Source organism: Phyllostomus hastatus, unplaced genomic scaffold (genome assembly GCF_019186645.2).
Source record: "Phyllostomus hastatus isolate PE091 unplaced genomic scaffold, TTU_PhHast_1.1 phas_scaffold_55, whole genome shotgun sequence".
Classification (NCBI taxonomy): Eukaryota; Metazoa; Chordata; class Mammalia; order Chiroptera; family Phyllostomidae; genus Phyllostomus; species Phyllostomus hastatus.
The window spans coordinates 14,255,884-14,327,972 of NW_025334035.1; the positions used below are offsets into that span (position 1 = coordinate 14,255,884).

A 72,089-nucleotide genomic window follows, 5' to 3' on the forward strand; every position below is an offset into this window, starting at 1 on the left:
CAGGAACTTCAAGTAAAACTACAGTATGGGAACAAATTGTAGACCTTTTAGATTGATACCAAAGCAACATATTCCACAGTCAACAGACCTCTAGCTGAATGTAACTGGAATTTCTAGAAGCCCTAAAAGCCAGTTTTTCTTAAAGCCATTTGAATGTGCTATGGGAGATATGCATTTTCTCTTCTGGGAAGGGATTTGTTGCCAAAACTCCATGCTCAAATCACTTTCTTTCCAGAAGAACAAGAGCTTGATCTACAGGTCCCTCCAGAGCATGCCCAGCAGTTCCTTATGTAACCACAGGAAGGAGGAGGAAAGCAACTCTGGCTAGAAGAAATTGAGAATCAGGTAAACCCCATTGTGTGGACTGCTGGAAGGCCGGGGAGCTCCTGTAAAAGCTGACCTCAAACCAGGGGCAGGGACCCCTAGAAGGAAGGTGCCCAATAATTCAGAAATGTCAGGAATACAGACTCTTTTGGCCCTGCCGCTCCCTGTACAGTACAAGATTTAAGGGCCATAAGTGGCATCATACAGAGTGGTATACCTGGGCATAGCCTCTGGTATTCAGTATTGGACTGGACAGGTGCTTTTTTTTGCATTCCGGTTGACCAAGACTCTCAACTGTTGCTTGCTTTTAAATGGCAGGACCCAGAGTCTCGGGTCAAGACTCAGTACTGCGGGACAGTCTTGCCACAAGGTTTCAAGAACTCCCCAGTGATTTTGGGGAGACCCTGAGCCAGGGCTTAGAAGACTTAAAACTAGAAGGAGGAACTCTGTTACAATATGAACATGCACCATTTAACTAATACAACTACCTTGAACCATTTGGCATCTTGTGGCTATAAAGTATCCACACAGAAGGCCCAGATTTGCCAACGAGCAGTAAGGTTTCTTGAGTTCCTACTTGAACCTGGTAGAATGACTCTTTGTCAACGAAACTAGACCACACTGTCCAGGGGACCTAACCTGTGTTGCTCAGCACTGTACCCTTGACACCTGAGGTGGTGCCTCAATACAGTACTTGTTGTGTGGTTGCTGGGTGAACAACTGAACCACAGGATTCTGGCATGAGGCACTTCCCCAGCCTTCTCCCTGCAGCTCTGCTGCTCACAGCTGCCTTCATCTGTGTGCCCAGGCCTGGGAGTGAGAGGGAAAAGGGTGAGGAACTGTCAGGGGACCCCTGATGTATTGATATGGAAGTCTGGGGACCCAGAAGTCCCAACACTTTGTCCTATCTGTTTGCACTCAATTAGAAGGGGTGCCGAAACCTTCACCCCACCCCTGTAGGGGACCCTGCAGGGTCAAACCCTGTAGGTCAGCCCTGCCAGAAGGAAGATATCCCCTGGGTCTCAAGGGTGGTAGTGGAGGGAGGCTTGGAAAGGGGCTGAATGGCTCCAACAAGACAGCATGGCAAGGGACCAGGCAAGGCAGAGAGATGATTGCAAAAGTTCAGTGATGTTGCTGTGCTATGTTCCCACTTGGTAAGAGGCCCACAGCATTGCAAAACCACCACTTCAACTACAACCCCAAGAGTGTTCATAAACAGTTCAAGTCTGCCTGTTCAAGACATAAAACAGAGTCACCACATGACCCAGAAATTCACTCCCAGCTGAGTACCTTAAAGACTTCAAAACAGTTGTTCAAACAAAAGCTGGTGCACAGGTGTTCATAGAAGCACTAATCCAATGGCCCAAAGTGGAAGCAATCCATATGTCCATCGACAGATGAATGGATAAACAAATATAAACAGAATACAATGGAGTGTATGCAGCCACAGGAAGGAAGGACGTATATACACCTGCTGCAACATGGATGGGGCTTGAAGATACTATGCTGAGTGAAAGAAGCCAGATACAAAAGGCTACATAGTATGAGCTTTCATTTATATGGAAATATCCAGACTGGACAAATCCACAGAGATCTGCCATGCTGAGTGGGTTCAAATCCTGACTTTACCACTTACTTGCTGTGTGACTTTGGGCAAATCAGTGAATCTCTCTGTGCCTATGATGATAAATGAGCTGCTTTATGGCATTAATGGAAGAACTCAATGACTATTATTGCAAAGCACTAAGAGTAAGTACCATGGTTTCTGGTACTCTAGGAGTGTTTGAACTTTTTTCACTCTTATCTAGATTTTTGGAAAATCTCCACTGAGAAGCCACTGGACCTTGAAAGAAAAATAGGGTTCACTAGATGGGGAAGGGGAGGGGCTAATGTTAGCCATCACCCATGAGGGCCAGGTCCTAGGCCGGGGATTTTACAGCCCTTCTCTTGGGGAACATAGGTTCCCCAACATGCCAATGGTGGCTGTTAACCAACACTCCCAGGTTGCAGAGGAGGAACTAAGGCTCAGAATGGTTAAAACCTTGCCACAAGTTACACAACTTACAAGTGGCAGAGCTAGGATTTGAGCCAGGTCTGTCTAAACACCAAGCCATTCTCCACGGCCTCCAGAGGATTGTCCTGGGGGCAGCTTCTTTGCCAGGGGGATGGTGATTGTGCAAAGTTTCTGCAATAGGATGACTGGTTATGCTTTTCCTTTGGATTTCTTTCTTTGTTCAAAAATCTGATCATATAAAAGAAGGGAGACCAGCCATTCTACTCTGGAGACAGTAGGGTCTCCTCCACCCCTGGGCCTCGAATAACACCAGCTGCAAGCTGGAAGCAAACAGCTGGTTTCAGAAAGGCCTGCCTTTCGCACCGCTCCCTGTGCCCCTCCTGCCCCCATCCTCAGGACAGAGGTAGAGACTATGAGGCTGCCCCGCCAAGGTCTCTTCTTCCTACCAAACTCCCTGTGCTGCAGATGCGGGAACTGGGGCCCAGGACACCCTGTTTGAACTTTAGTTTTCTTTTCTGATCAGTGGATAACAGAAGTGTCTGTGGAAGGAAAAACAAATTCTTTTGGCTGGTCTAATAATCAAGTGACATGAGACAGATTAGCAAGAGAAAATACCAAATTAAATCATACATATGTATGGGACCCCACACATGTGACGGAGGCAGAAAGCCTACAGGCAGAGAGGCTCAGAGACAGAACGGAGCATGGCTATGTGGCATTCTGAGCCAGGATGAGGGAAAGTGCCTTGGGGGCCTCACAGGGTCAGTGCAAGATGGCAAGAAGAGCAGGTGGTTAGTGAATGGAAGTCTGCTCACCCTACAGATACATCAGAGGGAGGTTTTCTCTGATCATCATTATATGGGTAAGGCCCGTAATTCAAGTTCACCTAGGTAGTCAAGGGGTTGGGGGCAGAAGTTTGTCTTGAACCTGTGGTGAAAGTTGCCTTTAGTTCAAAACAATCTGCCTACCACAGAGGCACATCTTGGGGTGAGTCATTCAAAGCCCCACAGAATGATGGGAGCCAATAGGCAAACCCTCATCTTCCCAACCCTCTGGGTTTGGGCAACCTGAAGTAGGTTGAACACAGCCACCCAAGAGGTCCCCAAGTCCCCAACAGGACTGAACCTCAGCTGCCCACAGAAGTAACCTGCTGCCCTGACCAGGTGCCTCAGTTAGTTGGAGCAGCATTCTGTACACCAAAAGGTTGTGAGCCCGACTCCTGGTCAGGGCACATGCCTAGGTTGTGGGTTCAATCCCTGATAGGGGCATGTATAAGAGGCAACCAACCTCTCTCTCTCTCTCTCTCTCTCTCTCTCTCTCTCTCTGCCCTCCTTCCTTTTCCTCTAGAGTCAATAAATTTGTATTCAGGTGAAGATTAAAAAAAAAGAAGGGACCTACTCACCCCTATACCTTGTGATTAGACCACTACTCCTAAGACACAGGACCTGGCGTTACATTAAGAGCTAGCATTCAGTTGTATGCCCACAATGACCCAGGCTCTCAATAATAAAACAAGAAGTCTTTAGTTTTCATGATTTGTTTTCATCATCGAATCAGTCAATATAGTTTTGTTTTGGGTTTGTTTTTTTTTTTTTTGCTGTAGTAATGACAACAAAAACAAACAAAAAAACGACTCAAATCACAATGGGTCTTTCTTGGCAGATTTTCAGGGACACAGACTAAGTGATACTCTACTATCCTATGATACCACCATCTCAAAATGAGACCTTTGGCTTTGCCCAGGCAGAAATGAGGACATGGAGAACCACACACTGGCTCTCCAGGAGGCAGCATCAATCATGTCTGCTCTTATTTCATTGCCTAAGAAGTCTCGTGGCCACACCTGGCTTTGGGGAAAATGGAGGGTGGAGTGTGCTTCCTGTGTGCCCAGGAAGTGAGAACTGGAGCTAGTGAGCACCAGTCAAGCTGGTTACAACATTGTCCTTCTCTCACTGCGTTGAAAGAAGAGGCACTAAGGCCCACAGAGGCAGCTTAGGAAAGGGTCCGTGGCTCTGCCATCACTCCAGCTCTAGGCCGTGGTCCTTCTGAAGATTTGTGAAGGTGGCTCTGCTTTCCACCCTGCACTCCCCATCTCTGAGCCAATTCCTATTGTTGCATAATGGTGCGACCCAAAACTTAAGGGCTAAGACAACACTGTATTGTTTCTCACAGTATCTGTGGGTCAGGAATTCTGGGAGGGCTCAACTGGGCGGTCTTTCATGCAGTTCATCCTGAGCCACTGGGTGCAGATTCACCTCTCCTTCTCTTGGTGTGACCTCCAAGCTTATCTATGTAGACTAATTGGGCTTCACCACAGCATGGTGACTTCAGTCAACCGTACCACTTCCATGACATTCTGGCAAAGAAGCAGAAACCACAGTGCCTTTTCTGTCCTGGCCTCAGGTTGCTTTGCACATATTTGATTGCTCCAAAGTGAGTTATTCATCCACCCAGATTTGAAGTGAGAGGTAAGGTCATGATTCGAAGAACACTCCACGAAGGTATTAGTATGGCCACCACAACCTGCATCAGAAGAGGTAATGGGGTGAAGCTTTGCCATGTCCTGGGAGACCCCCCGACACTGAGAACAGAAGGTACCAAAGCACCCAAGCAGGACTTACTCAGAGATGCCTCACCCAGGTAGCCGGCCCCACCCCATGAGTCAGCACTGTGTTTTCGGGTTCCTGGAGTACTCAGTTAATACCTGGACTGAGGACATGAAACATGGTGGCACTGAGAGACCCTGAAGGGACTCCAAGTGCTATCAAGACTGTGTGAGGCCAGCAGGGTGGCCATCATTCCCCGATGGATATGTGTGGCCGATGTCACACTGCACACACATGGGTTGCAGAAGAGTCCAGACTAGAACTCAGAACTGCTGACTCCTGTCCCCACAGCCTCAAAATCCATGGCACAGGGCCACCGGGACCCTTCCTCAGGAGCAAATGGTAGAGCTTCTTCAGAGAAATTGGTCAAAGCGACAGGAGGAGGGGGTGGTAAAAGGAGGAAGCTGCCTCCCTACTATCTCCTGCAAAGAAAAAGTTCTTAATCACTCACAGTGAAATGAGAATCAACTTGTCCACACTTCTCTATGTCACATCATGGAAACTAAGGCATAATTGGGGGAGGGGCTTGGCCAAGGTCACCCAGGTGGTTAGCAATGAAGCTGAGCCTGAACCATGTTCCCGAGCCCCTGGTCAAGGTGAGGGGTCAGGAATAGGACTCAGCTCAGTGAAGCGGAAGGCAGATGTAATCCTGCTTTTCAAACACCACAGTGGGTACCCAGTTGTTCATTTTTTAAATTTTTGTCTTTTTGTGTTAACTTTTTATTAGTTGATTTTAGAGAGAGGAAGAGAGGGGTGGGGGGGCAGACAGATAGACATTGGATTGATGTTCTACTCATTGATGCATTCATTGGTTGATTCCTGTGTGTGTCGACCAGAAATAAAACCCGCAACCTTGGTGTATTGGGACAGTGCTCTGAGCAACTGAGCCACAGGGCTGGGGCTGTCGTGTCCTTTCAGATGTTTTCACCGGCCATCCGTCCCAGGGCTGTGAAAACAGATTTTCACAAAGACCCGCTAGGCTACAGAGGGGCTGGCCTGAGTATGCAGCAGGAGGAGGCAGAGCTTGGGAGTGTGGCAAAGCCTGATGAGTGTCCCTGAGCAGAGCTGGCCACCTTGCCCTGTTTCCTGTGCCTTGCTCCTGGGCTTAAGAACCAGGGTGGAGGACCCCTGCTGGAAGAGGCATAGGCTGGGTCTCTGGGTTCCAGGAGGAGTGGATCAGAAGACTCCAGTGGGGCAGGACACATCAGCTACCTTGGGTTTGACTCTTCCAGGAAGCCCCTCAACCTTTCCAGGGGGTACTTTACCTCCCAGGAGGGTGACAGACAACTACTTTGTCTCTCTTCCTGTCTGGTCCCTTTAAATACACTTGGCCTTCTGGAAGCCCCACCCAGGAGGCTGCCCTACTGCCCAGAGAGCTCAGGGCTAAAGGAGGGACACAGGGCCCTGGATATCACTTCACCTGTTTCTGTCACTGTGATTTGCACATGATTTATTTATTGCAGATGCTCACCGGTCCCTGTGCCAGGTGCAGATGGAGCTCAGAAAGGCAGGCTGTGACCTTGGAGACACTCAGTCACCTGGGGAACAGCATGCGCATGGGTCATGGTGAGAGCAGGCTGACAGCAGAAGGCGTCATACCAAGAGGAGGCCGTTTTGCCTGTCTCCTCCCCCATGCCCTGACAAGACCAGAGCTTCAGGCACTCCTACTCTCCTCTGCCCCACAAGCCCCTTGACTCCTTGGTAGATTATATCTGAGATTTTGATTCCAGATGGTTACTGAGTTTTAAGCAATCAACATTTATTTAGATTTGATGTTTCACTAGTTCTTTGCTCACCACTGTTTCTTGTATTCCATTTATTGGATTGAATTTTCTTGCTAGGGTACATCAATTAATATTTTCACAATGAAATTTTCTTTTCAATGCTGAACATTTGAGACATCACATGTCTTCAAGGTGTGTTTTATTCTTACATTTGGCTGGGTATAGGATTCTGAGTTTGAAATTATTTTCCCTGAGAATTTGAAGATAATTGCTTCATTTTCTTTCTGCTTCTGGTATTACATTCTTTTGCAGGAAGTAGGATTTGTGTCTAGAAATACTTTGAACTTTCCATCCCAGTGCTCTAGAATTTCAACACTCTGTTCAGCAGGGACCCCTCTCTGACCATCCTGCCTGGCACCATGGGTCTTTGATTAATCAGAGTCCTGGGACGATTTCAGTCTTAGCTCTGGGAAATCCCTGCTCTGAGTTCCTATCTCCTTTTGCACTAGGAAACAAAATTTTGTCTTCCACGTCTCTTTTTATTTTTTACTTTCCATCTTTTTATTCTTTTGTGTTGTATTTGATGAGTCATCAGCTTGATCCATCAATTCATTTATTGAATGTTTCTGCTCTTTGGCCCATTTAGTGTTTATTCCCCAATGACCAGACTTTAATTTGCTAAATTCTCTACTCATTCTTTTTGAGTATCCAATATTCTAGCACATCTTTCTGAGGATATTGACCACATTTTTTCTGAATTCTCATCCTGATCACATTGACTCCCTTTCCTTGGGTGTCAATCCTCTCGTTTGGGAGTTTGATGCCCACTGTTTATGGGGCTCATCGTGTTATCTGAGGTCATTGAGCTGCAAGCATCCCAATGGTTGCCCCCAGCCTCCTCTGCTCATTGTCGAGTAGCCTGCACTACCCAACGAGCCCTAATGTTCTGTGCTAGGGGCTTCCATCCTCCCTGGGTGTCACCAGCCTGCCAGGACACTCTCTCCTCCATCCTAGCACTCACACTCACCCCTCCCCATTCCCCTAAAACACAGATGCTGGTGTTCTCTGCGTGGCCCAAGCGTGTGCGCATGTGCATGCATATGTGCACACATGTGAGGGTCTGTATGCATTCTTTACGCACATGTGCTATGGAAAAGGGTTCACTCACCTGGTGGCTCCTACTGAGGCACCACAATCATTCTTCCAGGGACTCAGGGCGCTCTCAAGTGCCCAGGGCCTCTGTCCCCTCGTGCCCTTTGCAGGAGCTACCCCTCCCACTGCTCTCTCCCTCCATTGGGCCCAGCTGCCTTCCACGCTGAAGGTACCCATCACTGTTCCTGCCCATATGGTTGGGACTAGGGAATATGGGGAAGGCTGCAGTGAGAGCCAGCCCCCCACCTGACTCCCACTTCTGCAGCCTTAGGCAGCTCTGAATGGCAAAAAGACCTGTGGAGTCAAACAGAACCTGGGCTTCACTTTCTCAGCACTATTTCCACAATATTAAAATGAGCTGTTATTTTTACTACACTTTATAGTAATGTAGGAAGATTGGTGGTGTGATCAAGTGTCTGGCACATGCTCAGTAAATGCGAGTCCCTCCCCCATTCTCCCACTGTCTCTCCATTCACTGACACAGGAAACACCTGTCCTGAGTCTGAGTCTGGAGTCAGTGGTTCAGGCAGGCAGTGCTGAGGGGTGGGGAGAGGCAGGCATCCCCATGTTGGGGACTGGATGTCTGTGAGGACTCTCTGGGGGAAGACAGAGGCAAGCAGGAGTGAGAGCTGTGTGGAGAGGGAAGGGGAACTGTCGGCTGGGAGTGAGGTAGGTGGGAGAACAGGGCAAGGTTGAGTGTGAGGAATAGTGGAGCCAATGATATTGATAGTAAGATAGTATGCCTTGTTCAGGGTCAGAGGTCAGGGACTAAAATGCCACGAGGGGTCAGGAGATAACATGAGTGCTGGGGTGAGGACAAGTCTTCCAGCATGCTTGCAGTAGGGATAGGACATTTATTTAAACTCTCTGCTTAGCACTGCTCAACCGCAACAGCCACCAGGTGTCCCCAGGCCAGACTGACTCCTGGGCTGCTGCAGGCAGGGGGCATAAAAGTTCCCTGAAAAAACGCTGTCGCCCCAGTTTGCCCCTCTGGTTGGTATGGAGTGCCTTGTGCAGGAGAGGAGGTGGGAAGTGTGCCTGGGGCCCCACAGTCCTGCCTTCTCCTCGACGGCCAGTGCAGGACCACCTCTGCTTCTGTTCCTGCGGCCTCAAGTGTCCCCACACATTGTCCTTTTAGGTGGGAGTCAGGAATGATGGGGTTCATCCATTAACACAGCCATCATTAGCTGAGATGCCCTCTGCACACAACCTGAGCCCCGCCCCCAAAAGTTTCCAGAATGTACAGGAGGTCCAAAAGAGCGGTTGGGAATACCAGGATGAGACCTGAACACCAGGCAGGTGGGGCCCAGGGGGGCTATCATCCAGAACTGGTCGTCTGTCGCCACTCTGTGGCCGTATCTGGGAACTGCAGCTACCGCAGAGGGCCTGCATCACCTGCTGTCTTTTCATGTAAGAACGAGGCTGAGAGGGAGCCGCAGAATGTGGGTAGAAACACTCTGCATCCCAGGCTGCATCCCTGAAGCCCCACTTCTGTCACAGCTTCTAAATTTTAAATGCCCTGCTCATTTCTGGCCTCCTCCAGGCTCCAGCCTGTGGGTCCCAGCCAGTTTTTGCTGAATCCTATCAAAGATTTAAAAAATAAATAATTTATCCCAATTGCCAACCGACCTAAGTGTTCGCTGGGCAGGTGATTTGGTTTCTGTTATATACATTTGTGTCCTTCAGAGTCACTTCATAACAGCCCCAGTTGAGCCTTTTGAGGACTGCAGCCTTGTGACAAAGGCCGGCCTCTTCCTCTGTGAGGCCCAGTGCGCGGACTGGGCAGCTGTGGACAAAAACCTACAAATGCAGCTGCTGACACACACTGGGACAGGGCTTGGGGGGATGGCAGCCTGAGTCCCCACCAGAAGGCCAGAGGCTGGGTTTTTTACAGAAAGCCTTCCAGAACTGGAAGCAAACGACATGTGCCAAGGCACAGGCAAGGTACCTCCAAAGGACTGCAAGGACTTTAGGGTGCCTGAGGGAGGAGCACAGCGGCAGTGCAGGGGGTCCTCCTTGAGTGCTAAGGAGCCTCCGCTCCAGCAGGGAGAGCTGGTGGTTTAGGTATAGGCCTAGGCCAGCTGGCACCTGCACAAACTCCCAGCTCAGAGGCAGGATGACTTTTGTCCTTGGGCCGTCTGAAAGTCTGAGGGCGGTGGGTGTTTGAGGTTTATGGCTGGAGTCAAGGTTTTCTGCTGGCAAGGTGGGCTGGGTACTGGCCCTCAGCCTGGCTGACACCCACAGCCAGGGCCGAACTGTCCTATTAGCCTGGGGGGCCTGAGGGGAGCTCAGGTCTTTTAGCTTTCATTCCTTTCCTGCCATGGCCTGTGCCCTCCTGGACCCCCACCACCACCCTCCACCCCACCCCTGGCTGCCGTGCAGTATTTCAGGTGAGGCTGGCTGCTCACTGGCAGCCAGATCTGAACAGACACCCCTGGTTCTCCTTTGGTGACTGCTGAGCTTCCACCTTGTTTCATGGAGTAGGTCGGTTGCCCCTCACCCCTAGGAGCAAGGTTCTGGAATAAATAACTAAATGACTGTCCCTATTTCCTGCAGCCCTTTCTCGAGGAAGCTGACCAACTCTGGAAATGGGGGAAGTGGCCTTGCTAAGGTCATGACCCGAGGGGTTGACACAACCCACCCCTCTCCAGCTACTCGTCAGGGCTCCTCCCACTGTCCAGCTGCCTTCTGGGTCTACAGGCTCTGCTCACTGGATGGCCTGGGGCTTGTCAGTGAACCTCTCTGAGCCCTGGCTTTCTGGGCAGGTTATAGGAAGGGCCAAACTCACATGCTGAAACTCCAATGTGCATGTGTGAGTTTGTCATTAACTATGACTGGTCACTAATAATGTATCACTGCAGTGTTCTTCTTCACTGCCAACTAACACTTAGTCTTTTTCCACCTAAAATGGTCTTCTTTGGTCTCTAAGTCAGAGTCTTTACAGGAGCACTTAGTTCTGCTAAGGGGACACCTGGATCCAAGAGTGGCCTTCTGCTGGATGTGCTGGTCACACTGCCCTTCCTGCTTTCAGGACCGAGCCCCACCTGCCAAGGTCACACACAGGCCATGAGTGAGGTCTGCTCTCACAGCCCAGGCAGCGCCAGGGTCACCTTGCCCGTCTTTGGTGGCCACCCTCTGAGCTGCTGACCAGCATCCTCATCCATCTCCGCAGGCTGAGGGCACTTTGAATCCTTTCCTTGCAGTGCCAAGGGGGAGGTGGGGTTCTGGGGCATGCTTCAGACCATCTGCTCACGGTGCCGCAGCTGCGTGGGGTGGCTGCCTCACCCAGCCAGGATTTCTGCTCAAATTTCAATCCCTTCTCATGCCCAGGCACAGGGGCTTCAGTGCAGGTTGGGTGGGGGGAGGGTCTCCCAGGGACCTCGCTCCAGCTGAGGCATCCCAAACTGGAAAGCCACTTTCTCTCCAGAGCGGCTTACCCAGGCCATTCCCTCCTCCTCCCTCAGCCCACAGGCTTTCTGTTCCAGACCATACCTGCCCTACCTGTCCAGAGCCAGTGGGCCTCACAGCTTTGTTTGAATGGCAGGAATGCAGGGGAGGACACGGGCAAATCTGGACAATAGGGGTTGTTTACAAAGTGTCCTTGTCTCTATGACATACACTCTTCCCTCCGCCTGCCCTGTGGAAGCAGTGAGCTTCCCTCCTTCCTCTCTCCTGCCCTCGGCTTGTCACCAAGGGCCAGGTCAGCCAGACCTCTGGTCCTAGGAACCACCTGCTCTGGCCTGACTGGCTCCCACCTACCTGCCAGTTTCTGCTGCAGGCTGGGCCCTGGACGCCCACCTTTAGATGGAGGCCCAGCTCAAGAGAGGCTGGGCTTTACCCATGGACCCTAGATCCTTCTGGGAATGTAGGTCGGCCATCAGGACTGGAAGTCACAGCACAAGCCACAGAGTGCGGTGCCTGGCTGGATGTCTGGCACCAGAGGCCTGGCCCGCCCTCCGTCAGGAGCCCTGACCCTGCCAGGCCCACAGTCCCATTGGTTACTGGGAGTGGCCACAATAGGGTGTTCACGAGGTCACATAAAGAGCTTGGCTGTGTCCAGAGCACAGTAAGTGCTAGAAAATGGCTCTCATTGCTGCTGCAATGCCAGAAAGGGTCCCACATGGGATTCAGGAGAGTGAAGAAGTTACACTGAGCCTTTCTGCCCAAAACCCCTGGCTGACCCAGAGTTCCCTCACTCCTTCCAAGGCTTCCAGCCCTGCAGCTTGGGGTCTTCCCAACCTTTCCACCTGGGGTGGGGGCCGAGGTGTTTCAAGGCCAGCAGTGGAGAAGGCAAGAGACCATACTGGCACAGCACTGAGTCTTGGGGTTGGCAAACATGGGCTTCCTTTTCTGCAGTGCATTTCATGGTTCTGAAGCAAAACAGGCTTCTCAAGCTGTGAAGAAAGTCACTTTTATTTCTACCGGGTGTATCCTGTGTGACAAAAAGAAAATCAAAGAGTTTTGTGGACCTGGCCCCTGCCACCGGCTGTTTCCCGGGCTCTGCCTTCCCAGCACCATCACTGCTGGTGCCCTTGCAGGCCAGGCCCCAACCCTTCCCTCTTTGCTCTGGGCTCCAGTCCTGCTGCCTCCTTCTTGCAGGCTCTGCTGCAAACCCTGCAGCAAACAATGCCCCGGGGTCTCTGCATGCTCCTCCACCAGCTGGACGTGCTCTTTGCTCTCCCACCCAGGTCTCACCAATGCGATCTGCTGGGAGCACCCTCCGACCTCGGGCTGGCCAGGGTCCTACTCCACCTGCTTCCCCAGCACCTGAACTTGTGGTCCTCATCATAATCGCAGTGAGTTGTTTATTACTGCTTGTCTGGAATGATTTGCCCCTGAAATTATCTTTCTCCTTTAACCTGAAGGCTGCTAAAGTGGCTGCTACCTCTAGCTTAGCAGAGAACAAAGGTGGCGACCCACAGCTTCAGAGTTTCTAGCCCTGCTGTTAACGCTCATGGCAGAGATCCATTTAAAAGAAAAGATTTTGGAAGGGTCAGCCTCTGGAGGATCTGAAGCAGAGCACCCTAGTTACAGCTCGGTCAGGAGCAGGCCCAGAGTCGGGGCTGGGCATGAGCAGCAGAGTCGGCAGAGGCCAGGGCTGGGAGGAAATGGCTGTGGGTGGTGAGCAGGCAGGGGTGTCTCACTGCCTCAGCAGGAGCAACTGTCTCTCATGGGTGAGGGGCATCCAGCAGAAGTGGGGTCTCACAACTGAGCTCAAGAGAACTGGCCATCCCATCAGTGCCAGGACCCACTAGCCTGGTGACGCCAGCATGAGGGGACCATGGAGTCCAGATACCCTCACCACTGCCATCCCTGCACGGAGCAAGTCTGGCCCCCAGTGTGAGCCACTCCCTGGGCAGGAGGAGGAAGAGGCTAAGACAGGACCTGGTGGGATTAAATTTGTCATCAGCAGAGTGAGGACCCAGGACAGAAATGAGTGAAGTAGCTTCTCTGCTCCCCAGTATTAAAGTCTGAAGGTCAATGATGTTAGACGGAGGGCAGGGCCGGGTGCACCTGGTTTGCTGCTGTGCCTTGGTGCCGGCACACACCCTGCCCAGAGGGGCACTGGCAGATCTCCTTCCCCTTTGGAAGGCCAAGTGCAAGGGAAGATGCTGCTCCTGTTGGGCCAGGGTCTGCAATTCTCCAGACATTCAGCACTGGGGGTCTCAGAGGGTCCCAGTAAGTCTAGACCTGACAACGCTAAGCAAGAAGGAAAGAGGACATGGAAGGCCGGAGGGGCATGAACTGCTATTGACGGGGAGGAGGGCGGAGTGAGCCAGCTGGGAAAGGGTGGCACTGTGCTGCTCATCGGACACTGTCTCCCAGCCCTCAGATGGGGCGACGTCCTCCTGTGCACAGGGTGAGAATCTCGGAGCAGCCGAGGAGCCAGTACCGCCAGGTCCTGCTTCCTTCCAGGGCCTCATGCCAGGGCTCTGGACACAGCCCTGTTTGGGCCAGGTGGCCTCGGGGCCACCTGGTGCCATAGCACATACTCTTCATCTGGACTCACCTGCAAAGCCCCCTACTGTCCCCCAAGAGATGAAGCTAGACAAGGAGGGGCCCTGCTTTTGGCCTAGCCAAGAGTCCTCCCTCTCTAATTTGGGGTGACAAGCTCAGGCTCCCGATGGCCTGAGAGCAGAAAGGCAAGCCCTGAGCCACAGGCCCCCTCATCTCTCATCTCACCTGCCCTGCCCCTGGGGAACTCAAGAGTGCCTGTCACTGAGGGCTGAAGGCCTGCCAGGATCCCAGAGATGAGATGGACAACTAGGGGTTCCCTGCAGAGGGAGTGAAGGAGGGGGCAGTGGCGGGGCAGGAAGTGGACGAGTGAAGGCCCCCGAGACCACACGAGAAAGTGTGGAGAGCTGGTTGATCAGCCTTCCGCTTTCCAGTAGGTCAAAGGAACAAGAACTGAGACTCTAATGTCAGCCTGCTCCCCCCTCACACAGCCTGTGGGAGCCCACAGGAACATGGCTGTGGGGGCACAGCAGAGGTGCAGGGTGCTGCTCTGGACCGGGGTAGAGGGTGCGGTGGGCATGGGAAGGGGTGGCACTTGCTAAATTTGACCATTAGTGTGGGGTGTGGAGTTGGGGTGGCCAAGCCCCACTATTACCAAGGTCCTACCCCCTCAGCCCCTATACAGAACCCAATGCTCAGAGCAGGGAAAGCTACACCCTCTTCAGCTTCGCATCAGTGTGGTGGGACGGCCTAGGTACTCACAGGGTATGTGGCTGGTGCCCGGGGCCTGGTGCTGAAGGATCTTGGGGTGGCGGCTAAAGGAGGCCACAACCTCAGGTGACACACGAAAAGCATTTATTTTTCAACAAATGTTCAAGCCTGATGACTCTGCTGGGTCCTGAGCAGGACCAGGGATGAGGAATGAGGACCCTCTGGATGGTCAAAGGCAGAGCCACATGCATGGTCCTGGAGCTCAGTGAGGGCGCTGGAGGCCCCAGACTGGGCAGGCAAGGGATCAGGGGCCATGGCTGAGGGTGTGAGGGGTCATACCACCTGACCCTGCTTATCACCCTCATCGATGAAAAGGCGGCTGGCATCCTCACTGCCGGACCGGGCCACCAGTCTGAGGAAGCAGGACACCCTGAGAGAGGGAAGGAGGACTGCTGGTCCTCTGAGCGATGCCCTTGCCCCCTTATCTGGAGCAGCCTGGCCACGGCCTGAGGGTCATCTGCATTGCTGGGCCACATGAGTCTTATCCAGTGCCCATAGGCCAGTCCTGCCCCGAGATCAATTTAAGGCCTGGTGGGGCTAGGACGAGGGAGAAGATATGCAGTGGGCCTGGGGTGTCTGAGAAGGAGCCCCTGGACCAGAGCACTAGCCCCTAGACCCTGAGCACCATGGGGGAGCCCAGAGCACAGTCCCCTCAGCAGGGCCGCTTGCTGTCCAGAAGGGCCTTCCAGTCGTCCGCCCAGGAGAGCAGCCTGCGGCTGGGGGGCTGCAGCGGCAGGTGCCGGTTGTGGCAGGCTGTGAAGAGTATGTGCTCCCAGCTGGGGTTGGGCTCGGCCCCTGTGAGTGGGAAAGCAGCACTCAGTCTAACACAGGAGCCTGGAGAGGCCGCCTGAGGACCGTCACGCAGTTCATCTCTGACCCCCTGGGGTCATCCCCCCCACCGTCAGGTCCATGGTGACTGCACTGGCACCCATCTCATGGGGCTGGAGGGGTTAAATGAGGTGTCCCCAACAAGCAGCGGCGCAGTGCACAGTGGGGCTGGGCAGTGACTGTGCTGCTCACTGTCACCACAGTCACTGTCCAAGGCCGAACCTTGCTGACGCCTGGCCTTCCTCTCTCCACGCCCAGTCACCTTGATACTGGCCAGCGCTAGCTGTTGGCCATAGGCCCCGTGGGGCCCCTCCCCCAAGCTTTAGTCTGCATGTGCACACTGGCACTGCCCCTTGGGTTACGGCCTGGCCCCCGGCTCCTTCTGCACAGGCCTCTTCCCTGCTTCCCATGGCTGGTGATGGAAGTCACAGGGGTCTCTGGGACCCTCACAGTCACAGTCCCAGCTGGCACTGCACCCTGACTCTCCCTGAGAAACTGTGTGGTTTGGGAGGTCAGGTTTAGGTGCACTGTGATTCTGTCCTCTGGAAACAGGGACTAGTATAGAGGTGGGCATGCTTCCCAAACCAGCTCAAAAAGCCATTAGGGGAGAAATATGCTATTATTTCCCCACTGAGGGGTCCTTATTCTCTTATAAGATTTAACTCCGTACTGTGAATGACTACCAGCAGGAAAGAGCCTGCCTGCGTGTGCGGCACACCAGAGCAGAGACAGGAGATAAAGATGCTGAATGTGACTGAGGTTGTCTGGATGCCTAGATTCAGCCATGCCTGAAGGCCTCCTGCCCCACCTTCTCAGGAAAATAAATTTCCCTCTCCTTTTAAAGACAGTTTAAGGTTGGTTTGTTGTTTTTTTGGGAGGGGACATCCATAAACAAAAGGGACAAATAAAGCTCCCAAACCACCTTCACTTTTCTGTATTATATATTAGGTTCCATTCAAATTGCTTTTAGGAAAAAATGGAGGTTCTTCTGATGAAAATAAACATTTGGAAGCCAGAGTTGCATCTTCATTTAACATGGGAAGGCAAAACTCCCTGGTGTAAGAGGCTCAAGGCAACCCAGTGAGTTCTGCCCAGAGCTGGGACCTGGCTCCCAGACCACACGCTGAGAAGAACCTTGTCTTCCCAACAAGAGGCTCAGTGCCAGGCTCAACGCTGGGCGCCTGACACAGCTGGCGACTAAGTGGGGGCCGCTTGGGACAGGCCCAGCCCCATGCACTGTTTGTCTGATGGCTCCCAGCCATCTACACTTGCTCCTTACCTGCCCAAGCCACTTGCCTGTGATGTCCGGCCGGTCGTCTATGAGAAAGTCAGCAGAGACCACGGTCTTGTCTCTGGTCAGCACCACCTGCTCCAGAAAGTCAGGGCCAAGGTGCTTCTCAACCCAGGCATACTGCAAAGTGAACAGGCAGAGGGGAGAAGAGTGCCGTCAGGACTGCGCACAGGTTGAGAGCTGCGGCAATGGCCAGGCTTTCTCCAGGACCAAGGGCCAAGCAAGGGAGACACGCTTATCCCATGGCAGCAGAGGAAATGGACAGTCAGTATGTAGGAGTGTGCAGCCAGAGGGTCCCCAAAAGAAGGATTTGTAATGGGGTCCAGAACTCAAGGTGTCCAGGAAATATTAGAAAGATATATAGGATGTCCTCACCCCCTACCACAGGTGTGAGTTGGGGGAAGGGACACATGGAGCAGGACCATTGAGAGCTGTTTTGCATAGCAACTAACCTTTGCAGCTAACCTCTGGCATGGTCATTTAACATATCTATATCCTTTAACTGGTTGCATAGATATGTTAAATAGCTGTGGCCATGCTCTGAGACAGGGGGATGGAAGGAACTTCCCCCTAAGATGTAACTGGGAGGCAACTCCCCCTAGTTACAGCGCCTGCATGAGAGCTTGGAGATGATTGGCTCCACGACATGGGGCCACCCCTGTGCAGACTCATGATGGAGCCCAGTAAAGCAGGAAGGATATTTAAACCCCGACTCGGCAGCCATTGAAGAGACGAAGCATGCGCTGCAGCCATGTAGGGAGGATCATGCACTTTTGGCACAGGGGGACCCCCCCCCCACCCCCGCAGCCATGAGAAGAATTACCATGCGGCTTTAGCAGAGAACCACCATGCAGCTTCAGCAAAGAACCACCACGTGGCTTTAGCTGGGGATCCCGGCAACACAGCTGATGGTGCCGGGAACTGAGGAAGGCCTCCCAGCTGAGCACGGATTACTGGGAAGAACTGGGGACTGCCTGAGCCACGGACTTCTATTTCTTTCCCTGAGATACGGTACCCCAGAATGGGCAAAGGAAGAAGGAAGGACTGTGTGTGTTTGTGGGTGTTTTAAGGAACTTTGGGATTTTGACGAAGACATTAAGTCATTACTTTTAGTCTGTATAACTTGAACAAATAACTCCTTTCTTTTTCACCAATCTCTAGCATGGAGAGCTGTAATTCTCTGGCTTAGGGAAAGGTAAACCTAGTACAGGGGGACCCCAGGAGAAACGGGGGTCAATTCGGTAGCGTTGTGGGACCCTCTTCCCTGGTGGCCAATCAGGGAAAATCATGGGAGACCACATGCACAATAGCTTTAAAGTAATACAATTACTTGTACATGCTCAGTAAAAGTCCACCAAAACTAGCCAGGAAGGATCCGCCTTATAAGAATAAAGTCCCTCCAGCCCATGAGGTCAATCTCTGCTTGGAGTTGGCCTGCTCCCATGTTCTCTGCTATAAACTCTGGGTGTTGGGTTCAATTCTTTGTCCCAATCATTAAGAACCTGGTTACCTGTGCCCACCTGTGACAAGTACAAAGGTGTGATTTGTCCATATCACAGTCCCAGATCCAACCCAGACTGCCCCCCCGCCCCAGCTCTAATGCTACTCATGCCTGGTGGCTGCCTCCCTCCCACCGGCTCAACCTGAAAATGCCTCACACCTGTGCACACACAGGCTCCAGGAACACAGGAAACGGGGATGGAGATCAAAGATGCATTGAAACAAGTCGTTACTTGACACTTGGGAAAGTGCTACTGAAAGGGGACTCAAGACTTGGAAAATTTTAGCTTAAGGTAAAAAGCTGTAAGTCTAGCAAGTAATGTGTATGTTAAGCTTTTGTTTCAGAAACTACAGATAAGGCCCATCCTGGCTCCTGGGAAAAGCAGCTGACCTCCTGGGGCACTGGCTAGAGATTACCCCCTGGGGACATGTTGGAGGCATCCTGCCCCTTGGGAACAGCTAACTGCAGAGAACAGGAATGCTGCAGCTTCACTCACCTAATCCTCCTTGAATTTCAAAGCCCTCACTGCACCTTGTTTGTCCTCCCCCACCCCCTTATAAAAGATCTGGCCAGGAAAAAGAAGGCAAGATGGTTTGTTAGGGTATGAACCCCCCATCTTCTCAGATCACTGGCCATCTGAATACAGTGCCCATAAAAGATTCAATCGCTGTCATTGCTGATTGGATTTGGTAGGGACAGGCAGCCCAAACGCCGGTGTCTTTTCTGGTTACATTGCAAGATGCTGTTCTGCTACGCCTGGATTTTACCTGGGCACTCGGGACTTGTGCCTTTTATGGAGGCAGATGACCACATACCCCAGATACTGAAGAAGAGCTGCTGTGTGAGGATGGTGACCAGTACCTTCCAGAGGGACTGGAAAACTCTGCACAGCAGGATTAAGACCAGATAAGAATATGGGACTTTTGGAGCTTTTGGTTTAGAGCCTGGTGGGGAGCAGGGAAGTGCTGGGTCTCGTGGGAAAGGAGAGCTTTGAGCTGAGGTGCTCTAAGCTCTCCCAAGGTTGGAATATTGTAAATAAAGACCTGCTTCTTCCAGCTTTAATTGTTGGGTTTTACAACAAGGTACCACGTGGATGGGTCTGGTCTGCTTGGTAACAAGAAAGTTTGGGCTGCTGCCCTCTGGCTGTCCTGCATCCTCCCCCTTTCCCTGTAGGGTGTGGTCTTGGTGAGGGGTGCACTCCCACCACAGGCTAAAATGGGTCCTGCCTGCTCCCTCCAGAGCCTCCTACCTACCACCACCTCACTGCAGGGTGCCTGGGCCACCTACTGGACTCTATGGGGCAGCCAGCATCATGAGGGAGCCTCAAGAGCAAAGACAGGAGCCCCTCCCTGCCAGAGTGCCACAGTCCCAGCATTCCCCTGTCCTTCCAAGGTCTTTCTTAATTTCTGCCTTCATCCATTTGCCAATAAGCACCTTCAGCAACAGACCCTGTTAGGTGTATGAATTTTAACCAGCGTCAGGTTTGAAGTAGTTGAGGGACCAGATATACTTTTTTTGAAAGCACACCCTTGTTCTGGCGCAGAGAACTCCAGAAGCCACAGCATAGGTGGGCGTGGCCCAGGCCTCAGGGAGCTAAGGGGCCCCACACAAGGCCTCCCGGGGAGCCCATCTCCCCGTGTGTGAAAGGGGTACAAGGCCACAGCTGCTAGGGATTGCCTCTTTCAGGTTGAAAGGGCACCACGCAAAGCGCCACAACAGCTGTAGAAAGTCTCCTTAATCTGAAGAGTGGGAGGGTTGAGCTGGTGAAGGCGAAGTGCAGACACCAGGCGGCAGGCAGAGCCCCTGCCATGACCTGCCAGTGCAGTGGAGCTCAGGGTGGCCCCGCCTGCTGGCCCAGCTCCAACCCGTCCTGTCATCCCCTCCCTTTCAGTGTCCCCTTCTTTTGATTTCTTGTCTGTGTTATGCTCTTCCCCACTTCATTAGCTTCACACAGAACATTCCCTCTGCCTGGAACACTTCCTGCCACTGTTTTTTCCCCATGCGCACACACACCCACATGCACCCCCTCTCTCCCAGCACAGCAAGCTCCTGATCCTTCTAAAGCTGCACGTCCTCAGCCTTCCCTAATTCACCACACTCTGTCCTTCCTAGCAGTGGCTACAGGTGCAGCCATGTGCCCGGGTACTTATTTGTTTCACATCTTTCTGCCCCACTTGACTGTAAATTCCCTGAGGTCAGGGACCATGTCTCAATGAATACTTGTTGAGTGACCACACAAACCAAAAACAAACATATGATAGGAAGAAATGTGTCAGTGTGGGCCAGCCCTGCCCAAGGGAGAAGACGCTGATTCTGAAGCCTCATGGCCCGGATCACAGGGTGGTCCCACAACAATCTGGAGGCCATTGGGCGCTCTCCTGCCTCTCGACGGCCCAGTTCTGGCTTCCCCTAATATCACTGTAAGTCCACAAGTCTGGCAGAGCCAGGTTTCACAAACTACTTGTGGAGAAGGACCAGTCGTTTTCTGTTTTCAATTTCCAATTGACCCTGGACCGATAATTCTGCAAGATCTGAAACCCAGTCACATGTTTGGATGCTGCATCCATGTCAAATAGCCAGCACAGTTCTGAGCTGCACACACCAGTTCCTGCCTTTCTTTCCTCTGGGCCAGCGTGGTCTGTAGACCACGAGTGGGGTAGCTCTAAACAATGGGTTTTACTTAGGAAAGTGATACTAGGTTCACACCTTCCAAGGCTCATGGTGGTGAACAGATTCTCTATGGATAAAGAAGCTCAGAGGCTCAGCCTCCAGGCCCTCGCCCCACACCCTGCCTCACAGCTCCTGAACCTCAGAGCTCCCAACCCATGCCCAGGCCTCATGTCCCGCCCCCTGCCACCACCACTACCCAGGTGCAGGCGGAAACCTAGTGTGGACACTTGGCCTAAACAGGCAGCGCGGGCTTTTCATCACTGAGTCTCCCCAGCAAGTGGCCCAGACCTCGATACAATAAAATGGTTTATACCAGTGCCCCTTCAAGGAACTGCTTTGGGGGTTAAATGTGAAGATGTACATGCAAGTCTTGGCATGGCACCTGGCGCCTAGGAAGTACTCAGTCAAGGTGGCAGGACAAAGAAATCTGGCTTTGGTCTCCCCGTTGCCTGTGGTTCGGGTGCATCTGCCCTGCAGAGCCTTGGGCAAATCTTCAAGACTCCAAGACTCAGGATCCTCACAATGTTGTTGGGGGGTTAAGTTACATAAAATCTATGTAGGATGCGCAGAGTAACACCTGGCATATAGTAAGTACTTAGTACGTGTTTTTGTTACAACTAAATTTTAATAACCCCAAATAGTACATAAAAGCTACTCATACTGGTCAACTTGGCAAAGTCACAGGATATAAGGTCAAAATATAAAAATCACTTGCATTTCTACACAGTTGGATATTGAAATGACACAATACCATTTACAATAGTGCCAAAAATACAAAACAGGCTGGCCGTACACTTAGAAATGGTTAAGATGGTAAATATTATGTTATATGTATTTTGCCACAACCTTTAAATGTTAAAAAAATAAAAAATTAAAAAAATGCCCTGGCTGGTGTAGCTCAGTGGATTGAATGTGGGCCTGTGAACCAGAGGGTCACCAGTTCAAGTCCTGGTTGGGGCACATGTCTGGGTTGCTGGCCAGGTCCCCAGTGTGGGGCACGTGAGACACACCCACACACTGATGTTTCTCTCCCTCTCTTCCTCCTTCTCTCCCCCCTCTCTAAAAATAAACTAATAAAATCTTAAAAAAATAAACTCTGTGCAAAAAAATATGAAATGAGGATTAAATTGAACAAAATATGTGAAAGACCTGTATACTAAAAACTACATATCACTGCTGAGAGAAATTTTATAAGACCTAAATAAGTGAAAATGTATAAGTGTTCATGGGTCAGAAGATTCAGCATTGTCAGCTCCACAGTTATGATGCAATCCTAATTAAATTCCAGCCAGGCTTTTTGCAGAGACTGACAAGTTGATTCTACAATTTATAGAGAAATACCAAAGACCTAGAATAGCCAAAACAATTTTTAAGTGAAGAATAAAGCTGGGAGAACTCAAAAGAATTACTGTAAAAACAGCCCTGGCTGTTGCAGGCCTGGTCCCCAGTAGGGGGAGCGCGAGAGGCAATCACACATTGACGTTTCTCTCTTTTTTAAAAAAATAGAAAAAAAGAAAAAAGGGGGAAAAATACCAGCCATGGCTGGTGTGGCTCAGTGGATTGAGTGCTGACCTACAGACCAAAGCATCGCCGGTTTGATTCCCAGTCAGGGCACATGTCTGGGTTGGGGGCCAGGCCCCCAGTAGGAGGTGTGTGAAAGGCAACCACACGTTGATGTTTCTCTGCTCTTTCTCCCTCCCTTTCCCTCTCTATAAATAAAAACATTAAAATAAAAAAGAATTCCTATAAACTACTTTTTAAAAAACTTACAATAAAATTACAGTAACCAAGAGAGTGTGGTATTCACACAAGGATGGCTGTTAAGAAACATACACACAGCTGCCAAGGTAATTCAACAGCAGAAGGTAGCTTCCAACAAAGGAACAGCTGGACATCCATAACACTCCATAAAAACATCTGCCACATATAAAGATTGACTCAAAAAGGGTAATTATAAAATATAATTTTATTATAAATATAAAACCTAAATATAAAACCTAAAACTATAAATTCTGCTCTTCAAAAAATACTGGTAAGAAAATGAAAAGACAAGCCACAGACTAGGATAAAGTATTTGCAAAATACATTATCTGATAAAGACCTTCTATCTAGAATATATAAAGACCTCTCTCACTATTAAGAAAATAAACAAGCCAATGAAGAATTAGTCCAAAAATGTGAACATTTCATCAAAGGAGGTATACAGAGGGCAAATAAGCAAACACATGATGTTCAACATCATCAGCCAGCAGGGAAATGCAAATGAAAACCATGATCCCATACCCTTGACCCCTAGTGGAACAGCAGACATGGAAATGACTGACAACACCGAGCGACAACAGGAACGTGGAGCGACGAGAGTTTGTGCCTTGCTGGTGGATAGGCAAGATGGGATCGCCATTCATAAAACCAGTTTGATAGTTGCTCCTCGCCATGTAAGTTAAATACACACCTGCCACACAGCCCAGCCAGTCCACTCTGAAATTTACCCTGTTAGATAAACGCCCATGTCTACCCAAAGATGTGGACACAGTCTTTCTGAGAACTTCATTCACAAACTCCCCAAGCCGGCAACATCCCAAATGCCCATAAACTGGCCAATGGATAAACTGTGGTAGAGACATGAAGGAGAATGCTGATCAGCAATTAAAAGGAATAGACTACCGATCCCGCAGCGAGCGGGATGAACCTTGAAAGGATCGTGCTCTGTGAATGTCAAAGGCTCAAAGGCGAGGCTGTGTACTGTGTGACTCCACCTACCTGGCATTCTGGGAGCGGGAGTAACCCAGATCAACACCACCCAGCAAGTGGGGGAGGGGAGGGGAGATGCTGGCCGCAAAGGGAGTACTTTTTCTAAAGATAGACTTTATCTTAATTGTATTAACATGTACTGGGGTGACATTAGTTATAACATTATGTAAGTTGCAAGGGTCGTAGGCTAAGAGTATGTTTAGTTTTAGGAGGAACTGCTAAACTGTCTTCCAAAGTGTCTGTACCACCTGCAACGCCACCAGCAACGGCGAGAGGTCCTGCTGCTCCACCTCCTTGCCTGCACTGGGTGTCTGCAGTGTCCCGGGCTCGGGCCATTCCAGTCACTGCGAGTGGCATCTGGTTGTTGTTTTAGTCTGCATTTCCCTGATGACACATGCTGTTGAACATCCTTTCATTTGCCATCTGTACATCTTCTAGGGTCAGGTGTCTGTTTATGTCTTCAGTCCATTTTTTAAAATTAGGCTGTCCATTTTCTTACTGTTGTGTTTCAAGAACTCTTTCTATATCTTGGATAATAGTACTCTTATCAGCTACATCTTTTGCAAATATGTTCTCCCAATCCATGGCTTGTCTTCTCATTCTCCTGACAATGTCATTTGCAGAACAAAACTTTTTAATTTTAAAGAAGTACATCTTATAAATTATTTTTTATTTTTCAATTACAGTTGATATTAAATGTTATTTTATACTAGTTTTAGATGTACAACATAGAGGCAAGACATAATTTACAAAGTGACCTCCCAATAAGTGTAGTACCTACCTGGTACCATATATAGTTATTACAATATTATTGATTATATTCCCTATGCTGTACTTTACGCCCCTGTGATACATTATTTCTTTCTTGAATTGTGCCTTTGGTATTATATCTAAGAAGTTATTCCCATGCCCAAGGTCATCTAAGTTTTCTCCTATGTTATCTTCTAGGAGTTTTAGAGGTTTTTTTTTTAAGATTTTACTTATTTATTTTGAGAGAGAGAGGAAGGGAGGGAGAAAGAGAGGGAGAGAAACATCAGTGTGTGGTTGCCTCTTGTGCACCTGCTACTGGGGACCTGGCCTGCAACTCAAACATGTGCCCTGACTGGGAACCGAACTTGAGACCCTTTGGTCTGCAGGTCAGCACGCAATCCACTGAGCCACACCACACAGGGCAAGTTTTATAGTTTTGATTTTTGCATTTAGGTCTATGATCAATTTTGAGTTGATTTTTGTGAAAGGTGTAAGATGTATACGGTTTTTGTATAGATTTTTTTTTTATGTGGATATACAGTTGTCCCAGCAACGTTTGTTAAAAAGACTATGTTTGCTTCATTGTATTACCTTTGATCCTTGTCAATGATCAGCTGACTATATTTATGTGTGTCTTCATGTGGGCTCTCTGTTCTGTTCCACTGACCTATTTGTTCTGTCACCAATGCCACATAGTCTTAATTTATTAAGACTACTATGTTTCATAGTAGGTCTTGAAGTCAGTTTGCATTAGTCTTCCAACTTTGTTCTCATTCAACATTGTATGGCTATTTGGGGTTTTCTGCCTTTTCACATAAACTTTAAAATATCAATTTGTTGATATCTGCAAAATAACTCACTGGGTTTCTGACTGCATTGAATTGAATCTATAGATCAGGTTGGGAAGAACTGACATCTTCACAATATTGGCTTCCTATCCATGAACATGAAATGTCTCTCCATTTATTTAATTATTATTTGAATTCCTTCATCAGGGTCTTGTAGTTTTCCTCATATAGATCTTGTATGTATTTTGTTAGATTTACATATGAGTATCATGTTTTGGAGGTGCTAATATAAATGGTATTGTTTTTAATCTCAAATCCACTTGTTCATTGCTGGTATATAGGAAAGCAATTAATGTTTATACATTAACCTTGTATCTTGAAGCCTTGCTATAATCACCTATTAATTCCAACAGATTTTTCTTACAATTCTCTCAGATTTCTACATAGATGGTCATGTCATATGCAAACAAAGGTAGTTTTATTTCTTCTTTCACAATCTGTATATTTCTTATTTACTTTTCTTGTCTTATTTTGTTAGCCAGGACTCCCAGTACGGTGTTGAAAAGGAGTGGGGAGAGGGGACATCCTTGCCTTGTTGCTGATCTCAGCAGGAAAACTTCTAGTTTCTCACCATTAAGTATGAAGTTAGCTGTATGTTGTTTGTAGATATTCTTTATCAGACTGAAAGTTTTTTTATCATCATGGGCACTGGATTTTATCAAATGCCTTTCTGCATATATTGATATGACCATGTGATTTTCTACCTTTGACCTGTTGATGTAGTAGATTACATTAATTGGTTTTCAAATGTTTGATTTGCTAATATTTTGTTGAGGATTTCTACGTCTATGTTCATGACAGATAAGTTGAGAAGTATTCCTTCTATGTGTCTTCTGGAAGATATTGTAAAGAATTGTTATCATTTCATTCTTAAATATTTAGTAGAATTCACAAGTAAATCCATCTGTTGCTTTCTGTTTTGGAAAGTTATTTATTATTGGTTTAATTTCTTTAATAGATACAAATGCTCTTTGAGTTACCAAGGGGTTATATCCAGATAAACTAATTATAAGTTGAAAATATTATAAGTCAAAAATGCATTTTAGCCCTGGCCAGTGTAGCTCAGCTGGTTGGAGCAATGTCCCATAGACCAAAAAGTCATGGGTTCGATTCCCAGTCACAGTATAGGTTGTGGGTTCAGTCCCCAGTCAGGGTGCATATGAAAAGCAACCAACCAATGTTTCTCTCATATAGATGTTTCTTTCCCTCTCTCTCCCTCCCTACCCTCTCTCTCTCTAAAAAAAAAAAGCACTTTAATATTACACTGTAGAATAGTGGATTTATCACTGTTGTGATTGTGTGGCTAACTGGGAGCTATGGCTCACTGCCACAACCCAGCATTACTAGAGAGCATCATGCCACATATTGACCACAATTTGAAGCATAGTACTCACTAAATCTGCATTGCTTTTCTATAGTACAGTAAAAAAAATGGTAAGTCAAACCATTGTAAGTTAGGGACCCTATGTATAGGCCTATTCATATTGTCTATTTATTCTCTTGTGAGTTTAGCTGATTGTGTCTTTCAAGGAAATGGTTCATTTTTATCTAGGATATCAAATTTTTGGGCATAGAGTTATTCATAGTATTCCTTTATTATTATTGATATTTTAATCTCCACAGGATACAGTGATGTTCCTTCTTTTTTCTCTATTGATTTCTTGTTCCAATTCCATTGATTTTTGCTCTAATTTTTATTATTCTTTTCTTCTACTTACATTGGGTTTAATTTGTTCTTTTTCTAGTTTCCTGAGGTGGACACTTAGATCATTGATTTTAGATCTTTCTCCTTTTTTAACATACACATTCAATGCTACAAACTGCCCTCTAAACACTGCTTTTGCTGCATCCCATACATGTTGATAAATTGCATTTTCATTTTTCTTTACTTCTATTTTAAATTTCAGTTGTAATCCGTCTTTGACCTGTGTGTTATTTAGAAGTGTGGAGTTTAATCACCAAGTGTTTTTGGATTTTCCTTAATTTGTTAAGGTGTGTATTATGGCCCAGAATGCAGTCAGTCTTGGTGAATGTCCCATGTGAGCTTGTGAGGAATGTGTATTCCACTGTTTTCAAACACAGCAGTCTTCATATGCTGGCTATGTCCAGGTGGTGTCGTAGAGCTCTGCTATGTCCTTATTTTTCAAGTCTGGCCATTTCTGACAGAGGGGCACTGAAGTCTCCAACTGTAACAGTGGGTTCATCTATTTCTCCTTGCAGTTCTAAAAGTTTCTGCCTCACATATTTTTATGTTCTGTTGTTATTCACATACATGTTAAAGATTGTGCCCTGGCTGATGTGGCTCAGTGGACTGAGTGCCTACCTGAAAACCTCAGAGTTACTGGTTCTGTTCTCAGTCAAGGCACAGGCCTGGGTTGCAGGCCAGGTCCCCATTTGGGGGGTGCATGAGAGGCAACCACACACTGATGTTTCGCTCCCTCTCTTTCTCCCTCCCTTCCCCTCTCTCTAAAAGTAAATGTATAAAATCATTCTAAAACTTAAAGATTAAAAAAATATATTGTTGTCTTTTGAATAATTGACCCATCTATCACTATATAATGCCCTTTCTTATCTCTGGTCATTTTTCTTGGTCTGAAGTCTGTCTTGTCTGAAATTAATGTGGCCACTCTCACTTCCTTTTGACTAGTGTTACCATGGAATACCTTTCTACATCCCTTTCTTTACTTTCAATATGCATGTGTCTCTACATTTAATATGTGTTTATTGTAGACAACATATATTTGGACCTTGTTATTTTTTTATCCACACCAACAATCTTTACCTTTTAGTTGGTATGTCTAGACCGTTGACATGTAAAGTGGTTATTGACAGAGTTGGGTTACTATCTACTATCTTTGTTACCATTTCTATGTGTTGTCCTTGTTATCTGTTCCTATTTCTATCTTCCATTCTTTTTCTACCTTTTGTGGTTTTCACTGAGCATTTTATACAATTCTACTTTCTAGCCTTTCTCAGTCATCAAGAAGCATCTTTCTGGTGGTTGCCCTAGAGTTAGCAATATACATTTACGATTAATTCAAGTCCACTTTCAAATAACAGAATACTGCTTTGCAAGTAGTACAGATACCTTACAATAACAAAGTACCCCTGGTTCCTCCCTCCCATCCCTTGTATCATTGAGATTACTAATTTCACTTATACAGAAGTCATAGTTGTTACTAATATTATCCTGACAATATTAAAAATAAAAAAGGTTTTATTTTACTTTCATTTATTTCTTCTATAATGTGCTTCAATTCTTAAGGTAGATTTGATTTTCTAGCCTGTATCATTTTCCTTCTCTCTGAAGAACTTCTTTTAACATTTCTTTCAAGATAGGTCTACTGGCAACAAATTCCCTCACTTTCTGTTTGTCTGGGAAAGTCTTTCTCTCTCCTTCTCTTTTAAACATAATTTTGCAGGGTACAGAATTGTAGGTAGTGGTTTTTACTCTCAACATTTTAAATATTTTACTCTACTTTCTTTTTGTAAGATTGTATTTATTTTTAGAGAGATGGGAAGGGAGGGAGAAAGAGAGGAAGAGAAACATCAATGTGTGGTTGTCTCTCACGTGCCCCCATTTGGGGACCTGGACCACAACCCAGGCATGTGCCCTGACTGGGAATTGAACCGGTGACCCTTTGTTTTGCAGGCCCTTGCTGAATCCAGTGAGCTACACTAGCCAGGGCTATTCTACTTTCTTCTTGCTTGCACGGTTTCTCAGAAGTCATATGTAATTCTTATGTTTGTTATAGGTAAGGTGGTTTTCCCCCTCTCTGGCTTGTTTCAAGATTTTTTTTCTTTACCTTTGATATTCTACAGTTTGAATATGATATGCTGAGGTGGAGGGTTTCGGTGAGGGCTGGGGTTGCATTCATCCTACTGGTGTTCTCTGCACTTCCTGGATCTGTGGTTTGGTGTCTCACAAAAATTTTGGGGAAATCCTCAGTCATTATTGTGTCAGGAATTTTCTCTGTTTCCTTTTTCCCCTTTCTCCTTCTAGTATTCATATTACATACATGTGATACCTTTTTGTAGCTGTCCCATATTCTTTGATATTTGGTCCCATTTTTTTGTTTTGCAGTGATCTTTCCTTTTGGCTTTTCAGTTTTGGAAGTTTTTACTGAGATATCCTCAAGTTCAGAGATTCTTTCCTCAGCTGTATCAATCTACTTATGAGCTCATCAAAGGCATTTTTCATTTCTGTTAATAGTGTTTTGGGGCTCTAGCATTTCTTTTTTATTCTTTCTCAGAATTTCTATCTCTCTGCCTACATTATTCATCTGTTCTTATAAGCTGTCTACTTTTTCCATTAGAGTTCTTAACATATTAAACATAGTTGTTTTAAACTCCTGGTCTGATCATTATAACTTTGCCATGTCTGTTTCTGATGCTTGATTTATCTCCTTAAACTGTGTTTTTTGCCATTTGGTTTGCCTTGTGTGTGTGTGTGTGTGTGTGTGTGTGTGTGTGTGTGTGTTTTGAAGCCTGTACATGCTGCCCCAGGTGAAAGCAACTGCTGTAAACAGGCCTTTAGAAATGTGGTGGAGAGGGGAAGGCGGGGAGGGGGCAGTGCTCTGTAGACCTCTGATTAGGTTTCAGTGTTGTCTTTTCTTCTTTGGCCTGATATTAAAGTGTTGTAATGGAGTGCAGCCAGCCGCCCCCCTCCCCCGCCACCAAAAATAAGAGGGATTTGAAACGGGGTCCAGAATTCAGGGTGTCCAAGAATTATAAAGTATAGGATACACCCACCCCCACAAGTCTGGACTGCGGGATGGGACATATGGAGCAGGGCCACTAAGAGTTCTTTTGCACATCAACAGTAGGCTAGCTTCATACCTAATATGCAAAAATGGTTATTTAACATATCTATTAACAGCTGGCTAGCTTTGTGGATATGGTAAGTAGCCATGGCCATGCTTTGAGCCAGGGAAGTGGGAGTGACTTTGTCCCATGATTTAACTGGGGGGCAACTCCCCCTGGTTACAGGGCCTGCATGAAAGCTTGAAGATGGTTCTCTCCATGTCATGAAGCCATGCCTGCCCAGACTTACTACGGCAGCCCAGAAAAGCTGGGAAAATACAGAATGCTGGCAGGTGTAGCCGACTGTGGGAGAAGTTGGAAATAGGGATTTAAAAACCCAGGCGCAGCAGCCATGCGGGTTGGATCCATGCAGTTTTGTAGGCAGAGAGGGGCCTCCCTTAACCATGTGGCTTAGGAAGCAGGAAAGTGAGATGCAGGAGTCATGAAGAGCTCTTTTAACAGTTTGGAAGAATGCAGGAAAGACGTTGCAGGAAGGAAAGGGGTGAAAGGACTCTTGTTGATGGGTCATGAGAAGGTGCCATGTAGTTTTGGAGTAAGAACTGGAGACCCCAGTGACACAGCTGATGGTGCTGGGGACCTTGGGAGGCCTACTAGCCAAGCACAGATTACTGGGAAGAACTGGGAGCTGTCTGAGTCACAGACTTCTATTTTTTTCTGAGATACGGTACCCCAGACTGGTCTGATTGTGCAAAGGGGGTAAAGGAGGACTGTGTGTATTTGTGGCTGTTTTAAGGGACTTTGAGATTTTAACAAAGACGTTAAGTTACTACTCTAAGTCTATATAACTTTTGAATAAATAGTTGCTTTTCTTTTCATGAAACTCTGGCATTGAGAGCCATAATTCCAATTCTTAAGGGTGGTGGGCAAGGTGAACCTAGTATGGAGGGACCCTGGAGAAGGGGGCAGTCTATGCGGTAACAGTATCTTGTCCCCCCATGGTCTGTTTTGTAACAGTGTCTCTATATTTCTCACAACAAATGTTTTACTGGATGAAAGCTTGGATAAAATAAATGAAATAAACTTATTCTTTAAAATTAAACTTTAGATATTCAAATTTTAATTGTTATGTGAATGATGACCATGTTTTTATTTCAAAATCAGATAATTTAAAAATATTTTTGCATGAAACTGGACAAGAGAATATTCAAGCTATGGATTGGGAGAGCTTTTGGTTTTTGAAATAGGGAAAAAGATAAAGCAGTCTAATAAACTATAATGTATCTGGAAAAATTTACATTTCACCAGTCAAAAGGACAGAGGCTTTATGAAAGGAAGCCATCTCCGAAACCTTACTTACCTAAAATGTATGGCTATCCTGACTATAAAAATGTGGGGCTGAGCCTGCTCCCTCCCCAACCAATGAGCTGTTTCTAAAGGCAGTAATGTGAGATGACATAGGTTCAAATCCCAAATCAACCACATACTGCTTGTCAGGCCTTTTATCAAGTTTCCTTAACCTCCTTTATAAAATGCAGGTATTTACCCTTTTGGGTTTCCATGAAGATTAAATGAATTAATTCATATGACATGTTTAAAACAGTACCTGACTCACAGTAATCACTTTTTAAGTGTTAATGCCTATATTATTTTTATTGCTAGGGAACAAATTCTGGCAAATATTTTTCCATTGCATAAACAGGATGACATTTTACAGCGTACCTCATAGATACTGCAGGTTCGGTTCCAGACCACCACAATAAAGCAAGTATCTCAATAAAACAAGTTGCAATCATTTTGCTGGTGAAGGGACTTGTCAGTTTGTAAAATATGTAACATCTGTGATGCACAGTAAAATAAATTATGGCTGTACTCACAAAAAATCAAAGCCCTGATGGATGGGCCTGTCTCAAGTCATAATTTTTTTAAAGTTACTTTTATAGAGAGAGGGGAAGGGAGAGACAGAGAGAAACATCAATGTGTGGCTGCGTCTCATGTGCCCCCTACTGGGAACCTGGCCCACAACCCAGGCATGTGCCCTGACTGGGAATCGGATCAGCAACCCTTTGGTTCACAGGCTGGCAACTCAATCCACTGAGCCACACCAGCCAGGGCTCAAGTCATATCCTGACTTATATCAAAAACAACAAAGACTTTAGAGGTGTAAAGATAAATATGAAATTGCTCACTTTCACTGTTTATTAATTATATTACTTTGGACAATCTATTTATTGCCTAAAATGCTTTTTTAAACAATCTATCTACCATGTACTACTTTTTTAAATTTAGGTATAATTGACATACAACATTATATTAATTTCAGGAGTACAACAAAATGATTTTATATTTGTATACATTGAGAAATGATCACCACCATAACCTAGTTAACATCCATCACAATACAGTTACAGTTTTTTCTTATGAATAAAAACTTTTAAGATCTACTCTCTCAGCAACTTTCAAATATAAAGTACAGCATTATTAACTATAGTCACCATGTTATACATTACATCCATGGGAGTTATTTATTTTATAAGTGGAAGTTAGTACTTTTTGAATCCCTTCATCTGTTCCACCCCACCCCCTACCCACCATCTCTGTTAACCACCAGTCACTTCTCTATATCCATGAGCTCAGGTTTTCCCGTTTGACTGTCCTACTGTTTGCACATGTAAGTGAGACCACATGGTGTTTGTCTTTCTCTGTCTGACTTACTTCACGACAAATAATTCACTCACAGTCCATCCCTGTTGTTGCAAATGGCAGGACTTCCTTCATTCTTTTTGTGGGTTTCTATGAATAAATACCCAGAACTGGAACTGCTGGGTCCTTTTTTGTTTCTTCTTATAGTCTTTGTTTTAAAGCAGGGGTGTGCAACCTTTTGGCATCTCTGCGCCACATTGCAAGAATAAGAGTTGTCTTGGACCACACACATTAAATACATTGTGACATGTAATCACACACAGACACACACACACAAAATCTCATAATGTTTAAAGTAAATTTATGATTTTGTGTTGGACCTCATTCATAGCCATCCTGGGCTACATGTGGCCCACGGGGAGCAAGTTGGACACCCCTGTTTTAAAGTCTATTTTGTCTGATATAATACTGCCGCCTCAGCTTATTTTGTCATTTCCATTTGCACAAAATATCTTTTTCTATGTCTTTACTTTTAGTTTCTGTGTGTCTTTTGAACTTTATGTATAGGTCTTATTTTATTATCCATTCAGCCACTGTATGTCTTTTGACTGGAGCATTTAATCAATTTACATTTAAAGTAATTACTGGTTGATATGTAGTTGTTGCCATTTTATTATTCATATTTTTAAAATATATTTTATTGATTATGCTATTACAGTTGTCCCATTTTTCCCTTTCACTCCCCTCTACCCTGCACACCCACTCCCACCCACATTCCCCCCCTTTAGTTCATGTCCATGAGTCATACTTATGAGTTCTTCAGCTTCTACATTTCCCATACTGTTCTTACCCTTCCCCTGTCTATTTTCTACCTACCATCTATGCTACTTAATCTCTGTACCTTTCCCCCCTCTTTCCTCTTCCCACTCCCCTGTTGCTAACCCTCCATGTGATCTCCATTTCTGTGGTTCTGTTCCTGTTCTAGTTGTTTGCTTAGTTTGTTTTTGTTTTTGTTTTAGGTGTGGTTGTTAATAATTGTGAGTTTGCTATCATTTTACTATACATGTTTTTATCTTCTTTTTCTTAGATAAGTCCCTTTAACATTTCACATAATAAGGGCTTGGTGATGATGAACTCCTTTAACTTGACCTTATCTGAGAAGCACTTTATCTGCCCTTCCATTCTCAATGAAAGCTTAGCTGGATAGAGCAATCTTGGATGTAGGTCCTTGCCTTTCCAAGTATGACTTGGAATACTTCTTTCCAGCCCCTTCTTGCCTGAAAAGTCTCTTTTGAGAAATCAGCTGACAGTCTGATGGGAACTCCTTTGTAGGTAACTGTCCCCTTATCTCTTGCTGCTTCTAGAATTCTCTCGTTCACTTTTACCTTGGCTAATGTAATTATGATGTGCCTTGCCGTGTTCCTCCTTGGGTCCAACCTCTTTGTGACTCTCTGAGCTTCCTGGACTTCCTAGAAGTCTATTTCCCTTGCCAGATTGGGGAAGTTCTCCTTTATTATTTGTTCAAATAACTTTCCCACTTGTTGCTCTTCCTCTTCTTCTTCTGGTACCCCTATAATTTGGATGTTGGAACATTTAAAGATGTCCTGGAGGTTCCTAAGCCTCTCCTCATTTTTTTTTGAATTCTTATTTCTTCATTCTTTTCTGTTTGGTTGTTTCTTTCTTCCTTTTGGTCCACTCCATTGATGGGAGACCCAGCTTTCTTTCCATCACTGTTGGTTCCCTGTGCATTTTCCTTCATTTCCCTTAGCATAGCCGTCATTTTTATCTAATTTGCGACCAAATTCAACCAATTCTGTGAGCATCCTGATCATCATTGCTTTGAACTGTGCATCTGGTAGGTTGGCTATCTCTCGGTCGCTTAGCTGTATTTTTTCTGGAGCTTTGATTTGGTCATTTGGGCCATTTTTTTTGTCTTGACGCACCTGTTACATAGTGAGGGGTGGAGCCTTAGGTGTTCACCTGGGTGGGGCAACCCAGTTGCTGTGTTATGACGCTGTATGTGGGGCCGGGGTCTGAGAGGGAACAATGGCGCTTGATCTGCTCTCTGCCAGATTTCAGTCACTTCCCCCACTTCTCTCAAGCAAATTGGGCCTTTCTGGTGCTGATTTCCCAGTGGGTGGGTTTGTGTATGTTCTAAGATCCTGTGGGTCTATCCAACAAACTCTCCTGTGTGGCTGTTTCTCCTAGCACGTCAACCCCCACAGGTGTTTTCAATTGGTGGTTTGAGGCTTTATTTCTCTGCACTGAGACCCTGGCTTGCGAGGTCTATCTCGCTCCCCAGTTTGGCCTGGTTTATCTGTGCACAAATGTGGGGTCACTTGGTCTGCCAGCTGCCTTGTGTGCCACGCTGTGCTCCACAATCCACAGCCTTGCTTCATCCGCCTGCTAACATCTTGCACGCCCAGAGTCCAGCAGGCACCACTTTGCCACAACCCCTCTCCACTCAGCGGCCTGATTCCACCCTCCTACCGGTCTGGATGAATATGTCTACTTTAACTCCTTGGTTGTCAGACTTCCATACAGTTCAATTTTCTATCAGTTCTGGTTGTTATTTTGTTTCTAAATTGTTTTTATTTTGGTTGTGTAAGGATTCACAGTGTGTCTACCTATGCCTCCATCTTGGCCAGAAGTATTATTCATCTTTTTTATTGTTTTTTCTTCTTCTTAAAGAAGAACCTTTAACATTTCTTATAATCCTGGTTTTGGGGGTGTGAATTCGTTTAGCTTTTCCTTGTTTGGGAAGCTGTTTATCTGTCCTTTGTTTTTAAACAATAGCTTTGCTGGGTAGAGTATTCTTAGTTGTAGGTCCTTGGTTTTCATCAATTTGAATATTTCTTGCCAATTTCTTCTGGCCTACAAGCTTTCTGTTGAGAAATCAGCTGACAATTTTATGGGAGCTCCCTTGCAGATAATTAACTGCTTTTCTCTTGCTGCTTTTAAGATTTTCTCTTCATCTTTAACCTTTTGCATTTTAATTATGAAGTGTCTTGGTGTGGTCCTTTTTGGGTTCATCTTCTTTGGGACTCTGTGCTTCCTGGACTTATATGATATTTCCTTTGCCAAATTAGGAAAGTTTTCAGTTATTAATTTTTCAAATAGGTTCTCAATCCCCTGCACTTTCTCTTCTTCTTTTGGCACCCCTGTGATGAAATGTTGGCATGCATAGTGTTGTCCCAGAGGCACCTCAAACTATCTTCATTTTTGGATTCTCTTTTCTTTCTGTTGTTCTGATTGGATGTTTTCTGCTACTTTATTTTCCAGATTGCTGATTTAATCCTCTGCTTCATCTAATCTACTATTGATTCCCTCGAGTGCATTCTTCATTTCAGTTACTGTATTCTTCATTTCTGAGTGGTTCTTTTTTGTTTCCTATCTCCATTTTTATGTTTCCTATGTCTTTGTGGAAGTTCTCACTGAGATCATCTCTTCTTCCCCTAAGTTCTTTGAGTATCCTTTCAACCAGGGTTTTGAACTCTGCCTCTGGTAGATTGTTGTCCCCATTTTGTTTTTTTCTGAAGTTTTGATCTGTTTTCATTTGAAACATGTTTCTTTGTCTGCTCATTTTGGCTGCATCCCTGTGTTTGTTTCTATGCATTAGGTAGAGCTGCTATGTCTCCCAGTATTGGCAGAGTGGCCTTATGTAGTTGGTGTCCTGTTGCACCCTGTGACACAGTCTCTTAATCTTAAGCCAGTGCTCTAGGGCTGTCTCTTGTGTGGGTTGTATGTGCTCTCCTGTTATAGTTGAACCTTGACTGCTGTTGTCACATCAGTGGGCAAGACCCACCCTTAGGCTGATTGGATGTGAGGACTGGCAGTGACTACAGTGGAGGAGCTGTTGTGCAGGGGCTGACCCTGTGAGGCAGAATTTGCTTTGGTGGGGCTCTGGTGCCTCCAAGTCCTCCCTTAGGATGTGTCATTTACAAAGGTGGTGGGGTGTTTCTCAGAAGTGGCTACAGTCTCTTGCATACCTTCCTGGAGTGGACTGAAGCTGGCCATCAGATGTGTTGATTGTGGGGTCTCTTGGGAGAAGCCCTGATGCAGGCCAAGGTCAGTCATTGCTTGTGTTCTGCCCGGGGCCCCTTGGTATGATCTACAAATGATCTGAAGATGACTGTCACTTGTGCTAGGCTTGGAGGTGCCTGGGAGAGGCCAGCTGCCACTAGTGCTGGCCTTGGAGCTACTTAGTAAGAGGAACATGGCAAGCTGAGGCCAGATACTGCTTGTTTGGGATTTGTGAACCTTTGAGAGATTTTAGGAGAGTGCACAGCACAAACCAACACACGTCATTTGTATGGAAAAGCCACTGGAAGTGGCTCGAGCAAGTCTCCAAGTCTGGTGGAACGGGGGTCTCAGGGAATCACCAGGGTCTGGCAAACAGTGATAGCCAGATGGATGGAGTTTCAGATATGGCACCTGAGCCTGCAGGCTGAGTAGAGAAAAGGCTCAACAAAGAAACAATAGCCTCTGCCAGCACTTTGTTTGGGAGAAAGCTGCTCCTCTAGCCCTTACTCCGAAGCCAGACAATTCAGTTTCTCCCCTTATGTTCTTTGCACTTTTCCAACTGCTCCTCCAGCCCTGGAACTCAGAGACAGTGAGGCTAACAGTGATTGAGTCCATGCATGGGGCCTTTAAGAGGAATGCTTGAGACTCTAGAAGCCCTCTGTCTCACTTGAATGGAATTCCCTCAGCCACAATCTCCACTGGTTTTCACAGCCAGAAGTCACAGAACTTCTCTTCAATGCACTGGAACCCTGGGATGGTGAGCCTGTTGTGGAGCTGAGACCCATCACTCCTATGAGTGGACCTCCACAACCAAGAAACCCCTCCCAGTTGTCAACTGACACATGGGTGTGGGACCTTCCAGTTCTGCATCTCTGCCCCTCCTACCAGCCTTGATGTGGCTTTTTCTGTATATCCTTAGTTAAAGGATTTCTGCTCAGCTAGATTTCAGGTGGTTCTCAATGATGACTGTTCCGTAGTTTAGTTTTAATATTAATGTGGTTGTGGGAGGAGGTGAGCACAGTGTCTATCTCCTCTGTCATCTTGACTGAAAGTCATATATTTATATATATCTTTTCAAGTCAATGCTTTTGTTTTCTCTGGTTAAAAACACAGAAGTGGAATTGCTGGATCACAGGTAGTACTATTTTTAGTTTTTTTGAGGAAACTCCATACTACTTTCCACAGTGGCTATACCAGTCTGCATTCCCATCAACAGTGTACAAGGGTTCTCTTTTCTCCACATCCTCACCAGCACTTGTTTGTTGATTTACTGATGATAGCCATTCTGACAGGTAAGAGGTGATATCTCATTGTGGTTCAGATGTGCATTTTTTTGATGATTGATTAGTGATGTTGAGCATCTTTTCATAGGTCTTTTGGCCATCTACACATCCTCTTTGGAGAAATGTCTATTTAGAACTTCTGAGCCTATGCTTCTTGTCTGTGAACTCCAGGAATGCCTCTCAGGGGGCAGCAGGGTGGGAAGGGGCTCCTTCCTTCAGTGGATGGGTGACTAGGGGGCTGGAATGGAGTGTTTCCCTTCTCCCAGGTCATTCAGGCTGTGTTAAGACAGTTCCCCCTTGAGGGAAGGCCTTGTTAAGAATAGAACATTGCCCTGGCTGGTGTAGCACAGTGGACTGAGCTCAGGCTCTGAACCAAAGGGTTGCCAGTTCGATTCCCAGTCAGAACACATGCCTGGGTTATGGGCCAGGTCCCCAGTAGGGGGCGCATGAGAGGCAACCACACATTGATGTTTCTCCCCCTCTCTTTCTCCTTCTCTTCTCCTCTCTCTAAAAATGAATAAATAAAAGAACAGAACACTTGAGTATGTCTCAAAACAGTTACTTTTTTCCTGCCCCTATAAGAACTTAGGTCCAAAACTTAGCTCCATTTTTTTTCTGAGCTTCTGAGAGCCATGTAAAGCTCTTGAAGGTAAAATTCACAAAAGTGTGGGGGCTCTGGTGACTGGGCCTGCAAGGGATGTGTTGGCCTGACTGTGGTGGTGATTATTTGTTAAGGACCTCAACTATATTGAGTTTACATTACATCTTAATAAATTAGAAGCAAAAAAAATTATAAGAAGGGCAATTTTTAAAGGCCTTTGAGTATTCTGCCAAATTATCAACCAGAAGGATTTTACTAGTTTCTTTCTATCAGCCATACCTGAAAATGCTGGTTTTTACAAACCTTTACAAATACTAGTTATTATAATTTCAAATTATTATGATTCTAATAATTCATTCTAATAGAAAAAATAATTTCAACTTTCACTTCTTTACTAACAAAGTTAAGTAATCTGTGCTTATGTTGACTGTGTTTTTTGCTTTTGGAAAACTTTCTACTAGCATCCATAGTGCATGTTTCTATTGTGCGTTCACTACTTCTCAAGGGCATAACAAGTCACTGCCATGGTGATTGTCTTGTGGGCTTTTGTCACTGTCTTGGTTTAGGTCCTCATTATAGTCCATCTGCATTACTGCAGCAGGCTCCGTGTGGTCTCCAGGCTGGGAGTGAAGTCCACCAAGTGACTGGCCATGCTGCTGCAGGGAGCTTTCAGAAACACCAACAGGATTTATGACCACTTTGCTTAAACACCCCTCAGAGGCCTCGCAGTGCCTGTGGCAGTGAAGTGCAAACTCCTGATTACTAAAGGCCCTGCCTGCTTATTCAGCTTATCTCCAGCCTACCCGCCTCATACCACCCCACCCTCCAAGCTCCCCCTTATGCCCCTTTGTGTTTGCACTGCTGTTTGCAATACTCAGAACTCACTTCCTGCACTCCTTCGCCTGCTCATTCCCATGGGTGACTCATTGCTACTTTCCCCAAGAATGAGCCATGGCTTCCTCCTCCTGTGTGACCACAGAGGTTGTGACGTGGAGTAACAACTCACTGTCTGCCTGCCACGCTGTCATCAGCTCCTGAAAACAGAGATGGGCATCTTTTTAAGTGTTATAGCAGGTGCTTGGGAACTGTTTGCTCAATGAATGAATTCATTACTTCCTTAAATTCAAACACAGCACAGCCTACATTTTATATTTGAGGTTAAATGAAGAGGTTCAATTCTGGGGTAAAAAGAAACACAGTAGAAGGTTAACAGCATTGTTGTATCTCTGTACGAGGATCAAAGAGCTGGGGTTTTGTTTTTTTCCTTCATTTTAATCAAGGCATCCACTGTCACTGCACCCCTTCCTCTGGGAACAGCACCTAAATTGTCTTCTGTGAAGCCACCTCATCCTTAACGGGACCCTCAGGAGGCCCACCCACCCATTGCCACAAGCCAGGTGTGGTCCCTGAGCTCAGCTGGTAAGCTCCTTCTCCTAGAACGTGACTTGGGCATGGAAACGCATGGGTGGAGACTGGCTGGAGCTGCAGCCCTGCGGCCCAGGTGCTGAGGAGGCCATCTGTGGCTCTGGCTCCCACACAGCTGGTCCAAGGCCTGCTTCCTTCAACTTTCCTTTGATTCTCTGGGCAAACCAGCATCCTTCTAATAAATTCTAGTTTTGTTTTAAGTTGGCTCAGTGCTGTTAATATTGCTTGTGACAAAAGAGTCCTAACTGGTATCCTCTTCTCACACAGCCACTGTGCTCTGAATCTTCAACAGTGAGCACCCTGTGGGCAGGAGAGGCTAAGGGTGGGGCTGCGAGACACAAAGACCTGGGCCCAGCACGACTGACTCAGTAGGAAAGCCGCTGCCCCTCACTCAGCCTCTGTCTCCATCTGGCAGATCAGAAGAATGCCGTTGACCCTTGAACTGTGTGGGTTTGCACAGGTCCACTTACCTGTGCACTGAACACCTGCCCTGGTTTTGATCTGCAGCTGTGAGTGTGTGGGTAAAAAGGGCCGACTGTATGCTCTATGCCATTTTATATGGGGACTTGAGCATCTGTGGATTTTGATATCCACAGTGGGGCAGGAGGCATCCTGGAACCCATCCACTTCAGGTGTGAAGGGACAGCTTAAGTTTAGGAAGTCAAAAGTTATATGCAAATTTTTGGCTGTGGGGGTAGGGACTTGGTGCTCCTTATCCCCATGTTTGCCAAGGGTCAACTGCATTTCTGTTTCACAGGGAGATGCTGTAAGCCCTAAAGAGATTACTGCCAGTACAGCACCTGCCACAGTAAAAGTGCTGAGCAGCTCTGAATGCTGTGGCTCAGTTGGTTGGGTGATGTCTTGAGTAGTGAAAGGTCCCAGGTTTGGTCCCCTGTCAGGGCAGGTGCCAGAGGCAATTGATCCATGTTTCTCTCTCACATGGATGTTTCTCACCCTCTCTCTCTTCTTCCCTCCCCTCTCTCTAAAAGTACATAAATAAAATCTTTTTAAAAAATAAAATAAAAGCATTAACTAAATGGTAAACATTATTACTGAAAGATGTTTGATAACTCTGTTGAACAAATAACTCTATTGATCCAACGACAAATACTGAGTGCTTACCACATGACAGGACCTGTGCTAGGTACTGGGATCAGTAGTAAGCAAGAGTCATAGTCCCTGCCCTCTTGGATTTTGCAGTTTAGTGGATGAGACAAACAGATGACAAGACATAGATGAAGAAATAAACCCATTTCCAAACATGGTAAGTGTTATACAGGAAACAAAGGTCTGAGAGGTGGAACAACAAGGTGGAGGAAGAATGTATTTTAAATATGGTCAGATGCTGTGGGGAAGCTGCTGGGCTGAGGCCCAGTGAATGAAAAGGAAGAAACCAAGCAGGCAGAGGCCAGCATGTGCAAGGGCAGGAAGCAAGAACGCGCTGCATGCTCAGAAGTGGAGGAGCACGAAGCATCATGAAGGGAGAGGACAGGACTCTGAGATGGGTGGGAGGGGTGGTGAAGCAGGGCCTTATAGGTTATGGAGAGTGTGTGTGTGTGTGTGTGTATCGTATGTATACACTTCCTTTAATCCTATTTTAAGTGCAGTGGGAAACCATTAAAATGTTTTAAAGTAGGAGGCTGACATGATCTGCTTGTGAAGACCTCCCGTGGCTCTACGTGGGACTGAAACGAAGGCAGTTCAGGAGGCTCTCTCAGTTCTGGAAAGAAATGCTGAGGTGGTGGCAATAAGGAGAGGGAGAAGCAGACAGATGCTAAATATCAGAAACGGGCAACAGGAACTATGACTTGTCAATGTGCTAGAGGTGAGGGGTCAGAGGGTGTCACCTGGACAGCCCCCACTTCTAGCCTGGGAGGAGCGGGATGGGAAGAACAGCACCAGGGATGGATATGGCAGGGCTGAGCTGCCTGGAATTCAGAGGACAGTCCTGGGCTGAGGCTACACAGGGTAGATGGCAGGCATACAGATGATACTTAAATCCATGGGAATGGGTGACTGACAGCCATCTTGTCAATCTTACCCCAATAAGCACTAGATAAATATCCCGACCCCCAGTACAACCCCTACTGAAACAGTTACTCTAGCCCAGCAGTTCCCAAAATTAAGAGTGCACCTGGTAGGCTTGCTTAAATACACTCAGCTGCTCCCAGAGATTCTAATTCAGAAGGTTGCAGGGGTGTCCAACCTTTTGGTGTCTCTGGGCCACACTGGAAGAACTGTCTTGGGCCCACACATTAAATACATTGACACGTAACCACAAAAAAAATCTCATAATGTTTTAAGTAAATTTATAGTTTTGTGTTGGGTGACATTCACAGTCACCCTGAACCACATGTGGCCTGAGGACTGCAGGTTGGACACCCCTGGTGTAGGGAGAGACCAGAAAACATCCACTTCTATTAAAGTGTCCTGGGTGTGCAGATCCTGCTGGCCTGGGGGCCTGACTTTGGGTCACTGCTCTACTGCAAATAGTGGACCTGGCCCTCAGTCCTAACTCCACACTTACTGACTCTGGGGAAGTTATTAACTCCCCTGAGTTTAACTGAATTCATGTTTCTCACATGTTCTAACGGTATAAGGATAACCATGGAGTGGGGTGCTGTGAGCATGCAATGAAATGGTGGGGGCCGAGCACTGTACATGACACCACAATAATTGCTCAGTAAGTGCGAGTTCCCAGTCCACTGAAAGCACAGAGAAGTCACCCAGTGCTGGCTGACTATGTACATTTTGCTTCTAATACTGAATTGGAGAGAAGAGACACTCTCTTCTATGTGAAGACACTCAGGAGAACTCCTGCTGAAGGGCTGAGCCAAGCCATTGACCAGGGAGGCCCTGGGCTTGGCAAGGGCTGCTTGAACTTCCTCAGGAGGGGCCAGGCCCTGGACCCAGCTCTGGTGTGAGCGCCCACCTCCTGGACAACAGACCTTCCCTCCTGTCTGGTCAACCACAGGTTCTCAATTTCCAGAAAAGTTTCACTTTCATGCAATTCTAATATTTCCAATAAAGAAGACAATGAGTATGTAGCAAAATTCAACTATTTCACCTTTGTAAGACTTTTTGTGTAAATAAATTTGTGCATTCTAACATGAATTTGGGTTGCCTCCAGTCCTTCCACAGACATTTTCTCTCCTTGTCCCATCCTTCACAAATGACACTGCACTGAAATGGGGACAGTCACCCTCTCCAGAGAGCCTGTCACCTTCACTGGGCTCCATCCAGACAAGGTAGCAGAATTTTGGACTGGCACTAGGGAAGGTTGTCAGGGAAGGAGACCCTGGCACAGAAACAGGAGGGATCAATGGGAGAGGAAGCAGAAACAAATTCACCATAGCCAGCGGCAGCTGTGTGGGGGTTCAGTGCCCTTCTTGCTAGGCATGTGGAGAGCCAGCACCCCTTACCTATGACCCATGGGGTAAAGTGAGAAGAGCAAACACCAAACCCTCTGCAAGCAAGCGCACAGCTCACCTTCTCGTAGGCACAGTACTTGTACCTCTTGATGGGGCTCGTGCAGATGAAGACATCAGTGCTGTGGGAGAGGAAGGAGAGTAAGCCTGGGAGCCACATCCGGGCCCTCACCCTGCCCTCTGATTTGCACCATGCCCACTCACCACCTGGAAGGCATCAACCCACTACTCAGGGCAGCCATATGGGACCCCACTCCCAGCCCAGGCTACCAGCTCAGGGGTGGGCATTTGACTTATGGTTATTCTGAACGGCCAGACCCAAAAATTAGTGGGGCTAATTGGATGCCCAGCCTGGGATCTAAACAGAAATATACTGAGACAGAAGCATTTATAAGAGAGGGATTCAAAGAATGCAGAGCAGGTTATTGAGGGAGAAAGAAACCCTGAGGACGGTCTGTGTCCAACCAAGCCTGCTGGCAGGGGAAGCAGTGGGAAAGAGCCCTGACCCACCTGGCTAATCCCCCGACACTGGAAGTCCCGTTAAGACAGATGTGGCTCTGCTGAGGTGCACCTCTTCCCCGATCTGTGTTTCCATGTTCAATGTGGGAGCTAACCTTGAAGGGCCACCCAAGAGCCCGCTTCTCCCCACAGCCCCAAGGGCCCCAGTCACTCAACAACACAGACCTGTGGGCCCAACGGTCTCATAAAGCCCGCGTGGCCCCTGGGACAACTGGCTCATCAACACAAGCCTGTGAAGATTCTCCTCGTTCCTTTTCTCATTGGTAAATTAGTCCTATGAGAATCATCAGAAAGCATGTGCCTGTGACAACCTTGCTGCCCAGCCCCACACCGCTGCATTAGTCCCCTGGACCTGTGGCCTCTCCTTCACATGCTCCCACTTCCTGCCTGCACTGAAGCCTGGCCTCCCAGGAATGCTGGCCACCCACATGAGCTCGGAGGGGAGAGTCCCAAGCTTCTAACCAGGGCTTGGTCTCTCTAGTGACCAACCCCACCCAGGAGCCACCCATAGTCACCCCATTAAAATAAGAGATGCTCCTTATGCTCTTGTCACTCAGGAAGTCACAAGGTTTTTAGAAGTCTGTGCCAGACACCAGGAACAGAGACCAATATATACCGTCTAATACCTTACATCTTCCCTGAACTCCGGCTTACATCCTCTGTGGCCTGTTAAATATCCCCACTTGGACATCACACTGGAATCTCAGATTCAGCCTTTCCAAAACAGAACATGTGATTCTCCTGACCCCCCAAAACCTGTCCACCTCAGCTAATGGCACTATTACATATATCTGACTGCTCTAGTGAATTAAAAAAAAAGGAACTAAAAATAACCCTTTTTCCTAACTTCCCTCCACCCCCAACATGTGAGTTGTCTTTCCAAAGCATGTTTCAACCCGTCACCTGCTGCCCATGGCTGTCATCTAATGCAGAACATAGCGCCTCTCCCTGCAAACACCTCGGACTTGCTCCCCAGCCTCCAGCTCCACCCCCACCTCCACTCAGCACCTAGACTAATTGTTTTCAGCTCTCCTGAGGTACTGTAATGGGGGGGAGGGAAGAACACACACACATCCAGAAATGGGAGAGGGGTTTGAGTTGCACATGAGTGACATCAGACTTGGCCCCCTAAATATAGCGGCAGAAGAGGGGCAAAGGCCACCATGGCTAACACTGGCCCTACTTGGTTGGAAGGCTGGACACTCCCACTAGCGTTTGGTGCACATGGGATTCTGGAAGAGGACTTTTGAAAGAGTGATACAGAAAGCAAAAGGGCAGTTGGTTCTTTCCCCTCTTCTGGTGGGGGACTTGTCAATGGTCGCCTGTCAACAATGCCCAGTGCAGGCCTGTGCACCGAGGCCTGGGGGCACAGACTCTGGAAGATTCCTGAAGCTGGGCAGAGAGTGGAGACCAGCTAAGTCACCTGCATCCCTAAAACTTTTGGGTGGGAGAGGAGGTTCCTGGTGCAACCTTGAACTGAGCTGGCAGATGGTGACAGAGTGACTTTTCTTTGGGTGTCTTAGAGAGAACGGGCTTTGAAACAGAAGCTTGCTGTTATTGCCAAAAACCTTGGTGATAACAGCACTGTCAACAGATTTTTGTTCTTGTGTTATTTTCAGTTCTTGGACCTGTGTAGTAGTTGTAATGAGACTATTTTTGATGTCATACTCTGACTTCTTCTTTCCCCTCCCTTACTGTTGTTACCCAGATATTTTAGGCAGAAAGTTGCCATTAAATAAGATTCCTTTCTTTTCCAGTGAACTCCATCTTTGGAGATTTTCGTGATAGGTGGAAAGCAGTAGGAGCCCCCTACTGGCTGGGTTCGGTAACTGTAACTCACATGCAATAAACCATACACATTAAAAAGGCACAATACCGTGCCAACATTTATGAAACACAGACCACCACAATCAAGATAATAAATATATTTGTCAATCCCCAAAGTTTCCCAGCACTCCTTTGTCATCTCTCCCTGGCCCGCCCCACCCTTCCTGGGTCCCGGAACCATTGACCTGCTTTCTACCACCATAAATTGGAATGCATTTTCTAAAATTTTATGTAAATGAAACCATAGAGCATATATTCTTTTTTGATTGGATTCTTTCATCCAGTAACATTATTTGGGGGCTGCATTCATGTTCTTAAGTGTATGAATAGTTTGTTCCTTTTGTTAAATTGAGTAGACTGACTTTTTGAGACAGTTCCATTAAGATATAATTCCCATACTATAAGAGCAACCTGTTTTAAGTGCATAATTCAATGACTTTACAAAGTTTTACAACAATCACCAATTTCAGAACACTTTCACCTCCCCACAAATCAACCCTGCCTCCATAGCAGTTACTCCCTATTCTGCCCTTAGGCTTAGGAAACCACCAATCTGTCTCTGTGGATTTGCCTATTGTGGGTATTTCATATAAATGAAATCACACAACATGTGGAGTTTTGTGACCAGCTTCTTTCAAGAGCCATCCATGTTGTAGCATGTCAGTGCCTCATGCCTTTTTGCTGCTCAGTAATGTCCCATTGCATGCACATGTCACATTTTTAATGCATTTATATCATCGGTAGACATCTAGGTTGTTTCTCCCTGTGAACAGCACTGGACACATACATGTGTTTAGTTCTCTTGAGTACGTTCCCAGGAGTGTGGTTACTGGGTCCTATGATAACTCTATGTTTAACATTTCCAGGGAATATTTTCCAAAATGTTTTCCACAGCCACAGGTCCATTTTACAACCCCACCAGCAATGATGAGCATTCCAGAATCCTCTCCTCTCCAACACTTGCCATCACCTGTCCTTTCTTTATCATATCTAGTGGGTGTGAACTAGTTTCTCATTGCGGTTTTGATTTGCATTTTCTTAATGATTAATGATATCAGGGCAAATTTTCATGCACTTACTATATATCTTTTTGTACATCTTTTTTGTATCTTTTTAAAGAAATATGCATCCAGATTCATTGCCTTGAGCCCATGTTTTTAAAACCTAAGTTCAGTAACATCTCTCTATCTTCAGCTCACCCCCACTGTGCCCCCATCACAACTGCCCTCCCTTGGTTCAGGCTGCACGAGTCTACTTTGTGTTCCACAGACAAGCTGAGTCCTTAGCCAGCCCGGAGCCCTCACACAAGCTCTTCTCTCGGGCTGGAGTGCCCGGCACTTCACAGCTTAGTTCATTCTTATCCTTCAGGCCTAAGGTCAAGTGCCGCCCCTTCACAGCCACCTTTCCCATCCAAAGAAGCCCCTTCTCCATGTCCTCCCTAACATGTCACTTTGTTTATTTCCTTCACAAAGCTTATTACAAGCTGGTGTCTTATTTTCAAATACATCCCCAGTGTTAGTACAGGGCCAGGCACATGGTAAATGACAAATATGTATATATATGCATACACATATGTATCTGATTAGTGAATGAATGAGTAAGTTTCCTCATTCCAGGCTCTACAACAGAGTAATGACAGCCATGTTTAAACACAGGTTTAAGCATGTCTAGACTAATCCTTTTAAATAAATGATGTTTCCTTCAAAAGTAGTCCCCGAGGAGGTGCAAGTTTTGTTCTGACACTGCTATAGCTTGATACATGTTTGAAGTTATATACAGTATGATAACAACTACGGACAAAATATATAGGAAAGAAAACTTAAGCATTAACACCAAAATATAAGAAAGTGGTGGTTTCAAAGTCATCGAGATTATAAAGGATTTTTTATTCTGTATTTTATTTTTCCAAAATCAACCATAAGCTATATGTTTTTCAACCTTTTCTCTTAGGGACTAACCCGGGTAGCCACTTGCAGTCACATCAGAAAGTACTCATTGCTTTAGATATCATGTGTTTCTTTTATTTGACACACATGGAAATCCATTACATTCTAAACACTGGGGAGATTCAGATAAGACTCACTTATTTTCTGGCAGTGACTCCAAGTAAGTGTTGGTTATTTTTACCCATCAAATGCCCCTTTCAAGGACCATTCATATTGACTGAGGATATTTTATGTGGACCATATACTATGCTAACTGCTATGGTAGGATACCTGCTGAAAGAACAAAATGTCCCACTGGGCACCTATCAGAATTTTCAATGCACATGGCTTTGACCCAGCTTTCCCACTACTGTACAGAAATACTTGCACGTGTACACCAAGACTCTCATGTAGCCCTGACACACAAGAAAAAATGAGAAATGACTTAAATGTCTATATGAAAAATCATTAAATAAATTATGGTATATATGCATGATAAAATACTACACAGTAGTTTAAAAGAATAAGAGTTCTATAGTGTTGATATGGAAAGATATCTAACACATATTGTTAAGTAAAAAAGAGAAAGCTACAGAATAATATAAAACAAGACTGCATTCCTGTTTTTTGTTTGTTTAAAAAACCCAACTATTATGTGAATATTCATTCAGCAAAAATCTGAGTGTGCACTGTGTGCTGGCTATCACTCTCAGGCCATGAACAGAGCCATAACCAAGACAGTCCCTGACCTCAGGGATGGCATTTGAAAGGGAAAGGGACAAACGTAGATATACAGTTTCAGTAGAGAATGTAACAGGGCAACGGGGCAGGCTCGGAGGGGATGGTGGCCACCTCAGTTGCTGTGGTCACTTCTTTGAGGAGGTGACATTCAAGGTGTGTGGAACTGAAGGATGAAAACGACGTGGTCATGCAAAGGGGAGAAACATTCTGAGATGATGTAATCAGAGTGAAGGCTGTGGGACCAGAAACACTCCCCGTGCATCCACTGGGCAGGAAGCAAGCCATTGTGCCTGGAGCAGGAAAAGGTGGTGGGAGGGTAGCAGGGCGGGGCTGTGAGAACTCTTCCCAAGCCTGGCAGAGTTAGAGTTTCATTTCAGTGCAACAGGAAACCAAGATAGAGTTTTAAGAGGGAACCAACATCACTAGAATTTGGCTTAAAAGTATCACTCAGGGTGTTAGATGGAACACAGAAATTTCCAAACCCACATACAAATACATACATGAGTGCACTGTAAAAGGTCTGAGAGCAAAACACCAAATTGTGAACCAGGGTGGAAAGAGTGGGGTTGAAGGGGGTGGGGGATGAACAGGCAACTACATTGTTCACAGATTCCTCATTGTGCGAGGTTTTCATAGAATATACTCATAAATTACTGAATAATTTTTTTAAATTAGTCACCACTTTAGATATTCCAAACAAGCTCTTCAGGGTGTGAGGTGGTGTGTAGGGGGCGCAGTCTCCTGCTCAGTGAGGACGCAGCAGGGCAAAGAGCCAGTCCCTTCGGTGGGCAGTTAGGGTCTTTGCTCACACTGTTCCCCTCCAACCTAAAACCCCCTTGCCTTCCCCACCCAGCAGATTCCTTTTTATTTTTTAAGATGACAGCTTGTGGGTGGAGGGGGGGAAATGGAAAAAAGAATTGGGACAACTGTAATAGAATAAATAATGATAATGATGATAATAATAATAATAATAATAATAATAATAATAATGACAGCCTGCCTATCTGAATTCCCGCCCTCCACTCACTCGTGCTGACATACTCCAGCCCTTTCAGAGCCACATTCTAGTCTCTTGTATACTTATGAACTCCAGGAAGGCAAAAACTCTCTTGTCTACGTCTCTATCTGCAGCACCTGGAACTGGGCCTACCATGTAGCAGGGGCTCGACAGATCTTCATTAAGCTATGTGTTAAACCCTGGTCTTTGTCTGCTATGGTACTAGGCACACAGCTATCTGCTTAGTTACTGACTAGACCTCTCTCTTGGTCCAGACTTTGGGCAACAATGACTATAGGAATCTTCTCCCCAGTGAAGAGCCAAAAGGCAGGTGAAGTACCACCGTCAGGGTCCAGACTTACACTCCCTGGACTGGAACTTCTGCAGAAGTGTGAACAAGGAGGCTCAGACAGAAAGTGTTCCAGGACAGAACACATCTGAAGAAAGCTGTATCCTCTGCTACCCCAGTGTAGAGTCACAATGCACATGAGCAAATGGAAAGCTCTGAAAATTCCTACAGAAAAAAGCCTTAATTCAGTGTTTTCCCAATGGTTTTAGTTAAAGAATTCTCTTTTTTTGCATACTATTAAATCTTTAAAAAAATTTTTTTTAAAATATTTTATTTATTTAATTTTTTAGAGAGGGGAATATAGGAGACCGTTCTGTGTGGTGTGGGCCCAGATAGGACCCACACCCACAGATAGGTTCTCCCATGGGGAATCAGGCCTGCATTGTACCTAGGCCGCTTTGAGACTTGCTTTTGCTAAAACTCCCTCACCCTAAATTGAGGCAGCAAGTGCTTACTGTAACTTCCTAAAGTCTGTGCTAAACCTCCCCAGTATGGAGTGTAAGGGGTTCAACCACTTTTCCCTTTGCATTTGTAAATATCTTTCTTCTGTGATGTAATTAGTGGCATTGGCTCCTTTGTTTTCTGTAAAAGGTAACCACCTAAAACGAACCTGTGCATAGTAAATGAGGACGATCAGGTAATGTACCTGGAGAAAAGCAATAAAGGCTTGTCAAGACAAGGATGGAGGCTTTTTCTCCTCTTGAGAGAGAAGCCATGCTTTTCCTCCACAGGACTCGGTAGTCTGTGTGAATTTCTTGTGCCTCATCCACAATGTGGTGGACCCCACAAGCTGGGGTCTGCATCAGGGGAAGAGAGAAAGAGAAGGAAAGAAACATCAATGTGTGGTTACCTCTCACACGCCCCACACGGGGGTGCTGGCCTGCAACCCAGATGTGTGCCCTGACTGGAAATTGAACTGGCGATGCTTTGCTTCGCAGGCTGGTGCTCAATCCACTGAGCCACACCAGCCAAGGTGCATACTTATTAAATCTTACAGAATAATAACAAGAGCATTTACAGAGCATCTACTATGTGCCAGGCACTATACCAAGGACTTTTTCATTCTCATTTTGCAGATGAAGAAACTGAGACCAAGAAAGTTTAATAGCTTGCCCAATGTCTGACAGATTCCAGACAAGCCCAGGTCTGAGCCTGGGCAGTCTAACTCCAGTTAGAACTGAACCTTAATCACTCCTCTATCCAGCGCCTCAGAACCCGGTCAGGTGAATGTGATCCAAGAAATGTGGGTCCAGATAAGAAGAGAGTTTTGAAAAGATTTAGTGCAAACACACATATTCTTTGCCTTTCCAAGCTCTTGTGACAGACAGACAGAACTTACACAACACTACTTCACTATAAATAAAGTGCAAATGATAAACCAGCATAAAATATACTACTCTGCAGGACCTAGGCTAGAGGTGCTGGTAAATTACTGATCAAACAAATCCACAGTCAACTCAAACTCTAAGCATTTTGTGTTTCTCTGATGTCTATTTATCATATCAGAACTGTAAAAGCTGACAATTTGGGGAGACACTTGTATGGTACAATGAAGGCCAAGTCACAAATTATGTTTGATTTGTCATTCAGGTTGCTAAATTCAAGCAAATTTGCGACCAATAAAAGTTATACAAGTCTAGAAATAAACCCTAACACTTATCGTCAACTGATGTTTGACCATAATGCCAAGACAGTTCAATAGGGGAAGAAAAAGTCTTTCCAACAAAGAGTTCTGGGACAACTGAATTTCCACATGCAAAAGAATGAAGTTGGACCTCTTTCTTCCAACACATGCACAAATTAAGTCAAAATGGATCAAAGACCTTAATATAAAAGCTAAAACTATAAAACTCTTAAGAGAAAACATAGGAGCAAATTTTGGTGACCAAGATTAGGCCAAGGATCCTTAGATGAGATACACAAGTGACAAAAAAAAATAAATGAAACTAAACCAAAATTTAAATGTGTGTGCTTCAAAGGACACCATCAAGAAAATAAAACAATGCCCTGGCTGGGTAGCTCAGTTGGTTAGAGCATTGTCCCGGTACTCCAAGGCTGTGGTATGCATTCAATCCCAGGTCAGGGCACATGCAAGAATCAACCAATGAATGCATAAATAAGGGGAACAAGTGGATGTTTCTCTCTCTTCCTTCTTTCCTCTTTCTGAAATCAATAAATTTAAAGAAAAAACAACGATCTACAGAATGAGAGAATATATTTGCAAATCATATATCTGATAAGGGAGTTATTATTTAGGATATATATGAAATTCTTACAAGTCAAAAATAAAAAAGGACAAACTAGTTGAAAAATTTAGCAAAGGATTTGAACAAACATTTCTCCAGAAAATATATACAAATGGCGAATAAGCACACAAAAAGATGTTCAACATCCATAGCCATCAGAGAAATGCAAATCAAAACCATAGTGAGATACCTCTTCACACCCACTAGGATGGCTAAAATATAAAAGATAATGACAAGTGTGTATGAGGATGTGGAAAATTGGAGCCCCCATACACTACTAGTGCTAGTGTAAGATGGTGTGGTCACTTTGGAAAAGCTTGATGGTTCTCAGAATGCTAAACATGGATTTTCCATGTGACCCAGCAATCCTAAAAGAAATGAAAATATATAACTGCAGCCCTGGTTGGTATGACTCAGCAGGTTGAGCACAGGCCTGTGAACCCAAAGGTCACTGGTTTGATTCCCAGTCAGGGCACATGCCTGGGTTGTGGGACAGGGCCCCAGTTGGGGGCATGCGAGAGGCAGCCAATTGATGTTTCTCTTGCATATTGATGTTTCTCTCCCTTTCTTTCTCCCTCCCTTTCCCTCTCTCTAAAAATTAAATAAAATCTTTTAAAAACAGTTTTAAAAAAGAAAATAAACAACTACAAAAACATTTACATAACAAGTACAAAAGTTCAAAACAGCATTATTCTTAATATCTAAACAGTAGAAACAACCCAAATGTCTACCAACTGATGAATAAAGAAAATATGACATAGCTATACAATGGAATATTATTCAGTAATGAAAAGTAATGGCCACAGTATACACAAATATCAAATTATTATGTTAGACATCTGAAATGAACATAATATGTCAATCATATCTCAATTTTAAAAAGTGATATAGGGTATGCAAATCAGAAAAGTGTGTCTCAGTAGAGGCACATTTCTCTTTGAAAATGCCATGGCCTAATTAAATACAAATTCCATTAAAACAAAAGAAAGAATAAAATGCTCATTTGTACTACAACATGAATGAACCTGGAAACACTATGCTCAGTGAAAGAAACCAGTCACAAAAGACCACATTTTATCTTAAATGTATATGAAATGTCCAGAATAGGCAAATCTACAGACACAAAGTAGATTGTAGTTGCCAGAGCTACAGAGAGAGGGGCAGGGATGGGGAGTGACTCCTAATGGGTATAGGGTTTCTTTTGGGGGTGATGAAAATGTTCTAAAATTGACTGTGGTGACAGTTGTACAACCCTGTGAATATTCTAAAAACCATCAAGTTGCAACACTAAATGGGTGTATGGTCTGTGAATTATATCTCAGTAAGTCTATTTAAACCAAGTTCTCAGGGAAGCACATGATCTGTAACCTCTAACAGGCTTCACTGGATGGTACGGGATGGGGGTGGAGTACAGACTTCAGTCCACAGAACCAATCATTGTACCAGAACAAAACAGAGCTATCTCACATGATACCCCTCCTGCTTCATTGCTGCCCTTTCTCATTACATCTCCTATTACACCTCCTCATACACTGTACTCTTTTCTTTTCAGAACTTATCACAATCTATGATTATCTTCATTTGCATGATTCTTTGTTTAACATCTGCTCTCTGGCTGAACTGTAAACTTCTTGAAAGCAAGAACCATGTTTTTTTTGTTTCTGCATCATTGGCATCTAAGTCATTCTCAGATATTTGTTGAGTAAATGAACTTTCAACACCTAGTGAACCATGTCAAATTGGACTCAATATTTTCTCAAGTTGCTGAATCAAAGTATGTTAATATCCTACCAGTGGAATCTGTTTTATTCAGTTAGGTTTTGCATCAGGTCAAGTGATGATGGAAAGGCATGGCCCTGTGCAGGGTGTGAAGAGAGAGAAAGGAGAAGGAGAGGGAGTGGATAGAAGCAAAAGAGGGATTGCAGGAAGGTGCAGATGCTGGAGTGGGAAGACAAACTTACTTTTCTAGGTCGGCCATCTGCTTCACAGCTTCCACAGCCCCTGGCAGAGGCTCAAGGTCAAAAAAGAAATTCTCTGACTCCCATATGCTGATGGCCTTCTCCTGAAGAGAGAAGCAGGTGAGTCCAGGGCCATCCACACCTTGCCTCCTGGCAACGAGGATGTCATAGCTGAAAAAGGCTGCTAATAAGAAGAGGGTGGGCCTTCCACATTCCTTTTGCCCCTCCACCACACACACACCCAAGGACATATTTCCAGGCAGGAGGGGAATCCAATGGAGCATGTCTGAGTTCCAGTGCTCCCAAAGCGGGGCCTGACTTCTGCAAGGGTCCAGCAAAGGCCAGCTAAGGTGTCAGGGATTGTGGCTTCCAAAGCCTGCTCTGCTGGAAGCACAGACAAAGCTTCGAGGGACCAAACATCAAGAACAACATGTTTGCTTGATTCTAATGGCCAGAGGCATGCTGGAAGCTCTGAGGATGGACCAGGTCTTGCCATGGCACTTGTAGACCCTAAGAAAGAAGACACCTACTAAGAAGGGCTCTCACTAGCTTAACTGGACTCAAATTTTAAAAAACAGTCTAGCAGTCATATCTACATAGGGGTCTCTCACACAAACCACACTTAAGGGAGAATCCTGCACTAAACTGCCTACCCGAACTGTGTTCCTCCCATGTGAGCCAGCCTTTATAAACGAGTTCCTGGTGTTTCAACCAATAAGACCAAGGCTTTCCTCATCTAATTAGAGCTGTATACCTATATTCCCATCAGCATTTTCACCAACCAATCAAAGCAGCTCCATTCTGATCAACCAGGACAGTGATTTTTTGTAACAATCAAACTGTAAAGATTTGGAGTCCTTATTTGCATGAGGACAGACCAATCAGGGACCCAGGACAGGGACTTGGGTCTATATCAGTCAGCTCACCTCTGGCACAGAGGTCGATTTCCCTTTTCACTGAAGACTGGAGGCTGGGCTTCCCCAGCTGGAGGTGAGCTGCTGAAGACATCCCCACACCAGGGAAGACAAGACCAGGCAGAAACGGAGTGGAGTTGTCTAGCTGGAGAGGGGTGCCCCAGTTTCACTGCCCTGCAGCTTCATAATGGAGTTGTAACACTAGTGAGCTATTTTTGCAGCCCTGCTCTATCACAATTGAGCTGTTTGCACTGAATAAAGTTGCCTTCTTCACTGCCCCCCAAATTGAGGATTCCTGTTGGTGTTGAATTGATGCCAGTGACCACTGGTTAACACTCCAGAGTCCTTAAATTCAAGAGCCACACAAACTCATGGAGATCCTTTAGAGCACTGCTATGCCATGGTTGGGGAGGCAGGGGCGGGTGCATATTTTGGGGGTGGATAGTCAAATGGTCAGAGTTCCAGGCTCATCAATCAGAACAGCTCTATCCCCTGTGTTATGGGTTGGGCTTCGAAGAAACACTGTTTAAAAGAAAGAATTCTGCAGCCTTTAAAGTTCGAAAGCCAAGAATCCAGTCCCTCATTTGCATGAGAAAACCAAGCAGGTAAATTGCTTCAGAAGCAGAAGCGATTTACCTAATGTCACACTGGAACACAGTGGTCAAGCAGGAGAACCTCCGTCTCTCAACCCGGGGCTAGGAGTTTCAACCTCCTGCTGCTGAGCCAAAACCAAGTTTGCAGAATGCCACACCTGTCCAGGGGTGGGGCCAGGGTAAAGTGACAATGAAAGGACAGACAAACTTCCACCTCTGAGAAGCAAGAACCCAAGTCCTGCGTGCTGTGCAGGAAGTGCCTCCGGCAGGTCAGAAGGTCCACATCCCAGAACAGGTGCCACCACCACGTGAGGTGAGCGGGTGTAGTGTGACTGAGGTCACACTGGCGACTATGCGGAGTTAAGCAAATGTGTGTTTATTGCTAACATGTTTTTCCTTTGACCCTCACATCCCACAAAGGGTAAGAATTGCTATCCCCAACTTACAAACAAGGAAACTGAAGCTAACAGATTTTTTTGAGGCCACTTAGGGTGTCACTATCAGAACTTTGACTTGGGGCTCCTAACTCCCCTGGAGGCTGTGTAGCATGGTGGAAGATGAGCTCCATGGAGCAGTCAGAAGTCCTGGTTATTGCTGTGTGGCCCTGGGCTAAACGCCTCACCTCACCATCAGCGTCCCAGCATTTCTTCCCTCCTCCCTTCACTCACTTGCTCTGAACCCTGGTCAAGGCACTTGCTCTCTCTGGGCTCAGCTCCTCAACAGTCCTAACAGTGTGAGATTCTAAATGAATTCAGGTGAGCTATGCCTCCCACCTCTGCCATGATCACCTCTCAGGGTGCCGTGAAGATCAAACGGAATATGCATAGAGGGTATTTTCTAACATAGAAATGCCTACATATGTAAGCTGGGTTGGTAAATTGGTCGGTTGTTTTCAACCAGAGATGCAGGGCCAGCTGGGCCAAGGGGAGACACAAGGATACCCTGCTGAGCTGTGCTGGTGATAAAAGGCATGTGTCCATCTATTTAAATCCCATTTTCTGCAATGCTGTCAGAATCAGAAGAAACCAGCAGATCAGTCCCAGAACACCCCCACCTTAGTGCTGCATGAGCTCTGTTCTTTTCTTTGTACTTGGAAAATGGCAATTCATCTCCTTAGACCTGGAGGCTACACCTCTGCACAAAAGACTAAAAAAGCCACTGTCCTTTTCAGAGTTGGGGGTAGGCTTAGTTTCACCACCCTACTATATAAGGGGGGATGCAAAAAAACCAGTTTATTCATAAAAATTGTGAATTTATTCTTACATGTTTAAACTTCAGTCACCCTCAAAGTACTCTCCATTTGATCCTCTATTTTCTACTGCTCAAAACAGTTTTGAGCTCATCAGTTTTGATGAACACTTAGTGGGTGTGGGTAGGTGTGCTGTGAATCACCCATTAAGAGATGGGCAAACACACTGAAAGAATCTTCAAAAAAATTCACTGAGGTCAAACGCAGCCTCTCACAACAATGCCAGCTGGTGCACTGATACAGATGGGTTCTTAGAACACTCACCTCGCAGGGGAAGCATGTGCTACAAGGGGCCCACCCTCCTGAAGATAATTCTGGGATTTTTGAGGGGTTCCCCCTCATACTCCTGGGAGGAAATAAGGTGCTCAGATTGCCAATGCTGAGCATTGTCTATAAATGAGCACAAAGAGCAGCAGAGCATGCTACTGAGGCTGCAAAAATTACTGGGGTATTTCTGTTTAAAGTTTTTAATCAGGTAGCAGGACTGGGAGAAGTCAGCCCTGGGCTCTGGGAAAGTTGCCCAGCAAAATACCTGGTGTTAACAACCAGAAACAGCACTTAATTTCCTTTTTAACACCTGCCCACTCAACAAACCAAAATTATTGTCAAGTTGCCTTTTATAAGTCAGAAGGCTGCTGGGGAGGCAGATGTACATAGGTTTGAATCCTGCCTGAGCCCCTTACCAGAGATAATAATGTGTACCTCACAGAAAAGAAGTAATGCAACCAACAGGTGGTACAAAATAGGTTCTAAAATCATCATCAAATCCTCTGACAGTCACCTGAAGTGGTGCCTCAAGGAAAGCCAAAAAACACCCAGACGCTTTAAGTTTGTGTGTGGCAAAAAACAAACAAAAAAAACCAACCTGTTCCTTTCACGAAATACCTTAAATTTACAAACCGAGCTATCTGTCTGCACGACTGCCAGGACGTCTCCCGCGGTCCCCATCACGGTCTCGGAGAACAGAGCACACTGGGAACCGGGGGTCGGGGAGGCGGTGTGCAGAGCTCAGGTTTGGCAGGGCGAGCGCTGCACCGGGAGAAGCCGAGGAGTTGATCCCACGCCAACTTGACCACGGACTCACTGTGTGAGGCCCACAAAGTCACTCAACGCCCCCCGCCCCCCGGGCTTCAAATTCCACAGGGAGCTATGCTTTTATGGAAAGGGGGAAAAGAATGGTAAAAACACAAATCCATGATAATGAAGAAATGGAAATATGCCTACGTCAGGGGTTAAAGAGGACTTTTGTAATGTTTACTTCACTAAAAAATAGAAGACTTGAAGGTAAATACGCCACAAATTTCAAAGTCAGCTGATGATACAGAGGTAGGTATACTACGCTTCAGAGTCCCCTGAATTTTGAGAAGGTCCTGGTTGACAGCCAATAGTAACTGAGCACAGGGCTGCCCGGTCGCTGCCCAGTCCCCCCCCACCGGCTCCTTTCCAGGACTCCGATCACTCCGAGGCTCCGCGGGGGTGGGGGGTGACCCACGCAAGGTCACGCAGGCTGCCCCGCCCGGGCTGGGAATGCCGGCCTGGGTCTCCCTGCCCCCGGGGACACAGGGCCGAGGTGGAACCGCGGGGACTCGCAGGATGCTCACGCTCAGCCCGGGATGCAGGCGGTCGTACTGCTCCGACACCCAGAAGCCGCGCCGGTCCTCCAGCGCGATGAAGGGCTGGTCGGGGAAGCGAGCGCGGAACTTCCTGAGGAAACCGCCCTCAAAGTCGGCTAGTACGCCGTCCAGGTCCACCAGCACCCGCAGGGCGCGGGCGCCTGGCCGGCCCGCCTGCCCACCCGCCGCCCAGCGCCGCCCGGCCGGGACCGCCGCTCCACGGGGCCACCGCGCGCACCAGCCACCCAGGCAGATCATGGCCTCTCAAGTCCTCTAGCCGCGGCCGGCGGAGCTGGGGCCGGCGGAGAGACTTGATGCGGGGAGGAGAAAGCTCTGGAGCCGGAGCGCGCGGGCAGGTGGGGGTTAGGGGTGGGGGGTCGCGGGGAACGAGCGCGCAGGCTCCAGCCCCAGAGCGAGGCTGCGGCGTGCACCTTACCCAGGCGCGTGGCCGCGCTGCCCTTCAAGGGACATGCGCCCGCGCGGAGACGGGGCCGGAGGAGCGTGGCTTCGAAGACAGACCTGCGTGCTGGACTGTCTCCGGAGCATCCACTCTCCAGCTCTCCACATATTCTCCCAGGCCCCTGGCCCTGGGTCCCCTCCTTCCACTGTAGCAGCGAGGATGGAGCAGGCCGTCGGAGCAAGCCTGTGTCCCTGAAACATTTATTGAGCACTTTTCCGCGAACAAAATAGGGTTCCTGACATCCTGAAACTTAGGTGTTGGAAGGAAAGACAGACAAAAAGCAAATATGCCTACAAAAACAGCCAAAATACTTCCAGGAAGTGTGAGTAGTGTGAAGGAACCAAACAGTGAATATCTGGGGAGAGGTTGATACTAGAACAAATACATACCTCGTAAACATCACAAAGCCTTAATAAAACTGGTATTTTAAAATAAATCTATAAATAAGCATGTTGTGATATACCCTGGAATGGGTTGATGGAGAGGTGGAGGGACTGGTGGGGTGGTTAGGAAAGGCCGGTTGTGGAAGGCGATGCTGAAGGAGACACACATGATGAGAAAGAACACGCAGAAACCCTGCAGGCGAGTGGTCCAGACAGCAGCAATGCTTGCTGAGTATCTCTGGTGTGCTTGATGGTGGATATCAAGTAGTGAACAAAGTCCTCACGCTCATGGAACTGACATTTTTGGATCTTTCTGGAAGTACGGTAAAGTGATCCAACCTGAGGTTAGAGAGACGGCCAGTAAGAAAGCAGTGTGGCAGTTGGGAAAGTACATGGGCTGTGGGGTCCCATGACCCATGCCACATAGTAAGTCTTCAGCACCCTAGCACAACTGGTCGCTCTAATGGCATCTCCTGAACTCAAGGGCGGAAATGGAGACCAGGATTGATTCATGCCTGCGTTCTGAGTGAATGAGTGCACAAGTGGAGGTGAAACCTGCAATAGCTCTTCCCTCTCCTTCTCTGACTTCCGACTAAAATTTCCTGCCATGCGTCTCCACCTTGATAGTCATTCTGTTCTATGACATCACTATAGAATAGAAAAAAAAGACATCACCTTATCTTTTTTCATAATTCTACTATAAAAATTTTGATACAGAAAAGTTTAAAGAACTGTACAATGCAGAGGAAAATGCTCACCACCTGGATTTTGTAGTTAACAGTTCACTATATTTCCTTTACTGTAGTCCATGCACCCTCCATCCACCCACCCATTGTCAGTCTGCTTTATTCTTCGGTGCACTTCAAAGCCATCTGCAGACAGCAGTGCCCATTGCCACCGAACACATCAGCCTATGTAGCCTTACTGAGGGCAATGTATTTAAAGGTAAATTTTACAAGTGAAATACACAAGTTTAACTTTATCATCCTATGGGTTTTGACAAATGCATCCCTAGCGAGATGCAGACCAGGGCTGTCGATGGAAGAATCTGCAGTGATGGGAAAGGTATGTGCTGTTCAGATGCAGTGGCCACTAGCCATTGTGCCTATCAAGTAATTGAAATGTGTCTCCTGTGACTGAGGAGCTAAATTTCCGATTGTATTTCACTTTAATAATTTAAATTTAAATAGCACTAGTGACCAGTGCCAACTTAGAACATCTCCAACTTCTTGGAAAGTTCCCTCCTACTCCTTCATCAGCCCTGTCTGCCACTGTTCTAATTTTTTTCAGCACAGATGAGTTTCGCATCTTCCAGAACTATAAAGGAATCATACGCTATGTACTTCCATGACTGACTTCCTTCACTCAACATGTTGTTGTATACATTGGAAGTTTGTATCTTTTATTGCTGAATTCATTTTCATTGTGTGAATATACCTCAGTTTACCCATTCTCTCATTGATGGACATTTAGCTGTTTCTGGTTTGGGGCAATTATGAATAGAGCTGCTATAAACATTCATACAAGTCTTTTTGTGGATGCATTTTTTTTCTCTTGGGTAAACACCTAAGACTGGATTGCTGAGTAACAGAACAGGTATAAGTTTAGTGTTACAAGAAACTGCAAGTCATTCTTCAAAGTGATTATACCATTTAACAGTCTCACAAGCAATGTTTGAGAGTTCTGTTAGCTCCCCATCCTCACCAGCATTTGATGTTGTCAATCTTTTTAATGTTAGCTGTTCTGGTGGCTGTGTAGTGGCACCTCACTGGGTTCTATTTGCATATAGCACCATTATTTTCTTTATTGTTTACACGCAGGTTGTTATTTTTGGCCTTCTCCCTTTGGAATGTATGTTCCATTAGGGTAAAAACTCTGTGTGGGTTTTTTTGCTAATATGTTCCTACTGACTGGAAAGGGCTTGGGATATAGTATGTGTTCAATAAATTCATCCATATGTATATCCAACAAATAGCTTTTGAGTACCTTGAGCAGGGCAGATGTTATTATTCCCATTTGACAGGTGAAAAAAATGAGACTAAGAGATAAGAGACTTCACCATGTTCAACATAACTGAAAATAAATGCTAATTATAGCTAACATGTGGGTGCTTACTGTGTGTCAGGTACCATCTAGGCTCTTTTTGTAAATTATCTTACCTAATCCCCACAAAATTTCTCTGAAGAACACTTATATTAACCCATTTTAAAAGATGAAGACACTGAGGCACAGAGAGGTTGGTTAATGTCCCTTGGCGTGGCAATGAAAAAGCAATTTTGATATTCTTCCCTTCAAGTGGTGGAGTTGAATTTCTGTTACCTTTGAAGTGGGCTGGATTTAGTTATTTAATTTTAATGAATAATGTAATGGAAGTGATAGCTTATGATTTTCAAGAATAGTTCATAAAAGACTGTGGCTTCCTCCTTGTGCTCCTGCACTTGCTCTCACTCTCTCTCTCTCTCTTTCTCTCTCTCTCTCTCTCTCCCCCTTTGTTTACTGACGTACCATGTCAGAGGATGCTGCAGTGGCTGTATGGAGACTACCTCATGAAGAGGAACTCAGCATCCCAAACACAACTGAAGAACAGAGACCTTCCAAGCACAGACAGCACTTGGGTGCGCCATCTGGAGGCAGGGCCTCTGTCCCCAGTCAAGCTCTCAGATGGTGCGGCCCTGATGGACACCTTGACTGCAACCTCGTGAGAGACCCTGGCTCAGAGTCAACTCATCTGCCTTCAGATCTGTAACCATAAACTGTGGGAGATAGTAAGTATTTGTTGCTTCAAGCCTCTAAGTTTTGGGGTAATTTTTACACATCAATAGGTCCCTAATACACTAGGTCACTAGTGTTAGAACTGGGATTGAAATCCAGATGGTCTGGCTCCAATGGCCACAACGTTCACAGTGATATCTGTCCGTCAGTGAGCGTCTGCCATGTGCCAAGCCTTGGGAAATGCTCCTCTGGCATTAGTGACTTTGGTTGGAACCTGGCACCTTGATCTCTGTACTGTACACAGTGACTGGGATTCAGGCTCTGGAGCCCAGCAGCCTGGATTTCAACCCTGACTCTGTCACTTATCAGTCTGACACTCTGACATATCTTTAAACATCACTTGGATTAAATTTCCTCATTTGTAAAATGGAAATAATAGTAGTATATACCTCATAGGGTCTTAATGAAATTACATGGGTTTTTACATTTAAAACATTTAGAACTGGATCATACACAGAAAAGACAATACATATCAGTTGAATTACCTCGAATGTCATTTTCTATCAATCGTGGTGCAGCATGCAAAGCACTTTATCTTGTATCTTCACAATGACCCTATGACATCGACACCATCATTTCACGGGGTAGGAATAGCCTCACCTAGGGGGAGTGACTTTTCCCAAGTCACAAAGCTGATAACTAATACAGTGAGTCTGTGAATCAAACCCATATGCCTTCCAACCAATCCTTCCTATCATGTTATCTCCCACTGTCTGCATTTACCTAGACTTTCTGCTAAATGGGTTGGCAGAGAACTCACACACTGTGCTGGGGGCTTTCCATATTCTCTTCATTCACCCACACACCCAAGCAGTGAGTCTCTCACTAAAATGTTCCCCTAGGTTCCCTCCCATATTTAGCACACAAAAGGTGTAAAAATGTTCTTATTGAATTGCAAATGGCCCGACGTGTACACAAGCTGATTTTTTATAATAAAAGGGTTATTTTTGTCTTAATGGTAACAAACCCAGCTTACCAAAAATAGTATCTTGGATAAAATAGATAGCTCCCTATCTACTTTGGGAGCTGAGCTCCTAAAGCGCATCTATTCCAGGAGATGAACAGGAACCCAGCACCTGGGCCTGTGTCCCCTTCCATCATCCAGGCCAGTGTTCACTGGTGGTCCCTCCCAGCCGACATGGCATCTGAGAGGGGAACAGAGCTTGGCTTGGCAATGTCAGATCCACTCAGGGTCCTTGCTTTCTCCATAGGGTGTAGCTGCTTATACCTGTCCCTACCCTTGAGCTAGTCTATACTGAGGTGCATGTGACCTTGTTAGCCTTCTGGGGTAGCCTGCTTGCCCTGCTATTAAAACCTGTGTCCTGGTTTTTCACCTCTTTGCAAAGTCCTCTTACCGAAGTTTCCATGTTCCGACCACTGTACTTGCTGCACTGGATACATCTGAGTCATCTGTATGCCCTGCACAGGTCACAGCAACTAGGACACTCTCTCAGGTCTGCTTAGTATTAGACACCTCACTCAGATATGGCAGATCTGCCAATGAGAGGCTGTGCTGACCCAGCATCAAGTTAGCAGGAGCCATCTCAAAGAAGACTTGACCAGTTCCCTGATGATGCCAGGGGAGCTCTGGGACTATTGTTTGTTTCTGATTGGCCTGCCCCATGGGATTTTCAACTCTGGGTCAGAAGATGCCAGGGCCAGCATCTGACTGCTTCCCTGTTTAATTTTATTCAAATGCTCAGTTCCAGAACTCTTTCCCATTTCCCCCTAGGTATCTAGAAATTCCATTTCCATAGAGCTCACTCTACATCAGTCTTATAGCAAACCTCAAACAGAACACCACGCATTGCCTTTGGTATACAGAAGGAGTTTTGAAATTGAGAAATCGCTACCAAAAAGCTGGCTTTGAATCAAATAACCTTTTTGTTCTAATTGCTGCTATCTGCCTTTCCCCTTCTGGAGGGTAACAAGCTTGATGGCTTAAGTTTTTTCAGCAAAGAGGGTAAAAAGAAAGAAGCCAGCTGATTGATAAGGAAGGGTATATTTCAGGCTATATTTCAAATATACTGTGTGAAATCAAACAAAGAAAAAATTAAAAACTTCATCAAAAATTTTAAAATGCGTGCTTCAAAGGACTACCAAGAAAGTGAAAAGATAAACTACAGAATGTGAGAAAATATTTGCAAATCATATATATGGAAAAGGGCTTGTATCCAGATTACATAAAGACCTCTTACAACGCAATAGTAAAAAGTCTTCTGGCCAAGATGGCAGAGTGGGTAAATGCTGTGCTCACCTCCTCCAATGACCACATCAAATATACAACTAAATTATATAACCACCACTCTCCTGACAACTAGCTGAACAAAACACCTATAGTTATATATAAAGAAGAAGCCACATCAAGACTGATAGAGAAGCAAAATAAGCTGACCCACAACCATGTGTGATGGCTAAGAATCAGGAGGGATATCTTAGCTGCGGAGGTCTCCTTGAAGAGGGAGGGGTCTTATCCCCATGGAGGGCTCCCCAGCCTGGGACACCAGTGCTGGAAAGAGGACTCCCCAAAACATGTGGTTGTGAAAAATCAGTAGGGATTCTGTCTGGGTAAGATGGAGGGCTACTGTAGACCCAGGTATCTTCCCTTTAAAGAGCCCAAGCACAGACTCAGTTTTTCACACTCATCTTAAGCTTCAACAGAGGGACAACAGCTTGGAAAGTGTCAGAGATCTATGGGCAGGATCAGATGTGCCTGGCTTCAAGGCAAGAGCTGGAAGAACAGCTCTCTCCAAGACAGAAGTGCTGGCGGAGCTCATTGTTCCTTTGTTGAGCCCTCCCCCGTATGGCTCGTACATACAAGCAGGAGCCAAATCTGAGTTTCCATCAACCTGGCTATCCTGCTTGCCCCACCCTGGTGATGCTCACAGGTCTCACTCCACCTAATTTGTGCACTGGCCCCAACTTCTTTCAGAAGCTGTTCATGACAACAGCTGGCCTTGGCCCCTGCTGTGGACTTTCCCCAGATCTCTCAAAGATCCACAAACCCAAAACAAGCAGTGTCTGGCCATGGCATGCCCTATAAATCTTTCTAAGTGGCCTTAAGCCTGGCACTAGTGGCAGCTTGCCTCATTTCACAGCATAGCCACTCATAGGCACCTCCAAGACCAGCACAGGCTGCTACCAACCACAGATCACTTCCTAGCTCCTACCAGGAGGCCCCAAGCTAGGCACAGATGGCAGCTGACCCAAAACCCCTCCCATGAAGCCCAACACACTTGGTGGCCAGCTTCAGACCACACCAGAGTACCACCCAAAGAGCTTCACAACAACACATCCAAAGAGTATATTTGGCAGGCAGCAAAGTCTTGCTAAAGTGAATCTGGCTCTGTGGTGTTGGCCATGCCTGCAACAACTTGTCTATTGTAGTCATGGCCAGTCTTCACAGCCAGTCAGCCTAAGGTTCAACCCCACCCACAGACATGCCAACAGAAATCAAAACTCAACTACACCTGGCTGATGTAGCTCAGTGGATTGAGTGCAGGCTGCAAACCAAAGTGTCGCAGGTTCGATTCCCAGTCAGCGCACATGCCTGGGTTGCAGGCCACGGCCCCCAGCAACCACACATTGATGTTTTTCTCTCTCTTTTTCTCCCTCCCTTCCCTCTCTAAAAAATAAATAAATAAAATCTTAAAAAAAACCCTCAACAACAACAGTAGGGCACATACAACTCACACAAGGGACATTCTGGAGCACCCAGCTCAAGTGACTAGGATGACTGTGCCACTGGGCCCCACAGGTCTGTACATAAAGGCACCCTACCAAGACTGAATAATGTAGCAGATCTACTTAATTCAAAAAAATAAACACAGCCAAAATGAGGAGACAAAGAAACATGTCCCAAATGAAAGGACAGGACAAAACACCAGAAAAAGAACTGAACAAGAAAGAGGCAAGCAATCTACCAGCTACAGAGTTCAAAAACACTGGCTATAAGGATTCTCAAGGAACTCAGTGAGAACTTCAACAAAGATAATAAGTATAAAAAAGAAGCAGTCAGAAATAAAGAATACAATAACTGAAATGAAGAATACACTAGAAGAAATCAATAGCAAATTAGTTAAAGCAGAGGATTTAATAAGCTATTTTGAATACAAGGTAGAAAAAAAATACCAGTCACAACAAACAGAAAAAAAATTAATGAAGATAGTTTAAGAAACCTATGGGGTAACATTTGTTTTAACAATATTTGCATCACAGAAATACCAGAAGAAGAGCAGAGAGAGCAAGAGATTGAGAACCTATTTGAAAAAATAATGACTGAAAATTTCCCTCACTTAGTGAAGGAAATAGACACACAAGTCCAGGAAGCACAGAGAGTTCCAAATAAAATGTATCCAAAAAGGCTCACCCCAAGACACATCATAATTAAAGTGGCAAAGGTTAAAGATAAGAAGGAAATCTTAAAGGCAGCAAGAGACAAGCAGTTAGTTACCAGCAAGGGAGCTCCCATAGATCGTCAGCTGATTACTCAACAGAAACTTTGCAATCCACAAAAGACTGGCACAAAATATTCAAAGTGAAGAAAAGCAAGGACCTACAAACAAAACTACCCTACCCAGCAAGGCTATCATTTAACATTGAAGGAGCAATGAGGAGCTTCCCAGACAAGAAAAAGCTAAAGGTGTTCATCAGCACCAAACAAGTATTACAATAAATTTTAAAGGGACTTCTATAGGAAGAAGAAAAAAAACCATAAATACGAACAATAAAATGACCATAACTATATATCTATTAGTAATCACTTTAACTGTAAATGAATTAAATGCTACAATGAAAAGACATAGAGTAACTAAATGGATAAAAAATAAAGATAAGATCCATACAGATGCTGTCTACAAGAGACCCATATCAAATTGAGAGACACATAGACTAAAAAAGTGATGAAAAAAGGTATTTCATGCAAATGGAAAGGAGAAAAAAGCTGGGGTGTCAATACTTAATTCAGACAAAATAGTCTTTAAAAAGGGGGTATAATGAGACAAAGAAGGACACTATGTAATGATAAAGAGATCAAACTAACGAGAGGATATAACCCTTGTAAACTTTTATGCACCCAACATAGGAGCACCTAAATATGTAAAGCCAATATTGACATAAAGAGAGAGATTGACAGTTATACAGTCATAAGAGAGGATTTTAACACCCCTTTGACATCAATGAATAGATTTTCGAGACGAAAAATGAACAAGAAAAGAACAGCATTAAATTATACATTGGGCCAGATAGACTTAATTAATTTTTTAGGGCATTTTGCATCACAGAAGTAAAATATGCATTCTTTTACAGCACACATGGAACATTTCCCAGGATAGACCATGTGTTAGGTCAAATAAAAAGTCTCAATTAATTAAATAAAACCAAAATTATAGCAAGCATCGTCTATGACCACAATGGTATGAAACTAGAAATCAATTAGGAAAAAGAAAAAAAGAAAAACATGCAAACACATGGAGGCTAAATAACATACTGCTAAACAATCAATGGGACTTCAGCCAAGATCAAGGCATAGGTAGATATGCTTTATTTACTCACACCACCAAAAGAAGGACAACAACCAATTTCAAAACAAAAAACAACCAGAACTACTAGAAAATGGAATTGTATGGAAGTCCAACAACCAAGGAGTTAAAGAAAAAATATTCATCCAGACTGGTAAGGGGGTGGAGAGGATGAGTAGCAAGGCAGCACCTAGTGGACCAAATGGTCCCACATTCATGTGCAAATAAGTCAGGAGGAACAAATGGGAAGGGAGAAAGGCCATGCAATCCAGGGCTCCAGATTGGGGAAATAAAGCCTCAAAATTTCTGGCTATAAAAACCTGTGGAGGTTTCAGTGCAAGGCAAAACTTCTAGTCTCACAGCAGAGTTCATTGGAGAGACCCATGGGATCTTAGAATGTGCACAAGTCCACCCTCCCAGGAATCAACACCAGAGCAGCACCTAGTATGGTGCAATTCCCTTGTGGGAAGCATGGGAAGTGACTGAAAGCAGGATGAGAGCTGAGCAAGCAGCATTTTTCCTGATTTCTTCCCCTAAGACAGTGCCCCAATGCAGCAAAGAGGTTTGCCCCACCCTGGAAATTACCTAAGGCTCTATTCCTTAAAATGTAACAGGTGCACCCAGATGAAGGGTGCCACAATGAAAGAACAAAGATCAAAACTCTAGAAAAAGAACTAAGCAACGAGGACAGAGACAATCTATCTGATGCAGAGTTCAAAACACTGGTAATCAGGATGCTCATAGAAATGATTGAGCTTGGTCACAAAATGAAGAAAGTAATGAAGGCTACACAAAGTAAAATAAAGGAAAACATACTAGGAACCAACTAGGAAGGGAAGGAAACCAGGACTCAAATCAATGATTTGGAACAAAATGAAGAAATAAACACCCAACTGAAACAGAATAAAGAAACAAGAATACAAAAAAAATGGAGAGGCTTAGGAACCTCCAGGACAACTTTAAATGTTCCAACATCTGAATCACAGGGTTTCCAGAAGGAGAAGAGAGAGAGCAAAAGATTGAACATTTATTTGAACAAATAATGAAGGAAAACTTCCTTAATCTGGTGAAGGAAATAGATTTCCAAAAGGTCCAGGAAGCCCAGAGATTCCCAAAGAAATTGGACCCAAGAAGGAACACACCAAGATATATCATGATGAAGTTACCCAAGATTAAAGATAAAGAGAGAATCTTAAAAGCAGCAAGAGCAAAGAAGATAGTTGCCTACAAAGGAGTTCCCATAAGACTATCAGCTGATTTCTCGAAACCTTGCAGGCAAGAAGGTACTAGAAAGAAGTATTCTGGATGTAGGTCCGTGAAAGGCAAGGACCTACATCCAAGATGACTCTATCCAGCAAAGCTATCATTTAGAATGGGAGTGCAGGCAAAGTGTTTCCCAGATAAAGTAAAGTTAGAGTTCATAATCACTGAGCCCTTATTATATGAAATGTTAAAGGGACTTATCTAAGAAAAAGAAGATCAAAACTATGAACAATAAAATGACAACGAACAACTATCAACAACTGAACCTAAAAAACAAAAACAAAAACAAAAACTAAGCAAACAATGAGAACAGGAACAGAATCACAAAAATGGAGATCACATGGAGGGTTATCAGTGGGAAGGGATGAAGGAGAATGTGGGGAAAAGGACAGGGAATAAGAAACATAATTGGTAGGCACTGAATAGAGGGAGGTTAAGAATAGTATAGGAAATGGAGAAGCCAAAGAACTTACATGTACAACCCATGGACATGAACTAAGGTGGGGGGAATTCTGAAGGGTAAGAGGGGTGCAGAGAGGAGGGGGATATAGGGGAGAAAAAAATTGGGGCAAATGTAATAGCATAATCAGTAAAAGATACTTAAAAAATACTTTCCGGTCTCAGGGAGGCATGCTTTAATGTGGTTTTCATCACCTATTCTGGTTTTGGGGTTTATTGAGCTTCTTGAATTTTCCAGCCATTATTTAAAAGATTTCCAGCCATTATTTCTTCAATGACTATGTGGACACCAGCCCTATGCTGTAAATTTTATTATTTCTTGTATGTTATTGATAATTGGAGCTCCATGACTGGAAAAAATAAGACATATCATAATCAAATTTCTCAAAACTAGTGATAAAGAGAAAATCATAAAAGCCTACAGAAAAATAAAGACAAATTATCTACAGAGAAACAAAGATAAGAGTAACAGTAGACTTCTTGTTAGAAACAATGCATTAATTTTGTTAAATGGGTAAAGGATCAGAATATAGTTCCTGGCCCCATTTGCAATGTGTGTGTGTTGAGGGTGTGAGGTCCATTGTAACATCAAACAATTCTCAGACACCAGCAAGGGACTGAGAATTCAACTAAATTTTGATACTGTGTATCCAGAGATAGCATTGGATCCCACAAATTAGAGTTCAGCACTATAAGACATTGCCTCCCCCAACACACACACACACACACACACACACACACACACACACACACACACTTGAAGGCACCAGTTACAAATCCAGACTGTTACCTATACTTCTGACTGACTGGCTACGGGTTGGGGGTCCAGTGACCCCCACCAACTCGGAATGCCATCACAAGTCCAAGCTGTTACTTCTCCTTCTGACTGTCTATAAATCAGAAGTTTTCATAGCACCCTCCTTTGGTTTGATTAATTTTCTAGAATGACTTACAGGACTCGGGAAACCCAATTACTCACTAGAAAACTGACTTCTTATAAAAGGGTATAACTAGAAAAATAGCCAGATGGAAGAGATGCATAGAGCAAAGTATGGAGAAAGGGCACAGAGCTTCCACGCCCTGTCCAGGAGTATGACTCTCTGTTTCCACATGTTCACCAACCCAAAGCTTTCAGAACCCTCGCCTTTAGTTTTTTATGGAGGCTTACTACATAATCGTAAATAAGCATGTACATAAGCACGATTTCCTACATCATTGGTGCCGATAATTGATTCAATGTCCAGCCCACCCGGTTCCCTGGAGGTTGTGGTGGGGAGGACTGAAAGTTCCACCCCTCTAATCACTTGGTTGGCCACATTGAAAACCAGCATCCATTTTTAGTACTTCTACAAGTTGCCCCATTAGAATAGCAAAAGACACCTTCATCACTCTCAACACTTGGGAAGTTCCAAGGGTTTCGGGAGCTCTGAGCCAGAAATTGTGGACAAAAATAAAATATATCTGAGAACTATATTTTAGTCATCTGAATGATATGCTTCTTTCTTAAAAAATAAATTCTTGGATCAAGGGAGATTTAAAGTGGAAGATAGATTCCAGAAGAAGATGGCGTTGGGGTAGGAGGGAGCAGATTCCACTTTTTCCTACACATGGGAGAAAATCCTAGCTGATTTATAGAGTAAAAGAGCAAACAACCAACAGTACCTCAACATATGAAAATAAGAGACCAAAAATTCTGGCGGAACTGAAAAGCCAGATGGCAAGGAAAGTGCTTCAGGACAATAAGGTCCCAGGAACCAGTGTGGGGTCCAGGGGGACTACAGCCCCAATCTCAGCACCCGCTGCCAGGTTTGCCACAGGGTCCTTGGGAGAGAGCCAGGGCAACTGCTTCCTCCCCAGCCAAACAAGGTCGGAGCGGCACAGGGAGAAACCCAGTTGCTAGCAAACACACAGGGGCTGTGAGCACCCTCGGGGTCTGTGGACACTGACAGAGTTGAGAGTTGCGAGACAGGCCCTGACCCCCATAGTCGCCAGTCTGGGTAGAGAATTGGGCTGTGGGAGAGGCCAGGCCATTGTATGGAGCTGCAGGCTTGAGTAGGAGGAATTTCTCAAAAAGAAAAAGTGAAAAGACGGACACTGTTTGGGGAATTCTCCTATAGCAATAGCTCCAACCTTCCTGCAGCCCAGCCAGGCAGCGATCCAGAGGTTGCACAGAAGGTTGTGCTTGTGTGGAGGACCCTGTGCACCCCCATAGCACTGGGAAGGGTAAGGCAGCCTGGCTGAGCGCTCATGCGCACACACGCGTGAGCGCACCCCTGCACCCCAGTCCACAGCGGTAACCCTGGGGAAAGACCTGGATCCCACACCCAAGGCGCAGGGGAGAGGTACCAAGATAGGTCCACAGACAGTGTGTGCTGACTGAGTGCATATTGGGAAGGAAGAAAAGCAATACCGATCGTCCCTCAGCCTGCCACAGCCAGCAAGACCAGAAAAACCAGTTTGGCCACTTTGAAACCAAGAGGCTTTTTAATTTTATTCCATTTTTATTTTTTAAATAATTATTAATTTTTAAATTTTTATTATTTTTTCTTTTTCAATTCCTTTTCCCTCTCTTTCCTTCTTTCTTCCTTTATTCCTTCTTCCTTTCTTTCCTCCAATTTTATATCTTTTTCCTTCCTTCCTCTGCCTTTTTTTTTTAAAATACCTACATGTAAGACCAAAAAAAACAAAACAAAACAAAACAAAACCCAAAGCCCTGGAACTGTGAAAAGACCAGAGTTGGACCCAAAGAAGGGGCATCACAACAGCTGTGACAATGAAACAAATTTCACTCTTTCCTATTACAGAAAACCTGCAAGTTACTGCATATTTGTATTATTATTTTTTCCATTTTCTTACATCTTTTATTTTAATAGTATTTTTGTATTTCTCTTCTTTCTGTATAGTCTGCTTTGCTAGGCTGGTTATATTGTATCATTTGACAGGTTTCCCCTGA

The 72,089-nt window shown here is 45.6% G+C and overlaps 1 protein-coding gene across 2 annotated transcripts; it reads right to left on the bottom strand.

Moving 5' to 3' along the window:
- Nucleotides 1-14,625: 14,625 nt before the first annotated feature.
- On the bottom strand, nt 14,626-58,538 carry NT5M (5',3'-nucleotidase, mitochondrial). Of its 2 annotated transcripts, none has more exons than XM_045824490.1 (5): nt 58,269-58,538; nt 53,915-54,015; nt 43,411-43,471; nt 16,671-16,785; nt 14,626-15,341 (listed from the first exon to the last, which is right to left on the bottom strand). In XM_045824490.1, the coding sequence occupies exons 1-5, from the start codon at nt 58,536-58,538 to the stop codon at nt 15,199-15,201; spliced, it is 690 nt and encodes a 229-aa protein (XP_045680446.1). In that variant the 3' UTR covers nt 14,626-15,198. The 2 variants fall into 2 exon arrangements, with proteins under 2 accessions (XP_045680446.1, XP_045680445.1); XM_045824489.1 differs by having other exon boundaries at nt 16,654-16,785.
- Between the last annotated feature and the right edge of the window lie 13,551 nt (nt 58,539-72,089).

Excerpts from the sequence above, each read along its gene's own strand:
- NT5M (XM_045824489.1), bottom strand. The coding sequence starts at position 58,538 with ATGATCTGCCTGGGTGGCTGGTGCGCGCGGTGGCCCCGTGGAGCGGCG. Across the intron at positions 54,016-58,268 it reads GCCTGCATCCCGGGCTGAGC|GAGAAGGCCATCAGCATATG; the intron begins GTGAGCATCCTG and ends TTCTCTCTTCAG. Across the intron at positions 43,472-53,914 it reads CAGATGGCCGACCTAGAAAA|CACTGATGTCTTCATCTGCA; the intron begins GTAAGTTTGTCT and ends CCTCTCCCACAG.